This window comes from Pyrus communis, chromosome 5 (genome assembly GCF_041283825.1).
Source record: "Pyrus communis isolate YQ-2024b chromosome 5, ASM4128382v1, whole genome shotgun sequence".
In the NCBI taxonomy this organism is placed as follows: Eukaryota; Viridiplantae; Streptophyta; class Magnoliopsida; order Rosales; family Rosaceae; genus Pyrus; species Pyrus communis.
This window is the reverse complement of record NC_142569.1, coordinates 18,530,843-18,602,460: the sequence shown is the minus strand read 5'-3', so window position 1 is coordinate 18,602,460 and position 71,618 is coordinate 18,530,843. Positions and strand designations below refer to the sequence as shown.

Sequence of the window (71,618 nt, the reverse complement as noted above, 5' to 3'; positions counted from 1 at the left end):
AAATATTTTTAGAAAAAAGTATTGTGATGAAGAAAAGCTAGCCATATATGCCGAATGGAAAGCTTTTGTAGAACAATACCAATTTGAAATATCTTTCTTTGATTTTATTGAAAAACATTATGAAACAAAAAATAAAGTTACGGTTGTTACCAAAGAAAATTGGGTTAAGGAAGACAAAATTTTGATTTCTTCTAGTCATCCTCCCAAAGAAATTATTTTGATTTCCACCGGTAATACCAACATTCCCGCAACTCCTTTCAAAATTCCAAAAGAAGATTCTGGTTTTAAACCTGTCATTGAACAGAATAATTTTACAAACCAAAGTCTTCATACTATTGGAAAACAGTTAGACAAAATTGAAACCAAAATCGACAAATTGTCTCAACCAAAATCTTCTCAAAAAGAAAAACCTTTAGTAAATTTTACTGATACTTCTTCAAGTTCCACTGCTTTAAAATCCATGACTACTTTACAAAAAATTGATCATATGCTCACTGAGCTCAAAAAAGAGAAAGTTGTTAGTGTTTTGCAAAACAATGATGTTTCTGTCGAAGAAGAAAACACATCTGATCCAGATTCTTCTCAGGACACGGAAACTAGTTCTGCTATTCAAAATATTGAAAATGCTTTTCACAACATTGATCTTTAACCAACTCTTGATTTAAAACGTATTCGTACTCATCCGGTCAACCCTACTCCTCTCACAAAAAGCTGGTATCCCAAGCCAACTCCTCCTGACCTTCAATTTGAAGAACGAAATATTCAAAATCAATTTTCAGTTTCAGCCGACAAACTTTATGAGTGGAACATAGATGGCTTATTCGAACAAGAACTTTTGAACAAACTTCAACACATGTCCATGGTTGCTAATAGCTACATTTCAAATCACAATTTTACACAAACACAAATCGTTGATCTTCTCGTCACTGGCTTCACGGGAATGCTTCATTCTTGGTGGGAGAAGCACTTAACTTCTCAGTCCAGAGATGAAATACGCTTTGCGGTAAAAAAAGATGAGGAAGGATTTCCCATTTTTGACGAAACGATAGGACAGGGAATAACCGACGGAGTAAATACTTTACTTTATACGATTATAGAACACTTTATAGGAACACCCAGCAACGTTACTACGCGTATTCACGACCAACTGAGTAATTTAAGGTGTCCAACCTTAAGTGATTTCAGATGGTATAAAGATGTTTTCATATCCAGAGTTATGCTTCGGGAAGATAGTAATCAATCTTTTTGGAAAGAAAAATTTATCAATGGTTTACCAAATCTTTTTGCTCACAAAATTCGAAATGTTTTAGTAAAAGAAGGTGTCATACCTTATCATACCCTTACTTATGGTAACATAGTTAATGTTATTCAAAAGGAAGGATTGAAAATGTGTATCGACATGAAGATTTCAAAACAAGTTCATAAAGATAAATCTATTGCTAAATACGAACTTGGAACATTTTGTGAACAATATGGTTTACCTCCAATTGCTCCTTCGAGTAAAAAGAAAAAAGCCCAACAAACCAGCAAGTTTTCTAAACATCAATCCAGATTTTATAAAAACAAAAGATCTTCCAACAAACATTTTCAAACAAATAAATTTTATGAAAAACCATCATCAAACAAAAAACCTTTTCGAAAGTCTAAAAAGGATTTTCAAAATAAAAAGGGAAAGTGTTACAAGTGTGGTAAATTTGGTCATTATGCAAATGAATGCAAGGTTAAAAAGGTTATTAACCAACTAAAAATCTCTGAAGAAGAGAAAGTTCAACTTATTCAGGCTTTAGAAATTAGAAATACCGACTCTAGTCAATCTGATAAAAATCCCGATTTTTCCGTCTCCGACTCTAGCAGTTCTAGCGACGTCTCCTACCCAAACATTAAGTTTGGGTGCACGGACACTTGTTGTAATAAAATTTCAGTGCTTAATAAGCAAGAAGAACAAGAAGAGTTTTTAATGGAATTAATTAGTAAAGTCGATGACCCTGATTTAAAATCTTTTCATTTGAAAAGACTCAAATGAATGCAGAAAAAGAAAGGTTCCGACTCGGACTCTGACGCTTCTGATGCAGGGTCTCAGCCTCCAGCCAATTGGGCTGATCAAGTGGACCTTCAAGATGCTCAAGATCCGTTTGATTATTGAACTGCATTATTTGCCTATGTGATTGTGTCAGCCAAACAACATCATCAGCAGTAGCTGCTATCATTTCTTCCGCAAAAGACAAGGCACTATTCACAATAGTGAAAAACAAAAAAGTCACTATTCACAATAGTGAAAAACAAAAAGATTACTATTCATTTAACTTTTGTAAAAGAATAAAAGCATCTTCACTATTCATTCAGCTTTTGTAAAAGTAACAACGTGACTCCACAGTAGAGATTCATCAGTCAGCCAGCTTTGCCAGCTTTCTTCTCTTGCCAGCGGGATTCCCGGATCAAAATGGCATTCTCCTCCCTCTATAAAAGAGGAACTCATCTTCAGAAGAAGGACATAAGTTTTTAACTCAAGTTTTCCAGTTCAAGAATACATCTCTCTGAAATTATATTCCAAACACTTGTAATACATATATTATTTAGGATGCCTACGAGCTCCATCGTGTTTATTTGTTTCATTTGCCATTAGGCAATAACTGTTTGTAATCTGCATTGCAGTAAGTTTTCAATAAAACTTATTTTCAAAATATATTTGTATCATTACATTTAATTCAATATATTGATATGCTACTCTGTTTTTATATGTTTTATTTCCGCACTTTAAATTCTGTGGAAGGCTATGCCGCCTGCTGCTATTTTATGTTTTACTTCCGCACTTTATATTCTATGGCCGGCTTTGCCGCCTGTTGTTAGTTCCGCCTCATTTGGTATCAGAGCCAAGTGGTTGGTAATTGCATTAGCATCTATCTAATCTGTTCATTGTTATCCACATACTTGTATCTTATTTGCATTTCTTAATCGTCGGTCTTCAGTTCTTCTTTCTTCCAGCCAAACAGTAAGACGTGGTCCAAACAATAAGTCCCATGAGAGGCATGAACGGAGCGCATGAGCGGGGGAAGAGTCTAGACATACGAGGAAGGTGAATCTTTTAAGTCTTGCATATAGTATAATTGTTTTGTGCATATCATGAGTAGATTATTTAGATCTAGTTCAATGGCCAGCACTAGCTCTAGATCCAACTTAGGAACTATACCTGACATTGTCAATGAAGAACAAAAACTGGATTTTCAAACAGACGAAAGTATTGATTTTTCCGACTGGAACATTCCAAAAGTTTCAACCCAAAATATTTACAAGAAAAAATGGTCTTTGACCTCTTTTAAATCCGAACATCACGTCAAAACAGTTGAAAAAACTTATACTCTTAGCAAAGAACATGAGACTTGTCAATTATTTTCTCCAGAACAAATCAAAGCGCATCGCAAAAATGGTCATAACTATCTTTGATTTGTTCTGGAGAAAATAATTGACAAGTCTCATGTTCTTTTCTAAGAGCATAAACCTTCTCAACTGTTTTGACGTGATGTTCGGATTTAAAAGAGGTCAAAGACCATTTTTTCTTGTAAATATTTTGGGTTGAAACTTTTGGAATGTTCCAATCGGAAAAATCAATACTTTCGTCTGTTTGAAAATCCAGTTTTTGTTCTTCATTGACAATGTCATGTATAGTTCCTAAGTTGGATCTAGAGCTAGTGCTGGCCATTGAACTAGATCTAAATAATCTACTCATGATATGCACAAAACAAGTATATTATATGCAAGACTTAAAAGATTCACCTTCCTCGTATGTCTAGACTCTTCCCCCGCTCATGCGCTCCGCTCATGCCTCTCATGGGACTTATTGTTTGGATCACATCTTACTGTTTGGCTGGAAGAAAGAAGAACTGAGGACCGACGATTAAGAAATGCAGATAAGATACAAGTATGTGAATAACAATGAACAGATTAGATAGATGCTAATGCAATTACCAACCACTTGGCTCTGATACCAAATGGGGCGGAACTAACAACAGGCGGCAAAGCCGGCCATAGAATTTAAAGTGTGGAAGTAAAACATAAAATAGCAGCAGGCGGCATAGCCGTCTATAGAATTTAAAGTGCGGAAATAAAACATATAAAAACAGAGTAGCATATCAATATATTGAATTAAATGTAATGATGCAAATATATTTTGAAAATAACTTTTATTGAAAACTTACTGCAATGCAGATTACAAACAGGTATTGTCTAATGGCAGATGAAACAAATAAACACGATGGAGCTCGTAGGCATCCTGAATAATATATGTATTACAAGTGTTTGGAATATAATCTCAGAGAGATGTATTCTTGAACTGGAAAACTTGAGTTAAAAACTTATATCCTTCTTTTGAAGATGAGTTCCTCTTTTACAGAGGGAGGAGAATGATTGAAGAATGCCATTTTGATCCGGGAATCCCGCTGGGAAGAGATGAAAGCTGGCAAAGCTGGCTGACTGATGATTCTCTACTGTGGAGTCACGTTGTTACTTTTACAAAAGCTGAATGAATAGTGAAGATGCTTTGATTCTTTTACAAAAGTTAAATGAATAGTGATCTTTTTGTTTTTCACTATTGTGAATAGTGATTTTTTTGTTTTTCACTATTGTGAATAGTGATCTTTTTGTTTTTCACTATTGAAGAATAATGCCTTGTCTTTTGCGGAAGAAATGATAGCAGCTACTGCTGATGATGTTGTTGGGCTGACACAATCACATGGGCAAATAATGTAGTTCAATAATCAAACGGATCTTGAGCATCTTGAAGGTCCACTTGATCAGCCCAATTGGCGGGAGGCTAAAACCCTGCATCAGAAGCGTCAGAGTCCGAGTCGGAACCTTTCTTTTTCTGCAGCCTTGCTGCTTCAGCCATGAGCTGTTGAACCAAGTCCAGAAGCTGGGAGGACTTATCAGAATTCTCCTTTTTCTTTGAGCTGAAGGACTTAGAAGGTTTTGCTTTGAGGGAAGATGACGGACTAATGTCTGATAGGGATTGAATTGGCTCCTGGGTTTTTAGCAACTCAGGAAATTGCTGATGAACTGGCAAAGCTTGTGAGGACGAAGTTGAAACTTTGATTGGCAGTGCCTGAGAAGATGCCTGGGGAAATTTCACTTTTACAAGATCAATGATTTTTTGGTGGTTGAATTTATCCCACCATTTTACCCATCGGGTTCTATAAATACCACTAGTGTCCACTTCAAAGTTCCATTTGAGAATTCATGGGATCTTGTACTTAGCCATGAGCAGTGAAAAAATAGTAACTCTGTTGTCAAAACGACTTCTGTCAAAACTGGGCTGGAAGTTGTTTGTGAGTACATGACGAAGGTCATTTGGAATGATAGAAGAGTTTGGGCCATGAGAAGCCCACCAATCTGGAAGCCATGCAGGAAACCGCAATATGAAATTCTTATCAAAGGTTATGAACCATGAATGACTAAAGTCTTCTGTCTGGTGGAGAAAAATGTTGGTCCATGCTTGGATATAATCATAGTAATTGTAATGATTGTTTGGGATGAGAACATGCTGAGTATGAAGGGGTTTTGTGTGATAAAGGGGAATTCCCCATTCGAGTTCGGTAAGGAATTTTTCAATATGGAGTGAATGATACAATATTTTGTTTTGGTGAGTGGTACTGTAAATTGGCTTAATAGCAATGCTTTCTGTTTCTGAAATGATAGCCTGGTAATATTTTAGGCTTTTATAGGATTCAGTTGGTAAGAAATGAAAATTTGGTGGAATGAGTAATTTGGCAATGCGCTCTGGGGGTTGGTTTTTGTCAATGTGAAGAGGGATGCTAAAAAGCTTTTCTGAATTGGGATTTTGGACATATGGAGATGTTTTAGCATAGCTAGGTGTTTTAGGTTGTGAAGGTGCTGGAGAACGAACTGAAGAGTAGGGATCATAAGGGGTGGCTAAGGTCGTTTGGTAATTTGGTCGGATATTTCCTACTGTTGATCCTAAGGGAGTAAATCTGTTTGTAATGGCGAGGGCCGATGAAGAGTCGGGAATAGACTCTTGTTTTACTGGTGCTGGGGTTTGGGTAAGGGTGGCTGGGAGCCTTCGTTGCTGAGTAGAATTAGTACCCATTCTTCCCCTGCAAAAATTCTCTGGTTAGAAAATCTGGTATGCAATTCTGGCTGCCTTTAATGTATTCAATTTCAAAATCAAAAATACTTAATATGGCTTGCTAGCGTGTAAAAATTTGTTTTGATGCAATGTTTTGAACATCTTTTTGTAAAACATGTTTTGCAGATTTGCAATCAACACGAACTAAAAATTTTTGATTTAATAAATCATCTTGGAATTTGCTAATGCATAATACAATTGATAAAATCTCTTTTTTAATAGTACTATAGTTGCTTTGAGCCGGATTCCAAATTCCTGAATGGAAACGAACAATTTGTTCAGGAGATTCGGAAGAAGTTTTCTGTTTGAGGATATATATATATATATATATATATATATATATATATATATATATAAATAAAGGTTTTTACAATTTGGGGGCCCCAAAAAATCAGGGGCCTGTGCGGTCGCACACTTTGTACCCCCTTAGGTCCGGTCCTGTAGTCCACTACTGAACAACTTCCACTTTTTTTCTTCAACATTATATGTTATGCATGCAAGGAGCATTTGTAATTAATAATTAAGGGGGTGTGTGGATAGCACACCCCTTATTTAATAGTGGAAGAATCATATTTAAACGTTTATGGCTTGGGGTTTTCAAATTATATATTCCTTGTGGAAATTAAGAGTCTACTTCACATTTAGTTTAAGTTGAAGTGCTTTGTCTAACCCTTCAATTATACTAGTAAAATTTCAATGAGTTCGTGTAAGCATCTTTAACCTAACTAAATGATAATCTCAAAAGCATAAGTATGGTAGATATAGCCTTCCTCCTCTTCTATTTTGTTTTGTGTTCAAATTCCCTCCTCTATATAATTTAGAACAATTTCATGTAGATTATGTATCGTTTGAAAATAAAAATAAATAAATAAATAAAAAACCTGATTATCGCAAAGGCCGGTTTGATCGAGGACTATATGAGAAGGCCAGGAGCCTTGGCACTACAAAAGAATACAGATATATGACAAGAATTATTCTATGGTACTTTTTAATTGAATGATGATTTTGTAATTTAATCATGTTCACGCATAATATGTTCATAAAATATATATAGATATGTGGTTAAGGTTATTAATAGCATTACTCTATAAGATATAAATGAATTATGTTTGGTACTGTATAAAGTCAGCTCAAACTAGTTATAATGAGATCCTAATCAATCATTAACATGGACAGATCTAGATTTTAATGGATGAAATTGCCATTTCCGTTATAGACTTATGGACAGCTTGTTCAGCTGAACAACTATTAGAATAACAAAGCTTACTGTAATCACAGTTTATAAATGATTATCTTCCAAGATGCCATTAATGATGATTATAAACACGATAATGATAAAACCCTAACATTGCCTCAAGCTATAAACAACTAGCGAGACCCAAAATATGTGAGAGGACTTTTTTTTTCGTTGGTTGTTTCGAAAGGAAACGACATATTTCATTTATTAAGGGACCAAAAGATTGTAATCAAATGAAAACTACGATCCCACGAGAATTGCACGCATAAATTTAAAAATATAAAATAATTATCACAAATATTACAAGAATTTTTTTTTTTCGGTAACAAAAAGTTTTGGGTGAAGGGAGGCTAACCCATACAAGAGAAATGACATACTACAAGTCTCTTTGAAGACTTATAGATGGGGTCTTAACCTTAGGGCCGGCCCTGAGGGTAATCCATGTAGGCGCCCGTCTAGGGCCCCCAAATTTTTTATATCTCGTAAATAGCATATAAATACAAAAAGAATGATAGATATATCATAATTCATTTGTTGGTGCAGTAGAAATGTTTGGCTTCCTTTTTCTTTGGGGTGTTGTGTTCAGAACATTGAGCTGCATTTTTAGTCACTAATTTTTTCTTGTTTTTCAAATTTACTGACAATCCAACTGTTCAAATGCATATAAAGTTATAAAACTCAAGTTCCTTTGCAATCTATTTTTCTTTCAACTTCCCAATCTCTATCGAATGTTTAAATCAACTATCACATTGTCTTGAAGATTGTACTGTAAGGTAATCAGAACTTTGAATTTTTATTTTGTTTTTCAATAATTTATTATTCAATGGATTATTTTAATATTCGATTCGTTAGTGTGATGTTGATTTTAGAAAAAACACAAGAGAAACAATTGTTGTTGTTGAATTTATTATACTCGTCAATCAAGTTTTATTGTTCTTTACTCTCTTGATCATCAAGTTTTATTATTCTTTACTCTCAATCTCAGACTTTTGACTACAAACATTTAGTACATATGCTTCTAAAAACATGAGACATATAATATGTAAGTAATGTTTGTATATCTATCGTCTTTTGATACTAGTTTTTAATGATGAATAAATTTTTTAAGTATTTTGCGATTTTTTTTGTACATATCAATGTACAAAGGACAAGGTCATAGAACTTTAGGACCCCACTTCGAAGGCTCGCTTAGGACCTCCAAATTCTTAGGGCCGGCTCTGCTTAGCCTCTTTTTTGGTTTTTTACAAGTCGCCCACTAAGAGGTATTGCACGGCAGCGAGACTCGAACGTAAACCTTGGTCTAGTGAAGAAAACGATCCTTACCAACTCAACCAACCCTTGTTGGAAATATTACAAGAATTTGAAAGAGAAGGAAGATCCATAGAAACCAATGCATCAAATGCAAGATCATGTGAGATTTAAAAATTCTCAAAACAATACTAGTGGAATAAGAAAAATATCATACGTACTTCTATATGTGTACGATAAAGAAGGACATCGTGACTCCAAAATACTTCATGATCCCAAAGAACCATTTAATAATTGGATCCAACAAACTCAAACAATACACCTTCGTACTCTGGTGTGGACCATTGACCTCACAAAAAATATTCTCTCCCAACAAACGCGCCTATAGCATAGATCCAGAATACAAAATCTCGCCTAGAGAGTTGTCGACAACTCTTATTGAGTTTTTGCCACACAAATGAAAGCCAACAAGCTTCACCAGCTCCAACTCTACATTGTAAAATTGGCCAACACCGCGGACAACTTCACCTCTCCTAGAGAGATTCACAACAACTTCACACTAATCAAGGCGAACCCCCCACAAATCCAACTGGGCAAGAAAGCCCAACCGTAGATCCAGGCATCATGGAGCCAAAATAGAAGCGACAGACTCAACAAAGAACAATTAGACCAACCTTCCAAAAGGCAGGAAAACACTATAATAGCACAAGAACGACTAGAACAAGAACGTCTGCAGAGAGGTTCCAGAAGAAATCCTCAGTACCTTTCTGATTTCTCACGGCTCTCTTAGGTTTTTCCTCTTTGCTATGTGGCTAGGGTTTGTTTGTTTCAAATCTCTGAGAGAATTGAACTGGTTTAAAACTAAAAAAGTTATATTGATAAATCCACATGAATCCATAATTATACCCTAACATATCGTCTTAGGAAAGTCAATGGAGCTAGGAATAATATTCTGTCTAGGGTTACTATATTTGACATCAAATAGATCTGGAGAGGACCACAAATCCATGACTAAATCTTGGCACTTGCAGAATATGTAAATGGTTTTTTGAATCCTAGAGATAGTGGCTTCGTACTTTCGATATGCACACCATCATCACTTATTCACGTTACAACAAGGTATCATGTTTGTTTCTCATTCGCTATTGATGAGAAGAAAAATTTTCCTAACACCAGTTGTATGCCTATTTTTCTCATCACAAATAGACCCAAAATTATATACAATTCATTACACCTAAAAGCTTTTTCTCCAGTAGGTAATAGATTGTGGTAATAGAAAAGCAGGAGTGATTTGTGAAAAAAGAAAAAAAAAAAAAAATTAATTCTCGTTATGAAATATATAGATTAAATCACTTCGCAAGACATGCACGCATAACCTACATAAATGAGTGATCTAGGATCGGTTCTGGCTGTCTTTACCCCCGATGAAATTCATGAACTTCTCCACAAAAATATTAAAGGAAACTTCCTAACAGAGACGAGAGGCATTTACTTAAACGCTTGATGCCTTGCACGTACAATATAGAATTAAAGATTTTGGTGTAGGGTGTGGTGTATGTAAAGTGAAATAGTCAGAGAATACAACACTGCACCTCACTCCACTGCATAATATAAAGTAAAATAAGAACTCAGGACGGTCAGGCCGCACTATTATATGACGAAAACCCTATTATTGAGCAATTCAGTTTTCTTTTGGAAAAAAAACCTACAAATGATTCCTTTTAAGTGATTAGACCCCAGCCATGTAAGTAAGATGCATGTTACTATAAGTTGTTAGATTAACTTAAGTATCATCATTATTTTAATTGTCATAATAGGTCTCAGGTCTGTAATGATCGATTAACTTCTGCGAGAGCATGCGTGGACCATTCTTTATGTAGTTTCATAATCTTCTAATATCTTACCTATAAGAGATAGGATAATGCTAGGAAGATCAAAATTTTAAACCAAATTTGCAAACCAAATGATGTGTCACCAATAAGAAATAAGCATGTTAATCATCAACACTTAATTGATAATCCAATTATCAACAACCACATCATTTGGTTTACAAAATCTGATGCCCCTAGCTAACATTACCCTTAGAGATAATTAGAAGTAACTCACTAGTAATAGAGTCCTACAACAGCAATATTTAATCTAGTCCAACTAATTTTGGAGTAATTAGCCAAAATTAAAAAATTAAAAAAAAAACTTTGTTTTTAATTAATTAAAACAATAATGTCACTTTCACTTCAACATTGCTATCATGGAAAAAGACAACGGTGTGAATATTGAAAAAAGAAAAATAAAGATATAATAAGTTAGAGGGTTCATTGTGGAGCAAAAAATAATCAAGAAAATTATGAAGGCAACACATGGACTTTTGGGTTAAAATGACAAAATTATCCTCGAGACACACCGGGATTCCCACGCACATGCAACGGATAATAATGGCTCAATTAAGGAAGAGTCAAAGGTGATCAAAATGATATATATTCAAATCTCTCTCATCACTCCTCATCAAATCCTCACCCAAAAGGTAACTCCCAATTTTCTTATTCTAATTGGGATTAGTTTTCAAATTAATTGCAAGATATTATGTCATTATATTAAGAAAAACCTCCATAAGTGGCCGGTCCCTATTTTCTCCAAAAAGCTAAGTCCAATCACTAAACACTACACTTTCTCTCTAAAATTCTAACTTTGGCATCAGAAATTCTTCGGTCAAAGCCCCCATCCCCAAATTCATCGTGGGTGGGTGAGGTTCTTATCCATAATCTTAGGTGTTATTATTTTGCAGGTGCATTTTCGTCAAAGGAGAAGAAGGCGGAATTTTGTATCCACAAATTGGTGTTTTCATTGAGAGTCTTGATTCACACACTCGAAGAAGACTCTCGCATTCAAAGTTTCTCATTTCTTGTTCATTTGTAGATTTTTCATACGTTCTTATTTCTAGAATTTTTTTTATAAAATTCTTTGAATAAACGTAAAAGAAAAGTACAATGACTAGAAATTCGGAAACCACGACAAATGGAACTTCCTACGTTCAAGGATTTGGACCAAGTGATGGAGATCGTGACATAGCCTTACCACGAGGCTCAACGCGACGGCTAGTAGAGCGGTACCATCGCCACGAGGCACCACCATGGTAGCAATCACAGCAAAAGCCCTAGGTGAGTCCACTACCCACGGTGAGCAGGCCACCTCGCAGCAGCATACCCTAGCCCGTGCCACAAAGTAACCAGCCCAGCTCAAGGCAGCCCATATTCAACAAGCCCACGGTGTTGTGATGGCAGTTGTAGCAATTGGAGCAGCTCAGCACTCACGGGCCCAAGGCCAGTGCGCTCCAAAGCTGAGCCCAGGACTCATATGCCCAAGCCACACCGAGGAGAGCCTAGCGCCCATGCGCTCAAGCGGCCCAACCCGTACCTGCAGCCCAACTTGTTCTTGCAGTCCAACCCGATATCCGACTCACCCCATAGCCTTCTAAGCAGCCCAAATCTATCTAAGATTGGTTCAACCGTCCCAGCTTCATATTTCTGGACTGACAGTTGAACCGGGGGTATTTTCACCCTATTTTTTTCACAGACTTGACATATCCCAACTCAAATCTCGTGCCCAGAGTCCATTACACTTCCACTACTCAAGGAGATGCATAATGTCCAAGCTCTTCCAACCCAAATAGTGAACCACACTTGTCTCGACAAGTCATAGAGTTGACAAGATCCCTCGCACAACAGACGACATTGATGAATTAGCTCTTACAACGCACCGAGATGCAACGTGCCCCTGACAAAATGTCACGAAGTAGGACAAGGTGTCCCGAAGTAGGACAAGGGTAAACAACGAACCTCTCCAGCAGCGTCCCTGCAGGCAGCCACTTAACCAATCATGAACCAAGTGTTCTGGCAGTGTACACTCCCTACTAGACTCCCGAGATAGCGTATATTCTCATATTAGTGCTAAGCCCGCAAAGAGCATCCTTCACCTCACATCAGAGTAAGCAGCACAAAGGACGAAAAGAACTAGTTATACAATCAAGCTCAAGTTCAACTGGTAGCCTGCGAGAAATTTGCTCGCCTACTAGGAATGTACCACATGCACCGCAGCCACGGCATAGATGAGTCGAACACATGGAAGAACAGCCTGGACTAGTAAGTCACGACCGGGGGCAGCCGAGAACTCTGTTACCCCCCAATAAAGGCAAATTCAAGAAGAAGTAGTGAGGATCCTAACCGAGCTATTGAGCGATTTCCAATGCAACAAGGTCATTGACGAGGCATTACGATTGGACATGACCAACATAAGTAGGTCACCCTTCACTGATAAGATTAAGCAAGCAAACCCTTCACGCAACTTCAGCATGCCACATTTCATATCCTTCAAAGGGGATAGAGACCGGAAGAGACACCTAAAGCACTACTGAAGCGCATTCATGCTCTATTAAAACAACGAAGATCTCATGTGTTAGATATTCGCCACCATTCTACAAGGCGAAGCGCAAGATTAGTTCTACACCTTGCCGCCATAATCCATCTAGAGTTTCGACAAACTTTCTTTGGTTTTCACCAAAGAATATTCATCATATCACTCTATCAAGAAGAAGTCCGACCACTTGTTCAATGTCAAGAAGAACCCAAAGGAGTCGTTTTGCGACTATGTGAAGAGGTTCAAAGCAGAAAAGGCAAAGATAGTCCGATGCAACGACTCAATAACTAGTGCAGCCTTCCAAAAAAGACTCCCAGCAAACCACCTGCTGTTCGAAGAATTACTCATGAAAGAAGATCTAACTCTGGCAGACTCTTTCGCTCTAGCAAAGAAGCATGGACTTTGGGATAAGGCTCGCCAATGCACTATCAAGGCAAATTCGAGCGATCTTGAATATAAGTCCCTTATTACTCTGAAGAAGATTCAAGGTCTGACCACACGAACAACCGCACTCAACCGTTTACCCTTACGGTCCATCAATCAACGTGAGCCATATTTTGTACTCAATCGAAAAAGAGCAACAAGATGAACAGGACAACGAGTGCGAGAAAGCATTCAAAGACTTGAAGAAATACCTGATATCATATCCCTACTATCCAAACTGGAAGCAACGGATGACTTATTCACATGTTTGACGGTATCTGAAGCAGCAATAAGCTCTACCCTCATAAGAGAATAAATGGGGACCCAACTACCTATATTCCATAGTTCAAAAGCTCTTCTCGATGTGAAAACCGACTACCAAAAATTCAAAAGCTAACTTTGGCAACAATTGTTTCAACCCGGAAACTCAAGTTATACCTTCAGACGCAAGCAATTATCTTCATGATGCACTATTTTGCCCAATCCAAATGCGAGATGATAAAGGCATAGGCACTAGCGGATGCAAAATTTTCTGACGAACGCAACAACTTAGCCCAAAAGGCATGCCAAGGATAGATGAACACTAGAAGGACACACTGGGAAGCAAGTTTTGTCCTCGTCGCCCCAAAAAATTCTACATAAGAGCAACATATACCAGTAATTAAGCACCACCTTCTGCTACACCCCCAGCCAACCCTTGCTCCAAAATTTAGCTCTAGAGTGGCCCAGTAATGGCAGTTGAGCATCTCCTACTGCATGTAACATGGCCCCAGCCTCATGTTTCCCTATTGCGCCTTCACGCCTAGCCTAGGCAACGTAACAGAGTGACCCAACGATGCCTCGGAGGCAATCGAGCATGCCCTAGCCATGCCTGTTTCACCCAATTAAGATTTCTGGCAGTTCAGGAGTAGGCGTGGTCCTTGTCACCCCAGACGGTTCGATGCTCAAGCAGGCAATCACTCTAAACTTCAAAGTATCCAACAACAAAGTAGAGCACGAAGCCCTATTAACAGGCCTCCAAATGGCAAAAGACTTGGCGGTGAAAAAACTTGCATTTCATTCTGATTCCCAGCTAATCACCAGCCAGACTATTGGGGAGTACAAGGCAAAACATCTGAAGATGGCATAGTACATAAAAAAAGGTACAAAAGCAACTTGAGGCGTTTCAAACTTACACCCTCACTCAAGTTCCATGGGCAAACAATGCCTACGCAGACGCGTTAGCCAGCCTAGGCTTCGCCCTCGACCACCAAATCCTCACTCAAAAGGTAACTCCCAATTTCCTTATTCTAATTGGGATTAATTACCAAATTAATTGCAAGATATTATTTGACATAATATCTTGCAATTATATTAAAAAAAAACCACCATAAGTATCCGATCCTTATTTCTCCAAATAGGGCTGGCCACACCCCTATATTTAGTCCCATTTTTCTCCAAAATGCTAAGTCCAATCTCTCCCTAAAAATCCCTAAACACTTTCTCTCTAAAATTCTAACTTTGACATTGGAGATTCTTCGGTCAAAGCCCCCTATTCATCGTGGGTGTGTGTGGCTCTTGGCCATAATCTTATGTGTTATTATTTTGCAGGTGCATTTTCATCAAAGGAGAAGAAGGCGGAAATTTGCATCCACATACATGAAGCCTTACCCTAACAAAATGTAGAAACTATAAGAAACAAAAATGAATTAAGACAACTCTGAAGTGAAACGTAAATTTGGAAGCCCTGAAAGATCATAAACAAAAGCCGACTTTGCACATGGCGGACAAGATTCCCACCAATGAACCCCAACATAATCAACACCAAAGTTTGCTAAACAATCCACCACCTAATTTCCTTCATGATAAATGTCAGAAAACTGAATATGCATGGAAGAGAGAATGGTATAATAATTTGCCCAATCTATCGATAAATGCCAAGGCACCTGATATTGTTCACATTATATATAGTTTGTTACGTTTTGTATAATTTTTTTGTATTATCTGTTTGTTTTGAAAATTTATTCTTCATCCAAACTCTATTTGTAAAGTCTTATATATACATTAATACAAACACTGCTAAATTTGTTGAGCAACATTCTTTGTAAAGTCTTATAAATACATTAATACAAACACTGCTAAATTTATTGAGCAACATTCTTTTAGTTTGGAATAGGAGAATTAAACTCGGAACCTCAAACATAATATTCTTAATTTAACTAAGTTACAAATTGTTATTTGTCAAGACTCGGATCTATTTCATTTTCTCTGTTTGGTTTCCCCTCCTCGGGGCAGAGCTGACTTGAAGATAAAGAAGTGGACTTTAAAGTTCTCGAGTGATTTATTTCTAATAGTTTTTGTTGGTATATGGGATTTATTATTACATTGGTTGACCTCTTAAGTTCCAAGTTTCTTTTGGTGCCATATAAAAAAAAAATTCTTTTTCTAACCGTGCCATATACAATTTTAAGTTTCTTTGTATAATACAATTTTAAGTTGACATAGCTGTTTCTCAACTCTATTTTCTAATGATTTTTGTATGGGACATACTGTTATCAAATATTTAATTAGTTGACTTTACGGTTTTTCTCCTTTTACGATTCTTTCAAATCATGGGGACTAACTGTTATTAAATTAAATTTTCTGGTTTAATATTACTAAATTACTTGATATGATGCTAAAGTTTATTTTCTCTATATAAACAATAGTTGACTTCCGTTAGTCTTTACATTTTTTAAGTAATTAAGTTTGACTTTACACACTTCTGCAATGTTTATTCGATCGTTTTTATTCTTTTTTAAGGTTCTCTTACTAATCAACTTCACAGTTGTTCACTGCTTTGGAGGAAGAAACCTTTATTTTAGTGTGCAACTCCAAGTACATGGCATCTGGACAACCGCCCTTAAACGAATAACCATGTTTTATAACTATGACCCAATAACGTACTAGGGGTGGGCATGGTTTGATTCGGTGCGATTTTGAGTGAAACTACAACCAAAACCGAAACTTTTTGCCATGCGGTTCGATACGTTTTGAAGCCAAAGCTGAAGTGAAACCAAACTATTTGGTTTGGTTCGGTGCGATTTCAAATGGTTTTGGTTTGGTTTTTGACAAAAAATGTACATTTTAAAATTTACACTTTTACATGTTAATCACTAACATGGTATTACACCAAAAAAATTGTATGTAAATTTGCACCAAAAAAATTACATGTTAATTACACCATTGGTCAAGAATTTGACTCCATTCCACAAAGAGACTTTATTCCTGAATAATCGAAAAACTTAGAAGTTGAAGGCTATACGACTTTATTCCTAAAGAAATCCAGGATAACTCTTCCTCTTCAAAAGGCTGCATTGATAAGTGATCATTGTTGAAATAGAATAGGGGGTGGAAAAGGATGACATTTTACTGTGGTTGAGTCCATACTAAATTTGAGGATGACATTTTATTATGGACACTAACAAACAAACTATTAAAACATGACATTTAATTTGAGGTGTGGTTTTGGTTTTGATGCGGTTTTCAAAAACCAAAACCGCAACAAAACCGTTTCCTACTTTGCAGTTCAATTTCAAAACTGCAAAACCGAACCGTTCGGTGCAATTCGATTTGATTTGGGTTTCGGTTTCTGTTTTTGGTTTCAAATGCCCACCTCTATAACCTCGAGAAAACTGGAAGTTTTCTACTGGCTCAAAGTATACTTAATTAAGGCATATTTTAGTTTGTGGCGTGGAATCAGTGATGTGATATTTTACCTGTGTACCAAACCAACGATATGAAGAAAATTCCAATATGCAACATTTCTAGGAAGTCAAGATATTACAACAGCTAATAGGAAACCTTCCCCAAAAATGGAGAAAATTTATGTACGTGTTCAGTACAATATAAGGAAATGACATGATTGTTGCGTCTTTTTATTTTTTATAGTATAATTCTCAATGTCACTCAACTTATATTATAACATGTAAGAGCATTCCCACCGTAGCAAATTGCTCGGGGGACAGTCTCCAAAACAAAGGCCCGAGGGCCGGTGGTAGGCCTCCAGCGTGAGGCAGCCCGGTGGAAGGGGGAGGCCCGAGCAAAGGGCCCGTGAGGGATTGCCAGCCCTTGAGCCCGAGGTGGGAGTGACGCAAGGCTGACGCCAGGGTGGCGTCAGCGTATTATTTAAATTTTTTTGTGTCAGGCGCGTGCACCCCACCCGCGCGTGGGGGCGCGTCCCGACACAATAATCAGAAAAAAAAAGGGTTTTGTCAGTTACCGTTGGGAAGCCACGTGGCTTCCCACGGTGCGTTAGATCCTAACGGTCACTTAATGTGGACCGTTAGATCTCAACGGTAAAAAAAAAAAAAAAGTGTCAGATTTAATATCCACCGTTCGATCTGAGATCAACGGTGGATATTAAAATGCTTTATAAATTAAAAAATAAATGAAAAAATAGTTTAAAAAATCTGAAAAGTTACCGTTGTGACACGTGGCACAATCTGGAGCGTTGGAATTCAATTTTTTTTATATCCAACGGCAGAGATTAATTAATTGAATAAAAATTTAAAAAAAATTGTAAAAAATTCAAAAAAATTCAAAAAAATATCTGAAAAATCTGAAAAAAATTGTAAAAAAAATTGTTTTTACTTTTCTATAAATACCTTCTCATTATCATCTACCTTCACAACAATTTCATATTTTCTCAACTACTTTCAATCACATTCCTTTCTTTGTCTCAAAGTTTGAATCCATTTTTTTTCAACAAAATGACCACTGGTGCAGGTACGAATTGGTCGCTTATTGAAGATGTTGCGTTGTGTACTAGCTGGGTTGAAGTTACTCATAGTTCGCTTACGGGTAATGAGATGCAGTTGCGAGAAATGTGGAGTCTTATTCATACCAATTATCTTGAGAAAATTGGTGGGAAAAGAACCAAAGAATCGATGTCCAGTCGTTGGAAATTACTTAGCCAATCGTTTAGTACGTGGAGAGACGCTTTGGCACAAGCTAGTAGTAATATTCGAAGTGGGGAAAATTACTCGGATATGGTAACAAGATATTATTATTTATTGTTTGTATTATTTATTTGTTACGTACAAAATTTATTATTTATTGTTACTTATTTGTTACATTATAATTATGTTGTTTGTTACATTATAATTATGTTGTTTGTATTATTAATTTGTTTGTTACATTATAATTATGTTATTGTTACTTATTTGTTACATTTATTTGTTACATTATAATTATGTTGTTTGTATTATTTATTTGTTACTTATTTTCATTAAAATTAATGTATAATATCACTTACATTAAGAAAAAAAAATGTGTATATTTAAGGTTAAAATTATTTACTAAACTTGGAACTCTAGCCCCATGTTATGATTAACATGACATATATATATATATATATATATATATATATATATTTGCTTGTTATGATTAACATGACATATATATATATATATATTTATTTATTTGTTAATTATTTTCATTATTTACTAAACTTGAAGCCTTCTTACTTATTTTCATTATCTTTGTTACTTATATATATATATATATATATGTATGTATTTGCTAGTTACTTATTTTCATTATAATTATTTATTTGTTACTTATTTTTATTGTGTAGGAACTTCAAGCACAAGCTTGGTACGCTGCCAAAACCAAAAGCAAAAATAAATCATTCAACCGGTGGAAATGTTGGAATATTGTCAAAGATTGTCCTAAATTTAGAGTTGTGCCAGTTGGTCCAGAAGTGCACATGAACAGCACCCCTCTACACTCTACACCCGATCATGAGAGAGCAGATGATGCAGAAGAAGTGCCCGAAACGCCCCTCCCTGAACAAGCGTCGGGTTCGACCCGTTTTCCAATTAGGCCTCAAGGTAAGAAGGCTTCAAAGAGAAAAGGGAGTGCTTCCAAAAACGATTATGCAAAGTTCATGGAAGAACTTACTTGCCAAGGTGAATTGACTTTGGCGAGGGAACTGGCGAAAGATGAGGCTGATAAGGCTGATAAGGCATCAAAAGCAGCAGCTGTTGAGAGAGAATTTTATGCTAATGAGAGAGAAAGAGAGCTACTTAGGCAAGAAAGGGAACATGTTAGAGAAGAAAGACGAGCTCAACAAGATCGTGAGATTATGAACATGTCTTTAGAAGGGAAGTCTCCAAATTCTAAATTTTTTTGGAAGTCAGAGAAAGCGGACGTGGTGCGAAGGAGGCGTGCAAGAGAAACAATAGCAAGCCAAGGTGGTTCTAGCACCGCAAGAGAAGATCATCCTAGCACCACAAATTGGTTAAGTGATGATGAATAGAGTACTTTTTGTAATCGGAGCCCATAATTTTCCAATCACTTTGGGTTGTAATTTATTATTTATTGTTTGCATTATTTATGTTGTTTCCATGTTCATGAATATTTATTCAAATTAATTTGGTAAGTTATTTATATTAAGAATTAATTTGGTAAGTTATTTAATTTTGGTAAGTTATTTATGTTGTTAAAAGTCCATGACCATGACCATCGTTCTAATTAAAAGTCCTTGTATAAAATAATTAAAAGTCCATCGTTCTAATTAAAAGTCCTTTACATAGATTACATATACTAAGAATTACATAAACATAAACATAAAAAAATTACATAAACATAAACATAAACATACTAAGAATTACATAAACATAAACATAAACATAAACATACTAAGAATTACATAAACATAAACATAAAAAAATTACATAAAAATCTATGTTGTCATAAAAATCTATTTTCATTATCTGGCAACCTAATTCTCCTTTTTGTGTCTCCTCGTTCACCAAAAATTAAATCCCAGTCTCCTCGATAGAAGCCGTTTTATAATACGACGAAAATCTCTCTAGAAACCCTCTTGCCCCTCATCAAGTCCTAGCTTCCTCCATGGCCGCGGGCTTCTGGGTAAGGCTGGGGACCGGTGGCAGCTTCTCCTTCTCCTCCTAGCCTCACTCCCTTTTTCCCCATCTTTCCCCTCTATTTCCCCCCTTTCATCCTAGATTTTTTCTCGCCTCGTTATCCACCTCCCCCCCCCCCCCCCCTGTTTCTTAAGCCATTTTCCCTCATCCCAGCCTTCTTAGCCCTCCACCCTCATCTCTCCTCCCCTGTCTTTCCCCCAACATTTAGATATGGACCTTGCCATCTCAAGATTCACCATATTATGCCGTTTGTGCTCTTGGTGTAGGGTTGGGTCTGCGGATGCAAGTGGGTCTTCTCTCCTACCGTTTTGACTCTTAGCTTCACACCTCCTTCCAGAATCTGGGTTATGCCTTGCTTAAGGCCTCTTCCTTATTTCGGGGTATGACGCATGATTTGGGCTTGGATTGGGTTGCTGGTGGGTTGGAGCCATACTTCATCACTTTGCTTTGGTGTTGTGGACTAGCCGAAATCCACACTCGGATTAAAGTGCTACCTCCTTGATGGTGCTATTTTAGTTTGGGCGGACAAATCTGGCGGTGGCTATGTCTGGGCTTCCTGTTGGTGGTTGCATCTGGAACTTCTGCTGCTTACGATGGATTGCTGCTCAGCTGGATTTCAGGTGTGGCGGCCGGACCCGTCTTGCCGTGGCATGGCATTGGTCCTTACCTGGGGGTCCTCATTCCATTGGATGTGTTAGATTATGTTATTTTAGCCTAGTTTAGTCTAGCTTTATTGTCTCGCCTAGTGACTATTGTGGCCTCACCGCAACAATGGTTGTATTTGGTTTTCGCTTTGAGCATTGTAGTACATGGTCTCGTCTACTAACGATGACTTTACGTGGTCTCGCTTCCACGATGACTTTATGTGGCGACGTTATTTAGTGGTGACTGTTTGCAATCACCTATACGAATCTGTTATATATAGTTTATGTGACAGCTTTGTATGGGTGTTGTAGAAAGTTCTCGTACATCTGGTAGCTGCTTAGGGGTTTTACTGTTATTGTCTCATTTGCGCAAATTCACTTCTAGATCATTTTCTTGGTCATTGGAGGATTGTGCCCAATTGGCACCTATGTATTGCTCTCGGTTAATTAATGAAATACCAAATAGTGTTGCTTGTCAAAAAAAAAAAAAAAAAAAAAAAATTGAAGTAGAAGTGAAACAACTTGCTAATTCAATTGAAAATGGTCAATCTATCTTCTTATAAGATTTAGGTTTCAAATTTATCAGTTTGGTCCTTTATGTATGAGATTTATGACATCATATATCGACTCACATACATCTCACATAATAACTCCAACAATTTTATCTAGGAAAATTAGTCAAGTCTCTCAACAACGTAAAATAGTTTTTACCATTTAGTGCCAGGATGTGAAGAAATGTCAAATATCAAAAGTTTTACCAAATCTTGCATGTGCATATAAAGTTGAGTTACTTTTCATATTGTCAATTGATTTTATTGTGAAACCTCAAACTCTTTCATAGTATTAGAACAGATTGACCCACATGTGAACCCCACAACCATACGTCGTCCAGTTTACCCAATTTTTTACTGTCATTGTTTTAGGCTCAAAATTTCACTATACATAAGATGTGAATTTCCTTTCATTCAATACTTCAAAAAGGTGTATTTAATTTGACCTAATAAGATGTAGTAAGTTGTTTGATAACCTTTTTTTTTTTTTTTTTTTTTGAGTTTTTAATTTTTAGTTTTCAGTTTTCATTTTTTTTAAATTAAAAATTGAAATCTTATTTGGTAAACTACTTTTACCAGTTCATAATGCTAAGTGATTTTATTCATTTAATATGTGCATATGTAATATGAAGGAGGCTGAAATTTTTTGGAGGCCCTTTGAAATTTGGGACCCTATGCCGCTGAATCGTTTGTACGCAATGCCACCACTGAAACAAGACCAAAATGGACAGTCATAATAAGGTTTAGGGTATTAAACTTGAAAAGGAAAGGGTTAAACTAGACAGAGAAGGGTATATATTGACCTAAAGATCTTTTCTTGAACTTTAAATTTATAGGATTGAGATCTTTAACAATGATACCCGTCTTCACTTATATGATGCCACAACTTATATTTGTATTTTTAATTGTTGTGGCTTTCGGACGTGGGATTAATCTATCCGATCCTATGACTTGTATGAAGCCATATGTAGAACATTAAGAATGTCAAAGGAATATCCACAACTCACATTTTATATATTGATGTAGCTCAATTCGATCTCGATCGATTTCGGTTTTTCCATTCAATATTTTTTAATGTCGACCAATATTTAATTCAAAATTATTTCCATAGAACTTCAGAAATTGCTAATCTTTAAAAAAATATTGATGTATTTGACAAAAGAAGGAAAAAAAAAAAATTATTGATGTAGGCTTTGTCCAACAACGGCATAAAAAATAGGTTTAATTGGATTAATAGTTCCGTGGTAGTAGGATAGTCCAAAAATAGCACATGTGGTGAAAAAATTAGAATTTAAGCCTATGTCGTAAAGTCTGTTAGGATTTAGGCCAAAATTGAAAATTTCGCCATCTTCATTAATTATTAGCATGTGAGCCATACATAAGAGGCTAAAACGAAGTTCTCTGTTAATTGTTAGCACGTGAAGCTTACATGTGAGGCTAACTCTATCTTTTTAGTCTCACATGTGAGCCTCACATGAGGGAAAGTAGACGGAATTTTCAATTTTTCAACTGCCCTATCACTACGGGTATTAATAATCTAATTAGGCCTAAAAAATATTGGTCGACATTAACAAATATTGAAAGATATAGAACATTAATAATGAAATTGCAAATATTTTTTAGCTGTACAAGGCCCCATGCCGTTGTTTAAAGATTATAGACTATTTCATGTTAATGATTGATAATTAAGAATTAATAAGGGAAATTCTATTTGGAATTCAAACTGAGTTGGCTACTCCTGTCTATAAATATGCCCCAATCTCCTTCGTCCAGAGCACCAAACAAGTCTAGCTTCCATCACAATTATTAGCACTAAAGCAAAAGAAAAAAAAAAAGACTTCTCTATACATTTAGCATACATATGGAATCTGCAGCAGCTATTGCAAATGGTAGATCGAGTTCACTTGGTGCAATGTACTCCTCCGATGAGGAGGCGGAGTTCATGTCCCAGTTGCTCGCTAACTGTTCCGTCACAAATGAGATGAATGAGGCTTCAAGCTCAGCAATCCCATTTGCAATTTGTCCTAGCTATGATTTTTCAACATCTAACATGGAAGGCATTTATCAAGGTTCACAATATTCTTCAGAAATGGTTAATCTTTATTTTTCAAATGGGAGTAGTACTTATATTATGAGCAATGATGAAACAAACCACTACATTGGTAATCCTAACCGTATTGTGGAAACAAGTTACCACAACTCCGAAGCATTTCGTCCATGGGACGACAATGATACCAACTTGTTTCCCACTCAAGGCGAAGAATATGGCATGGATCATCACCAAGAACTGAGCAATATCAATATTGAAAACCAGCCGGGAGCTGCTATTTATGAAAAGCTTCTGCAGCTTAATAGGGAGTCTGATCATGAGATGGCGATACGGGAACCTGCAATGGAAAATGAAGTTATGGTTTCCGAAAATTCTAAGAAAAGGCCTTGCAGTTCAGTAGATGTAAGTATACACAAGATCAAGCTTTAATTAATCTCTCTTTCATGCACTTAATTGGTGATGCTTATTTTTTATCGTATTTTTTTAACTTGAAAAAATGAGAATGTGTGAGCATCTCCAATCATAAGTAAATGACTAAGTTTTGTAGGTGCTAAAGAATCAGAGGAATATGAAGGCGAAGAAGGGCCAAAAGGCGGTCTCAAGCGGAGACATTGAAGATAATGATGTAAGCACCAAAGGGCAGAGCTCAAGCAGTTGCTGCTCAGGGGACGATGACTCCATTAATGGTTCTCATCACGATCTGAGTAGAGGCGTGAGTACTTCAATCTTGAGTCCAAAAGGGACAAAAGCCAGTAGGGGATCGGCAACTGATTCCCAAAGCATATATGCGAAGGTAAGTACATAAAGTACTCTGAAGTATATATTTACCAATTTCTTGAAAAAAGAGATTTCTATTGATCAATACTAGAGGGATGAGAATGTTGAAAGTCTTGAAAGTAGAAAATGTATAATTCTTGAATGGAAAATCACTGTATAACCCTTAGTTCATTGTATTAAAGTTGCTTTTTTTCCAATAGGGGTATAGTTGACATTTCATATGTTATGGTTGACGACAATGTTGGTATAGATGAAGCGCCTAGTAGTACAGATAAAACTGATCAAGTTTCTATGCATATCCTGCAGAAAAGAAGAGAAAAAATAAACGCGCGGCTAAGAATTTTGCAGAACCTTGTACCAAATGGAACAAAGGTAATTGTCAGCATATAAACTCTAATAATATAAGAGTTGGTGTAATTATTTAAGAGCCCCATGTAACTAAGTTCTCCTAATATGATTTTTTTTTTTTTTTTTTTTTTTTTTTTTTTTTTTTTTTTTTTTTTTGTGGGCAATGCAGGTTGATCTCAGCACAATGCTTGAGGAGGCTATCCAGTATGTGAAGTTCTTACAGCTTCAGATAAAGGTAATACCAAAAGAAAGAGAACTGAAATAATGAAATATATATTCACGTTCAAGTTTAAATCTAAACAGAAGTTTTGATTTGATGATATAATAATATTGTTTTTTCGGTTTCTATTTTGCAGCTCCTAAGCTCGGATGATATGTGGATGTTTGCTCCTATCTCTTACAATGGAATAAATATTGGGATCGACTTAAATTCTTGATGAAACTCATAGGATGTAGTAGGAGGTCGATCTGTTATTTTGGTAGAACAGACTACAAAGTCTTTTGGCCATGGAAATAAGCGCACACAAAAATTAATAAAGAAACTAGCATCTGCCAATAATATTTAATTTCAGCATTACAAAGGGCCCCTGTTGAATACCTAGATTGCAGATGAATATGCGAATTATACAACTCATATTGGTGACGATGGATGTAGTCTGTAAGAGGCCCTGTGTTGGTTTGATATTATCATAAACTCAAATATGTGTTTCACATGTAATTTGATCCACGCTTAAGCATTGTTCTTGCGACAACCCAAATGGTTAAGAGCATTTACCCTGCGTTTGAGGTCCTGTGTGACACACCCCGATCGAGATCAGGGCATGCTGGCCGTCACGTGGAAGTGACGTAACCATGTGTACAGTGCGGAAGCTAATAAAATAGTAATGTAAATAGTACGAATAAATAAAAACTGGTTTTACACCAAGTAATAATAAGTGCAACGTAAGTGCGACACCTAGTTCAGAGCATAAAGCCTAAAGCAGTCCAAATGAAAATGACGCAACCAAAGTACACCCGAAGGTGGCCCTACGCTGGTGATCGTCTGTCAGAAATGCCGGGAAGGTCCTCTGGGAAACCACCGAACCTGCTAGTCAACTAGAACCTGGAGGGGCGCAAAACAAAAGCGTGAGTGGGCAAAAACAAAGCTTTTGAAATCCATTTAATAAATACGTTCTAACCCCTCGCCGTAAAACCTGTATACTTCCCAGAAAATAGACATATATGTACATATACCAATCATGCTCGAAAATATGCCATGCCAGAACCTCAGAATGGAATGCAAGTGCTCAGGTATAAATCATATCAATAACATATAATCTGGCAGCCGGAGTCACCTAACGTGACATGTACGGCTGCATCTAGAGCTCAAATCTCAATCTCATTGACTAGACCTGCACACGAGTCGGAACCACCTAAAGTGGTCTGTACGACAGGTCTGGGTGTAATACATATAAACACTCTAGTGCTACGATCACGTGAAGGCTGGGCGAGTAATCGCGGGTCACCTACGAGTCGGAACCACCTAAAGTGGTCTGTACGACAGGACTGTGCACCTAACTTGGATCCAAGCTGAGCGTGTGGTGCGGGAGGTGAACATCACGTGAAGGACTGTGCCCTACTCTGGGCGGGAGCACTAACACCGGGGGTGCAGGTTATGAGCTCTCTAAGCATCTCCAATCACTACTAACTATAAACATGAATAACACTTACCTGGCACTTACCTGTGCGTCCGCAGCACCCAATATGCATATATATATATATAACCAACTAATAATGCATAAACAACGATAATATAATGCATGGCATATGACAAAATAACAATTCCAATCGATTTCTGGGAAAATATAAGTATATAGGTATATACGGAAAACCAAAAGCCCACTCACTGATATATGGAAGGGTCGTAGCCCCCCTGCCTCGAGTGACCACGCTCGTCCTCGGGATAGGTATCACCTATATGCGAAACAACTACAAAAACGTTAATTTTAAAGCACATAACCAACCTTTTGAAATAACTTCTCATACAATGCTCAAATGGGGTGAATGAATATACCAACGTGATCTACTCAACCTCAGGAACATCCCCATATTTTTAAAATAATTTTTCACCGTCGCACGCGCCCCCACGCGCCGGCCACGCACAGGCACGTGCTTGGCACGCTGACGGCGTCAACTGACGCCGTAAGGGAATATTCCGTTATCCCTAACTGTTTCTGTCAACGGCGTCAGGAATATTCCGTCGTCTTCTCCGGCGAGCCTCCGGCGCTGGAAAACTGGGAAAATTTTAAATCGTCCTATCTTCTTCGTTTTTCGTCCAAATTTCACACAATTGGTACCAAAATGAAGCTTAGAACTAGAGGAACACAATCATACTACTTTCAAGGGCTAAAATCCACAAAATCTCACCTGAAAAATCGACCCAACTCCGGCCAACTTCGAAACTAGTGATCCCAACATCCAAAACCTTCAAACGAACCACCCCGAGCCTCCTAGGGACCTCACCAAGCTACCTACAAGCTTGAAATTCCCTAAAACGTGAGAAATCACGTGTGCATGAACAGTACCAAAATCGGGCATCGTGGGTTCGACGTGAAAACGAAGGTGTTCTTACCTGAAATGGGTATGGTTGGACTCCTACAAGCCTCACGAGTCTGAATATGTGCTTGGATTCTTCGATCTGTGGAGGTTTGATGGGTTTGTGGGTGTGTCCGTACGTTTCCAGCTCTTACATGAAAAACAAATAAAGGTGCTTAGCCGCCCAACTATGTTAGAAATGAAAGAAAAACATGAAAGTATATTTTCCGCGTAGAGAAGGAAATCAGATTATTTTAAAAGGGTTTCACATAGTCTTAATTATGATTGCTATTAGTTATAATTAAAAGGGTTTGGATTATAGTTTGAAGAATTGAAAGAGATTTTGTTCCATAATTTTTAAAAGCTGAGTTAGCTTAATTAGCATGTCGTGCGAGATTGGACCGCACTCAGAGCAGAGAGCATGCAAGTTATGTATTACAATAATAAGTGGATGGATGATTTGGTCTTGTATGTACGCGTGGAATGAGCGGGATAATCGCCGGCATCTTAGTTTTGGATTTTGATTATCGGCCATAGATGATGGTCTGGTTCTGATGGTCTTCACTTACTCGTGTGACACGTTCCAACCCCGATATTCTCCGAATACCCGGATAGGCACGTGTTGGCCGACATCCGAGGGTGACGAAAGCCAGCACATGCCTATCCGGGTATTCGGAGAATATCGGGGTTGGGACGTGTCATCGTGTGTGCAAAGTATTTGAAATCCTTGATTGCTCCATGATGACTTTCCATAATAATTAACTCATTTGTTAATTAGTGACTTGTGCATAATTGTTTAATTAAGAGCATTAAGCTAAATACACTAGCCTCCTCCCCATATGTTAGTGTGTGTGCATAATCTTAATTTCACTTTGTCTTTTTTAAATTAAAATGTGTCACTTAACTCCCTAAAAGTTTTACTTTGTGCTCCACTTTGCCTCATTCCGTCACATTTGTAAAAAAATCTCAACAAGAGTTGCACTTTGATAAGAAGATGAGGAAGCAAACGCTCTTAAGAAAAGACCATTTGGAGTCATTCTACTTTTATTCTTTGTATTTTTCTTCTGTTTTTTACTTTTAGAATTGTGATCCAATCTCCTTAAGGGATATGAAGTCAATGAATATCCAACTTTCAATTTGTGAACCAATAGAGTTGTGCTTGAACTCCAAACTTCCAATGATTAGTCGAGGTGGTAGATGGCAGTTATAGAATCTTATCTAACACTTATATTATATGGATCAATGTCATTGGATTATATGTTATAACAACATCGAGAGGGGACAACAAATCCAGTCTGAAGATAACACTGTCTGGACTCTGGTTCAAGAAATCTTTGGAGTATGTTAAGACTTTAGACCCTTGTAGCAGGATCTCAACAGCCTATTTGTTCATCTATACTCCCACGTTGTTTTGGTTGGTTGCCAGGTGTGATTCTTTCCACCAACTTCACCACATCTCATTCGCTCAAGCCTCAATAATCTCTCTTCGCAGAAGTAAATTTTAGTGCGACGGCCGAGAGGGATGCGGAGCTAAGAATTTACACAGGAATGGGTTAGTATTTTTCTTTTGTTGGAGCATAGAGTGCAAATTAGGTTTAGGATAGGCTAAAATTTTGTTTCTCACAAATTTATGCTAAATATTAGTAGTAAATTAGTAACATCAGACTTTTCATATGCACTAGGCTACAGCCCATTACGGGAGCCTACAGCTGGGTTCGCCTTTAAGTTCAGTTAAATCGTCATATAGTATTATTAATCTATGTGTTATAATATGGGTGGAGATAAGTTAGAAATATATATTTTTTGAATTTGGGTTACTATCAATAAATAATCAGTGTTATAATATCTGTGATGGGTAATACTGGGTGAGCGTGTGATTGTCATACGCCTCATACCAAACCGCTTTCTTTAGGTACGAACTAATCATATAGTGATAATTACTTGTCCATGACAGTACGTAGTACTAGTCCCTTCACTCGGGAACCATTATTTCTGCATATGACTAGCATGAATAAGCCAGCTTCAGATTAACTAAACCCTGGATATGGTTAATGACATTATTCTTTATTATTATAATTGAGTTCATAGGTGGGTATAAATATAGCTTCATTTCATCCCCACCACTCATTCATACATCAACTCTTAGAGCAAAGGCAAACCTTTTTGTTCCTTTTTTCAGGTGGAAAACCCTTTTTGTTCCTTAGGCAAAAATGGAGGATATTGGAGCTGTTTCAGAGGGAGAATGGACCTCTCTCAGTGGGATGTACACTGCTGAGGAGGTAGATTTCATGTCCCAGTTGCTTGGAAATTCTTCAAACCGGACATCAAGCATGGGAATAATTCCAGAGGCTTTTTGGCCTGGAGGCTACTATGAAGGTGCACTTTATTATTCATCAGAAACTTCTGATTCAAATTCACAAGAGGGTAATTTGAGTGGTGGTACTAGGGCTTTTTACCCCACTTCAAGCAATGAGAGTTACTACTTGAATGAATCTTCTCAACCCATGTTGGCAACAAACAATAATAACATCTCTATGTCTATTGATTTTGGTGCTGGGGATGTGATCAAAACCCTAAATTCCTATCCCATTGAAGGAGATCATGATCAATGCTTGAACCAAGAAACAAGTGAAGGCAATCCAGAAGAGTGTGGCAGAAACCCAGCTGAAGCTGTGGCTCTTGGCAATCAGAAATTTGATATGACTGCTGCACAAGAACAATCCATGGAGGAAATTAACCCCACCAAGAATTCATTGAAAAGATCTCAAGGCTTAGAAAATGTAAGTATATTTTTCTTACCCTTTAGTCAAAAAATTCTTGATTATAGAATGTTACCATTCTTCAAAAGAAATAAAAAAGAGGCAGGAGTTGGTTTATGTGCGCATTTTCTGATAATAAATTCAATGCAGGTTCAAATGAAAAAGATGAACATAAAGGCAAAGAAGAGCCGGCAGGTGACAACTAGCAACAATGAAGAAGACTGTACTACTGCCGGGCTCAACAGACAGAGCTCCAGTTGCTGCTCAGTAGAAGATCAGTCCAATGTTGCCTCACATTCCCATGAGAATTCTCAGGAGCTGAGTGGAGGGGTTAGTGTTACTTCAACTTCAAGCTTGAGTCCAACAGTTGCAGCTCTCAACTTGAGTGGCAAATCAAGAGCTAGAAGGGGGTCAGCCACTGATCCCCAAAGCCTCTATGCAAGGGTGAGTTCCTATGTATACCCTACAAATGTCGTTTAATTGGCTTAACCTTGTCTATTTTCCTTTAGGGAAATGATATATGCACACCAATTTCTCAACTTGTATGGTCCTTTTTATTTTTATCTCTTGATTTTTATTTAATTTATTCAATCGAAGATCAGAAATAAACCTGGTGTGCTAAAATCACTTTCCATATGTAAAAATAAGCTCATTTTTTTGTTTCCCTTTTGTCTCGCAGAAAAGAAGAGAGAAAATAAATGAGAGACTGAGAGTCCTGCAGGGCCTTGTGCCCAACGGAACAAAGGTAGGCATAATTCCTGGAGACATAATATTTTGCCCAAAAGAACATTGCTGCGATTAAATTCTCAAATATCTAATTTGGATGCTTCGAAATGCAGGTTGATATTAGCACAATGCTTGAGGAAGCTGTCCATTATGTGAAGTTTTTACAACTCCAAATTAAGGTAATAACAAAATCAAATGGTATAATTAAAAAGATTTAAAATGAAATCTGAAACAATAATATTATTTAGAGACGCACAAAAAAGACACTCTATAGTGTGGTTAGGCCCTACTACTGGACATAGGGCTCACCTGCATTAAAGAGTGTCTCAGCAACAATGTTAGTTTTATGTTTCCATATAGCATAACTCTATCTGAAAATAGATACTGATATAGTTTTGTTTTTTAATTTGTCTCCTTGTGGTTTTGTAGCTGTTAAGCTCTGATGATATGTGGATGTATGCTCCCATCTGTTACAATGGAATGGACCTGGGGCTTGATCCGAAGCTCACCACACTACAGCAATCATAAGAATTTTATGATTGGAAAATGCTTTGGAACTCTATACTCCTCTCAACTCTCAACTTATGTAACCACGTTGAGACAATTGTTCGTAAAGAAGTTCGGTTCTACAACATTTTCTAACAAAAAGAATTAGGGCTGGTTTGGTATTGCTGTGCTTTAAAAAAAAACTGTTTCTGCTGTGCTGTTTGGTATTGCAATGCTTTGAAAAAAAACTGCTTCTGCTATGTTATGAGAATAAGCAGCTGTGAAATAAAGTAGCAGAGTGTTTGGTAAATTTTTTTTGTAAAAGTGCTTTTGAAAAGAAAAAAAACAGTATTATAGTGTTTGATAAACTTTTATGTAAAACAGATGTGAAAAAAAAGTTGGTTTTTCAAAGCTGGGTTTTGCAGCTTTTTGTGTTTTTGGCTTTTTTTCACCTAAACCTATGAAAAAAAGCTGAAACTGAATGTTTACCAAACATAAAAAAGCTTCCATCTTTTTTTGATAGCCACTTTTTTTAGAATCACCTCAGTACCAAACTAGGGCTAAGCAGTTGAGTATTTGATAAACTTTATTGTAAATTTGAAAAAAAAAAAAAACAATATTATAGTGTTTAATAAACTTTTATGTAAAACAGATGTGAAAAAAAAAATGGTTTTTCAAAGTTGAGTTTTGTAGCTTTGTGATTTTGGCTTTTTTTCACCCAAAACTATGAAAAAGAAACTGAAGCTGAATGTTTACCAAACATAAAAAAGCTCCCAGCTTTTTTTGATAGCCAGGGTGTTTGGTAAACTTTTTTGTAAATTTGAAAAAAAAAAAAAAGCAATATTATAGTGTTTAATATACTTTTATGTAAAACAGATGTGAAAAAAACTGGTTTTTCAAAGCTGGGTTTTGCAGCTTTGTGTTTTTTATAGCCATTTTTTTCAGAATCACCTCAGTATCAAACTAAAGCTTAATTATGTAGAGTAGTAAAGTCATAAATAGTACTTAATTATCAAGTCCTAATTATTTTATCGAATTGTAGCAACTGAGCTGTGAGCTCCACTGCCAAAACTAGATCTCCTACAATTTGCTTATTTTTGGTTGAGAGGCTTGATCATGTTTCCGTGATAGGATAATTATTCTGCAGCTACTATTCTTGCCAGGAGGATGGATCCTCGAAGATTCTAGGAATCGTTCAATTACATCTATTCATCGTATATCGTGCTGTTAGAAATTATTGTAAATTTCTTTATTTAATATTAAATATAAACAGTATCTAACAAAAACTAATCACATGATATACGATAAACGGATATGATTAGAAAATTTCCGGAATCCCTACAAAGAAGATTCAGGATCCTCTCTCTCTCTCCTATTCTTGTACTTCAGAATGATGACAATAAACGTGATGTTGGGTTTTCCAAAAAAAATAAATAAATAAAGGTGCTGTTGGAAAACACTCCGAGTACTTAGTTTACGAATCAGATTGAATTCATCGTGGTTATTAAAATTGTCTTGTACAAATAATTTTTCTTTAATGACAAGGATCCAAAAAATGAAAATCCTTATAAGAGTAACTAATTAAGTGATTTCCTAATTAAGCACGCATATATTTTACATTTATTTGAAGTTTGTTTTAAATTGACGTGTCAAATCCAATTATGTGATAACAGTTGTCAATGAAAATTAGTAATATTGCGTGTTAGTCCAAATTTAAATTAACAGTTAGCCACGAACATCTCCAAATGAGATCTTAAATTCTAGGTGGAGATGCAACTGTGCAAATTTAACATAAAAAATTCTTCCAGCTGAAGTGTTATATGTTGACTGGATTTGAAATCTTGATGATTAGAGAGTCAAATTTGACATAAACGTTAAATTTATTTTTAATTAATTTTAATGGTGGGCCCCTTATTCCATTAACATTTCAACCAATAAAAATTTTGTTTCTGTTACCGTCATATTTAGAATATGAATGTGATTGTGTAAATTCTAGTAGATATGAGAATGTATCTTATATTCCTATTAGGAGTTGATTACCTATTAAATGTTGTAATCCTAAAGGGAAAGGTTTTTACCTATCATACTACTATAAATAAAGGCACAATGGGATGAATCAAACACACCTCACAATTAAATCACTCTCTCTTCTCCCTCAATACCACCGGCCCCCTCTCTCTCTAAACCCTAGATCGTTCAATCAAATAGGCCTACAACACGTTATCAGCAACCTCTTACCAGAAGCTGAGGAATTGATGCATCGTAGGAGGAGGCTATCTTCCACAAAATTCAAAGGCTTATTCGTTTTCTGCTAATCAGGTATGCTTAAAATAAAAGAAGATATTTGAAACGTCCCCGAAGCATGAAAACATTTCCCATGATGCATGAACCCGTCTATGTTTATATTTCTCTTACGATATATATATTGTATATGTTCATATATTTTTCAATATATATATATATATATATATATATATATATATATATATATATATTTTCATGCATCGCACAATTAAATTGTTATGTGGAATATGTGAGTCAATGCATAAAATTAAATTAGAAGCAAATTTAGGGTTTCCTAAACCCTAAGAGATTTCGAAAACAATGGTGGTGCGGCACACCACCGCGCCATCACTGTGCAAGTAGCAACCAAGCTTCATCTTGGAATCAACCTCGACAGGGCCTGAAACCCGGAGCCCAATCATGCTGCCTTGGCCTGCCCACCAGCAAGCTCATGTGCTTGCTGGGCCTTGTGTTGCCCCAGCCTGCAGTCATCCAATCCAGCCCAGTTGGCTGGGATTTTTCCCATGGCCCGCACCAATCAGCTCATAAAGCTGGGTTTAGCCCTTGCACGCCGGAACCCACAGTGCCAGCTTTTGATGCGCCTTACCTCGTGCCCTCCCTTAGGCCAAACAATGAAACCCAGCTGCGATTGGGGTTTCTCCTTCACCCCGTGGCCTGCAACCCACTCGCAAGGCTTTTATAGGGCCCTGCCTTTTACTTAAGGCACCCAACCCGAGCCCAATTATTTTTAGGGCCATGTTTTCGACCTGATAATATTATTTTAATATTATTTAGCTTCTACAATCAACCTTATGACCCGATTTATTGAATTAATTAAAAATGACCTGCAGTCCATTAATCTGATAATGAATCCATAATTATTGACCTAAAGATCACTTTTGGACATTAACAATTCAATAATTTATTCTTTATACTTTGAACCGCAACATACTTTCGTAGTAACGAAGCTCTCACACTTGAGTTCCCGAAGAACCTCAAATCCACTATATTTAAATTAGTATATTGCATTGTGTGTTTCTTGCAGGAACCTTTCATTATGAACTAATTGTTCATAAAAACTAAATTGAACCTGTAGTTTCAAATTTAGTGCCTTTGAAACCTGTAGTTTTCATTCAAAACATGCCACCTGAAACCTGTAGTTTTCACGTATAAATTAAACCAATACATGTCTATAGAACCTGTATGTTTTACGATATATGCCTATGGCTTACCATATGACTAATCACGTTTTTTTTCCTCCGTTTTAGGGACATGTCGAACTTGAACAAGCACGATTTCTTCGCTCTAGGAGTCTCAGGAAGAAACTATCTGAAGTGGGTTCAGGACGTGAAGCTTCATCTAACTGCAAAGGGCATTAGAGCCACCATCAAGGCACCTATCGCCGACAAACTTGTTGACGAAGCTCAGAAGGCTACTACAATGATCTTCATTCGAAGACACATTCATGATGCACTATAGACTGAGTACCTTGCTAAGGAGGGCCCACGCACCCTCTGGCTTACTCTGGCCGACTGTTTCGATCACCAGAAAGACATATACTTGCCTGAAGCAAGACACGACTGGCAGCATCTTCGCTTCAAGGACTTTAAATCTGTGAATGAATACAACTCTGAAGTTTGTAGAATCTGTTCATTGTTGAAATTCTGTAAAGTGGAACTAACCGAATCATATCTCATGGAGAAGACCTATTCGACCTTCCATGCCACCAATATTGTCCTGCAGCAACAATATAGGGCACATAAATTCACCAAGTTTTTGGATTTGATCTCCGTTTCTACTGAACTGGACATGTGCTATCGCTGTGGATCAAGGGATCATTGGTCACGCATATGCCGAGCTTCCCCTGAGGCTATTGCCAAGTATCATTCCCGTCGTTAGTCTAACTTTGCACATGTAGATCATCCGGAAAATGCAACTACATCAATGGAGATATCAGATTTTCTGGAGGCGTCAGCTCCTATGAATGAATAAATTAGACATCGAAGAGTCTATGGTGGGATCGCAGCTGCCCAACTCTATCAATAAGGGTTATGTCAAAGAAGTACTAGAATTCGTTGACAGTCAGATCCAAGTCAAAAAATTGGCTTAGATTGAGGAATCCCACCATCACACGGATTGCATTTGGAAAACATTGAGTGGGGGTCCACTTCATGGAGCAAAGCACCTCTTGAAAGAAACGGGGCATGGGAAAAGTAAATCCCAACACGAACTAGTAGGGGTGAAACTCGATAGCTCTCTGAGCCCCACTACATGGCTCATGGCTGCTACCCTCCTTGACACACTCACACGCATCCCAAACTGAATGGCATACCTATATGCTTCTAGGAAATCTCTGAACGAGTCGTCAGAATTAATTTGAAAGTGAGCAACCTTGAAGTAGCCCACTTTACTTAAAGACCCACCTTGACGATACAACGGCGGCACACCATCATCATTCTTGTGGCTTGAAGAAGACATGCTCAAAGAAATTCTACAAAGAAGCGAGGAAGAATAGTTAGACAGCCGCACACAAAAAAATAAAAAATAAAAAATAATAATATTAAAGTGCAGCAAGCCCCACGGTCCAAGGGTAGCAACCAAGGGAGCCTAGCCTGCGCTGGCTCCCATTTCTCTTTCTTTCGTCCCAGCGACCTTATGGCCCAACCCAATTGGAAGGGGGTTGGCGCCCCCGCGCCTCCCTCTATTTCTTATCTCTCATATGAGCCAGCCCAATGGCCTATGGCCCAATTGCACAGGTCCGAGCCTAACGACCTAAACTTCTCGTCCTAGCGCCCACCAACCTCTGCCCAAGCCAAGTGGTCTTTAGCCCATGCCAGCCGAATCCAAGTCGAGCCCCAACTCTTCTCCGCGGCCCACACCACTGTACCCAGACCTCGGCCCATGCTGAGCTTCCATCACACCAAGCAGATAGCAACCACCCACAACAACAGGCATGTCGTGGCTTCTCCATCCATTTTTTCACACATCCTCGACCCCCGTCGAGCCAAATTTCAAGTCTCGATGCTCTAAAAAAATTAAGTAGACAAGGAAAATTAAATTTTTCTTACCTTGATGCGGCATGTAGACTAAAAAAACAACGAAAGACGGTCATTTGCACGGGCAAGTATAGAAGATTGCTAGGGGTGGGGGAACAAATATCCTCTAGCTTTCTCTTTCTTGTAGGGTAGATTAAATTGCTCTTTAAAATTGAGTTAATCATCTTAAGGTAGACTTAAATAGACTTTGGAAGTGATTTATTTCCTTTTCCTAGAAGGATCTAATTTCCAATTAATGTGGGAATCTACATCAAAATAGGAAACAATCTTATGTTTCCTAAAGCAAGGAAAAATCTCTACACCTGCTGCTTTTTTCCTGGGAGCAGCCCAACAAGTGTGGGGATATTTGTGGAGCAAAAAATAATCAAGAAAGTTATGGAGGTGACACATGGACTTTTAAGTGAAAATAACAAAATTACCCTTAAGGCACACTAGGATTCCTACGCGCATACAACGGACAATAACGGCTCAATTAAGGAAAAGTCAAGGGTGATCAAAATGGTATTTATTCAAATCCCTCTCATCACTCCTCATCAAATCCTTATTCAAAAGGTAACTCCCAATTTTCCTATTTAATTTAGGATTAATTGTCATGTTAATTGCAAGACATTATTTCACATAATATCTTACAATTATTCACACAATTCCGTCATATATGGCCGGCCACTATTCTCCAAATAGGGCCGGTCACTCACCTATAAATAGCTATATTCTCCCACTAAAAAGCTAAGCCATTTTTGCTAGCCACAAACTCCTAAACACATTCTTTTCATAATTCTAACTTTAGCATCGGAGATTATTCGGTCAAAGCCCCTCCCCACATTCATCGTGGGCACGTGAGGTTTTTGGTCTTAATTTTAGGTGTTATTATTTTAAAAGTGCATTTTCGTCAAATAAGAAGACGCCGGAAATTTGCATCCACAATGTGTCCCGTCTAATCCTGTAACAAAAATTGTCAATATTCTAAAATAGTAATATTGTGTGTTAATTTCAATTCAAACTTGACACTTGTTGAAAAGTAATACACGGATAAATATTTCATGAAATTGTGATGTGTCATTGTCAATCCGCATTCACCACGTGTCTTAAACATAGCCTTGGTAAAACTATATAAATAAGGTGCTGCATAGGTCTCACATTCACATTCACATTCACATTCACAATTCTCCTCAACTCACTATGCGTTTTATTACTTTGTAACCACTCTTGTTCTTATTTTCACATTAGATGTCTCTTTATTTCCTTTGAATTTCTACCTACAAGTGATATCAAGATGAGTGATAAAATCAACAAAATCAATCGCATCCATGATTTACCAGAAAGAAGAAGAAGAAAAAAAAAAAAAAAAAAAAAAAAAAAGGCTACCCGACCACTGGATGGCAACCGGGAGGCCAGTCATGTGGAAGCTGTAGGAGGAGCTCTGAGCTAGTTGGCAAGTACAGATCGCCAATAGGCATAAATCCTTTGCATCGCGGTCCCATGATCAGTGGCAATTGACGATAATAACGCAAAACCACTCTCCGTGGCCTCAACCTCTTACATTGGGAGGCATACAGTGCCTAAGAATTTGTAGCCAAATAAACAGTAGACGTGGTTTCAATTACTGTAATTTTACAAATAGTTATTTCTTGGTATTTATATTAGCTCGAAATTGTATGTATGTAAACTTTAGATGAGTATAAAGGGGCTTGTACTTTAGTCACTTAAGACACCCCTCCCTAGTATCGAGTGTATTGAAATGAAAAATTGGCATAATGAGAATGTAAAAAGAAAATTAATTCATATTAAAGCTATGTTTTGGACCCCCTCAAACTTTTGTCCATTTTATTTCATGTGAGTTAAGGCTCATCGGAAAAACTATTATGCAACATAAATTAAGTCAATTCATCAGAACAATTTCTAGTTTGGCAATTTCCAACGATTCTATGATCAAACTATACAGTATTCATCTTTTTATTCTATATACCACCTTAAATTATAGGGAACTTTAACGAAAAGTTCCCGGTAATGTTTATTTTAACAAAAAATCACATTTTTACACTAAAAAAATCCATTCTGATACTATTCACTTTACCCTTTATTTTGTCCTTATCGTTAAAACTCAAAGTTTTCAAATTTTTTTCATTAATTTTTCTTAAATTATATTCTACAAATAATTCTACTTAAGTAGAAAAGGATCCTAAAAAAATAAATAATTATAAAGTAACTAGGTAATTACCTTAACACCTAGTACATATAAGAGTAAATACGTATATATTTGAACATTTATCTATAATTTGTTCGAGTTTGATGTGTAAGATCCAATCTGATAAGAACATTTGTTAATAAGTTAATAGTATTACAGATTTGACAGTTGTCAAAATATGTCACTTGCTGAATTACATATTTAACAGTTATCAAAACGTGTCACATGATGAGTTATTGACGTAATAGATCTAATCCTATAATAACATTTTTCAATATAAATTAATAGCATTACGTGTTGACTCAAATCTACCACATAGGCAAATAAATTATTACAAATAGTTATACTTTAGTAGAAAAGAATCCATAAAAAATAAATACTTACAAAGTAACTAAGTAATTTTCCTGACACCTAGTTCATATAAGACCAAAGACGTATATATTTGGACATTTATCTATAATTTGTTCGAAGTTGACGTGTTAAATCCAATCCTGTACGCACAATACAATTGTTAATATAAATTAATAGTATTATGCGTTGGCCCCTGTTCAAATCTGATAGTTGTCGAAATGTGTCAAATGGATAAACATTTTGTGGAGTATTGACGTGATACATCATCCTTAACAGTTGTCAATATAAATTAATAACATTGTGGGTTGGCTCTAGTCGAAAATTGACAGTTATCAAAATGTACTACATGGACAAATATTTGTTGAAATATTAACGTGTTATTGCCAATATGCATACACCACGTATCTTATATGTATTCAATCATACTTCTATATAAATTAAACGCTATTTAGGTCTCACATTCTATTCAAAGTTTTTCTCAACTCACTCTGCATTGCATTTTCTGTAGCTAGCTTTGTAACCACCCTTGTTCTTTGCTTTTAAGTTTGATTTCTCCGTTCATACCCTTATTTCCGATGCACTACTACCTACAAAATGATTGCAAGATGACTGGTAAACTCAACAAAATCATTCATGATCACTCGACCGTTGTGCCATCCTCGATCATCGTCCCACATTGGCTGAAGCTTGAGCAAGTCAGAGCACAAAGAAATGTTTATCTTTGGAGTTTCATTAAGAAGCCATAAAGATATTACATGCAGCCTGACTTAGCTTTGAAAATTTCTGGGATGCTGCTGGAGATGGACAACTCGGAACTGCTTGGAGTGGCACCAGATTCTTTCGCTGCCAGGTGGAAGAAGTTGTTCAGGTGCTTAGTGTTTATTTTCTTTGTTGTGTTTTTGTATTTCATCATAAAAATAATTACAATGTACAACCCACATAAATAGGGAGAAGGCCTTCCTTAATTTACGCCACAACAGATGGCTTAGGGAAGGCAAAACAACAACACTGAAATTAGGGCATTGGCTCTATGATTAAGGGGAGTTGACAACCTAGACTCCTATACACAAGGAACCCGGCTATTAACCACCTGGGGAACAACCAATACTCGGACGGAAACAAGCTTGAACAGTTGACAAAACCTCTTAATACCTAATAACATGGAAGCCATCCTAATATCTAGGAAACCCTAATAACCACTGGTACCACTGGTACTTCCAATACTCCCCCTCAAGCTGGATCCAGGAAGTTTATGGAGCCAAGCTTGGACAGGAGACGTTGAAACTAATGCGAGGCCAAGGGCTTGGTGAAGATGTCGGCCAGTTGGTCAATGCTGCAGGTGTAGTGTGTCTGAATCACCTGTGACTGAACTTGTTCCCGAATGTAGTGGCAATCAACTTCAATGTGTTTCGTCCTCTCGTGAAACACTGGGTTGGATGCAATATGCATTGCAGCCTGGTTATCACAAAATAAGGACATAGGAAGTGTGGTTGGTTTACCCAAATCACACAGAAGACCCTTCAGCCATATCAATTCACATGCAGTTGAAGCCATGGCACGATACTCAGCTTCTGCACTTGATCTGGCGATGACAGTTTGCTTTTTACTCTTCTAGGTGACCAAGTTTCCACCTACAAATGTGCAGTAGCCAGTAGTGGACTTACGATCAATGGCGTTGCCTGCCCAATCAGCATCGCAATACCCCATGATTTGGGTATTTTCATTCTTCTTCATGATGATACCACGTACCATGGAACCTTTCAAGTAACGTAGGATCCTTTTAACAAGATTCAGATGTTCGAGTGTTGGGGATTGCATGAATTGGCTCACGACACTCACAAAATAGGTGATGTCGGATCTGGTGATGGTTAGATAAATCAACTTACCCACCAGCCTCTGATAATAGCTGATATCCATGAGTGGCGTGCCATCCAAGTTAGGTTTCATTTTGCTATCGAGAGGGGTAATGGCAGGTTTTGCATCGATCATGTTGGCTTCCTTGAGTAAGTCTAGGACATACTTCCGTTGGTTAAGGAATAGTCCTTTGTGAGAGGTTGCCATTTCTATACCAAGGAAGTACTTCAGGATTCCAAGGTCTTTGATTGCAAACCTTTGTCTGAGAGATTGTTTCAGGTTGCAGATCTCGTCAGGATTATCCCCCGTGATTATCAAGTCATCGACATAGATCAGTACAACCAGTTTACCCACTACTCCAGTTCGAACAAAGAGTGAGGAATCTGCATTGCTACTTTTGAAATCAACGCTGATGAGCACTGAGCTTAACTTGGCATACCAAGCTCGGGGAGACTGCTTCAGCCCATAGATAGATTTGTGCAGTTTGCACACTAAGTCAGGTTCATTGCTTTGGGAATGCCCTGGTGGCAACTTCATGTAGACTTCTTCTTTGAGATCGCCGTGCAAGAATGCATTTTTTACGTCCATTTGGTACATAGACCACCCCTTGTTTACAGCCACAGACAATAGAACCCTGACTGAGTTCATTTTTGCCACCGATGCAAATGTTTCTTTGTAGTCCACCTCAAACGTTTGAGTGAATCCCCGAGCCACCAACCGTGCTTTGTGTCTCTCAATCGATTCATCTGAATTGAATTTGAACTTGTAGATCCATTTACAGCCCACGACTTTCTTGCCTTTTGGAAGTTTGGTGATGGTCCAGGTTTTGTGTTGGTCTAGGGCTTGAAGTTCTTCATTCATTGCTTTCTTCCACACTTCTTGGTTGTTGGCATCATCAAAGCTCTAAGGTTCACTATATCGTGAAATGTTACTTAGGTAGGATGCATGTTCCTGTGTCACTCTTCTGTACGTCACATAGTTGGAGATGAGATGTGTGGGTTTGTAGGTGACAAAGTCTTGAAACCTTGTGGGAAGTTGTCTCGCACGCATTGGATTTCGGCGTGGAGCAGGAGTAGGTGTCTCACATCCATTGACACCTTGAATTTCAGTGTGAGTATCATCTTGGTTGTCCCCACCTTCGTGCAGTGTATCTCCTGAGGTGCAGACGTCAATGTCACCATTAGTGACTTCATGGTTGTGACCTTGTTCTGATGAGGCTTCAAGCTCGACGCTTGGCAGTGGGAACACATCTAATATACTAGTATCCCCTTGGCTTGTCATTTCACATTGTTTGCCAAAAAAAGGGTTAGTTTCATGGAATTGAACATCTTTGGACACAAGTAATCTCCTCAGTTGGGGATTATAACACTTGTATCCCTTTTGTGAAGAAGAGTAACCAAGAAATATACATTTAGCAGCTCTGGGATCTAGTTTGTCTCGGTGATGAGATTGAATGTGGACAAAACATATGCAGCCAAAAACCCTAAGATGTGAGAGGTCGATCTTGCTTCCTTTCATAACTTCAAGAGGAGACTTGAACTCCAAGACTCGGCTGGGGAGTCTATTGATGATATAGGCAGCTGCTATAACCCCTTGAGACCAAAATCTCTTTGGTACATTCATTTGTAACATTAGAGCTCTAGTTTTTTCAAGCAAGTCACGGTTTTTTCGTTCGGCAACACCGTTTTGCTGAGGTGTACCAACGCAACTTGTTTGGTGCATGATGCCATGAGTGCTTAAATAATGTTTCATGATATGAGATGTGTATTCGGTGCCATTATCAGACCTGAGAGTTTGGATTTGAGAGGATAAATGGTTTTTAAAAAGGTTATGGAAGTCTTTGAACACTTCCATTACTTCATGCTTATACTTTAAAAGATATAACCATGTGACTCGAGAGAAGTCATCCACAAAGATCACAAAGTACTTATAACCATCAAAAGATTCATTAATAGGTCCCCATACATCAGAATGGACTAGTTCAAAACATCTACTAGTTCTGGACAATGAAGATTTGAAAGGTAACCGAGTGGCCTTAGACAAATGGCAGGTTTCACATAAGGTTACATCCTTTCCTAGATTTGGAAACAAGGTCGACAAAATGATTGGGGCCGAGTGAGCTAAACGTTGATGCCATAATTGGTTCTCTTGAATGGGATTGAACTTGACTTGGAACCCCCTGGGATTGTTCTTTGACATGTAATAGAGACCATCTAGGAAAAACCCTTCACCAATCGTCTTCTTGGTGGCACAATCCTGAAAAATGACATTGTGAGGGGAGAATATGGCCAAAAAGTTCAAGGTTTTTGTGATTTTACCCACAGAAAGGAGTTGAAATGGAAAGGAAGGAACATATAGGGCCACTGACTCAATTACATCAGACATTAGGTTTATTTTTTCCTTTCCTAAAACCCTTGCATTCTCCCCATTTGCAGTTGAAACTTGAGAGGGATTTGATAATTTTTCAAACTTATTAGGCTTAGATATATGGTTAGTCATATGATCTGTGGCACCCGAATCTACAACCCAAAAATCATGCAACATATTTATATTAAGAGCAGTTTTAAAAGCTTTCATGATACCTTGCATGTCTTCTTGGGTTATGGCTTTTGTGTCCTCCAGGAAACCAGCAAACTTGCCTAGTAAAGCCGTCGAGTTTTCTTCTTCCAAGTTGTCTCCTCAGTTGCTTCCAGCACTTCCTTTCCTGCCTTGAAGGTACAATGCAAACTCATTCATGAGTTCAGCAGGATTTGCTGTGAAGGTTTTTAATGTGTTAGACCCCTTAGAAGTAGAGGCAGAAGCATGATTGGCACGATGTACAGTACGGTTCATCCTTTGTGTACCCTTGTTGTCCTTCATGAAGTCCGGTTTTAATTCTGGATGTAAAATCCAGCACATTTCCTTAACATGACCTGTATAGTTACAGTGTTGACATTTCAAATGTGGGTGTTTTCCTTTGTACTTCCTTTCGTTGGTCAGATAAGCCCTGGCATCAGGTACACTAGCCTTTGTACCCATGTTCATGACCTTCCTCCTCACTTCTTCACGTTGGATTGTTGCACATACACTGGTGAAGGAAGGGAGTTCAGAGTTCATGAGTATGTGGCTTCGTAGATCTTCATATTCTGAATCGAGACTAGACAGAAGTTGAAATATCTTGTCTTCTTCTGCTCGTTTTCGAATCACAACAGCATCGATTGTATGAGGACGATATGTTTCTACTTCATTCCACATGCTTTTCATACTCCCTAAGAGTTGCACAAATGGTTTACCTTCTTGTTGTAGATTGGATATGTCCCTTTTCAGTTGGAAGACTCGCGCAGCATTATTCTGACTGCCATACATTTCCTTGACAGCCTCCCATAGCTGAAATGAGGATTCCGAATAGCTGAATATTTCAGCTAGCTTGCGATCCATGGAATTGATGAGCCACGACATAACCAGCTGATCTTTGCTAAGCCAGGATTCATAGTTTGGTGAGGAAACATCAGGTACTTCGATTCTCCCATTTATGAACCCTAACCTGGACCTTCCACCTAGAGTGAGGGATACAGCTCTCGACCAAGGCAAATAGTTAAACTCATTCAACAGAACTGAGCTTAACCTTTGATTTGGATTAACATCCATCTCAGGCATATTCCCGGATGAAATCACCGGTGAACTTTCAGCATCTAATCTTAATGGATTTTCTTCAACCATGTTGGAGGATGAACACGCTCAACAAGTAGTAAAGCAGAAGCAGGTTATTTTCCCTGCTCTGATACCATGTTTATTTTCTTTGTTGTGTTTTTGTATTTCATCATAAAAGTAATTACAATGTACAACCCACATAAATAGGGAGAAGGCCTTCCTTAATTTACGCCACAACAGATGGCTTAGGGAAGGCAAAACAACAACACTGAAATTAGGGCATTGGCTCTATGATTAAGGGGAGTTGACAACCTAGACTCCTATACACAAGGAACCCGGCTATTAACCACCTGGGGAACAACCAATACTCGGACGGAAACAAGCTTGAACAGTTGACAAAACCTCTTAATACCTGATAACACGGAAGCCATCCTAATATCTAGGAAACCCTAATAACCACTGGTACCACTGGTACTTCCAATACTTAGGATATCCAAGACCAAAGGATCTACAAAGATTCCATTCATCCCAGTTACCTTTCCTGCTAAGACTGTGTTCCATTTTTCCTATTTCAATACCGAAAGAAAATTGCCACAATGAGGATGTACGAATAAAGTGCATAATTTTCCAAACGGTGGGATAATTACACTAAGTTCATCTAAACTACAGTGAGGGAGGTTTGAACGTGAAACCTTAGATATACAGATTAATGATCTTAATCAACTGAGTTATAAGTCACTTGCTTAAAAACAAAGTGTATGGAGCTCTTGAGAATTTGTAATTTATTACTTGTACAAATAGATATTAATTTTATTTTTATGTCAATTTGATATCCACATACACATTTGAAAAAAAACCACAATAACAGCAAGCAAAGACCATCAAAACCAGATTAATTTTGTGTATGTGATAGTTACACTGTGGATTGGATAAGACATTTACAACCATGCTCTCTATTTTTTTTAGTAAAATTTTAACTAAAAAGACTGCATGTTACTTTAGGAGCTCCCTAGAAAATCCTACTCAAATCACTCTCTAGTTTACTGAGTTATAATGACTGTGGCCCAATAAGGACAGTGTTTATTCTTTATAAAGTTAGTGAAATATTGGTAATTAATACTAGGAGCTTCTTTCTCACTTCTAGATTTAGGAACTCCTCAATTTTAGGAGGTAGATAGGGAGTGTAATTGAAAATGGATTTTTCTAAATCCTCTTTACAATTTACCTAGGACCTCATTTAGAGCACTTCTAGTGTTGTTAGGCTCCCCTGAGCTATAGGCAACCAATCCCCTTAAATGAATAATATCTGCCTTAGTAAACAGTAATTGTTCAAGTACATATTCATCCCTAAACTGAATACGTCACATAATTCCTATTAAAATATTAATATTTTTTATTTTATAAAATAATAAAAAAATAATTTTAATTTATTATAAAACACTTATTGTATTTTTAATTAATTTTCAATAATTTTTTGTATTTTTAATATTTTATCATTTTTATTAGTGGCTAACGTTACCATGATGTTAGCCTTGTGTCACATCCCTCAGGCGCTACGCTTATGGAATTATGCCTGGTGGAGAGCCCATGCTACTTGAATGGGTTAGAGTCAATCGCTAGGGGCATTGGGTCATTCAAAAACCAATTCCCAAGGGAATTGCATCACGCTAGAAGTGCTCTTAGGGGAGTCCAAATCTTCTGCATTCATTTTTTGTGTGGTCTTTCTATGGTTTCTATCATTGATTGACACTTGTACATAAACTTAACCCTCCTTATAGAGTTGTCCATAAACTTAACACGTGACAATCAATAACAGAAGCCACACACAAAATGGGTGCAGAAGTGAACTTGCCATTCACGAGATTTGAGCATAAAACCTCTTGTACAAGAGGAATACTAAAATTTTCAATGCATCCATAATCCATATTATATTGGGCACACTAAAACTATCCTCGTATATACAAGAAGAGTAATGCTAGATAACATTTGTAAACTATGTGATATGTCACCAACAAAAAATAAGCCCATTAATCAACACTTAAGTAATAATTCAATGATCAACAATCCGGTCTAGTGGTATTCCTTTTCACTTATAAGTGAGAGGTCTTAGGTATTCCACTAGACTATAGAAGATGATAAAGAGAATAAACATTCTGATTATGATTTTTGAATAGTAAAAGTTCGTTTATCGTTAGTGGGGGACAAGTAAGTCCCCTATATGTGACACTAGCATACTCTAGGATTACATATCTGCAAACCACATTTTTGTTTTGTATTGAGTAACGCATATCCACATTTTTGTGTAGAAAAGAAGAAAAATGATGATGCCCAGGGGGGGCCAAGGATCAGCTAAAGAAACCAAGGATGATAATGTAATTGTATTATTTTTCAATTAATGTTTCAGTTGAGAACACCCATTTTCTAAAATGTATGGATGACACTTGTTTAATACTTTGCTTAAGATCCGCCTATTGTAGTTCCGCTTCTTGCTATAACAAAAAGATTTGTCGGAAATCTGATTGATTCAGAAAGGCATGGGAGTCTTTGGGCGTATTTCATACGCTATTTCAATTTTTTTTTTTTTTATTTGTGCACTTAGGGTCCTGTTTTCGATATTCCCCTTCCTATGCACTTAAGGTCCTGTTTTCTCTACTCACCAACTTTTGCTTAATCCTTTCATTTCTGTGGCTAAAAATTGGAAACGAAATAGTTTTCGAACGAGCCCTTGAAAAACCACAATAACAGCAAGCAAGGATGACCAAAACAAAATTGTTTTGTGCATATAAATTATAACTAAACTAAGGTATAAGTTACAGGCAAAAGTAAGTTACAGAATAACAACAAATTAACTAAAATGAAAAGATACCAAGATTTTACGATGGGAATAGAATTGTTCTGACACTAGACCTACACTCCTTGCAATCTACCTTACTCAAAGGGATTGGCATGCTACAATCCTACGAAACAAGACATTCTAATCTGCATTCATTTACAATCCGACACAACGTAGAGGAGTATGAAAGATTAGGCTCAATCAAACATTCAAGACTGCAAAAGAAAGACGTATAACAATCCATATCCATGCTGCGCCATATAAATCCTAACCATTCGATAATGGGGTCCCATTTTCACGCCCTCTCCTCGTTCACATGATTTGGAACTTCGGCTTGGCTGTCCAAAGGCATATATTGTGCCATTATGGCTCTTATCTCCGAATCCATATATGACTGCAAAAATATAATTGAAAGTATCAGCAACCTGAATCAACAAAAAAAAATAAAAGCGGAAAAGATTTGTATCCGGACTTTAATTAACTCCCCCAATAGAATCATCGTTTAACTACAGCAGTCCTCACAGCTTAAAAAGTTGATTAAAAGACTTGTGAATGCAAGGCAAAGTTGATTTCGTAGTCCGATACACAGCCAAACAGTCTTTAACCATGAAGTCAACACACCAAAATCAATAGTGTGACAGGCACAGTTAGTACCCTCATACTATCTGTAAATCTCATGTCCATTGAATCAACCACAGAAGACAAAATAACGACAGTAGGAAAATTTTTGTCAATTTTGACCCTAAAAGCTACCCATATACAAAAGTTTCTGTGTGCGCAAGAAAATATGTTCCATTATACGACTGGTCATTTATGGGGTTTCTCTAAACACAGACAATTCTAAAGCAAGACAGTCCATTTCCCTGCCAATAGCTTACAAAGAATAGACGGTTCCACTGTACTTCACCATGAGTTCTATACTTCTATCGACATTTCTAGTTTTTCTTTCTGTTAAAACATGTTCTAGTTTTTTAGATATTCAAAAGTTAAAGTAATTGCAGCACAACCAGAGTTCACCTGATGCATCGAGCATCGATAAACACAATTTTATCAACCTCAGGACAACAGCCACCAAAGATGATCCAATAATACCACCATTAATAGGAGACTCCAGCATTAACAATGATATGTATGAAGTTTGCAATGAAGAAATAAAGCAAAGAAAACTCACTCGTAATCTGTATTTGTACACTAGGTATGCCCCACCAGCAGCCATCGCCAAGCCTATCAAAATAACCCACACAGCAACCCATGCAGACGACTTTCCCCCACCAGAAGACTTACCTGCAGATTATAAAAGGGAGTACATCAGAATAAGCACTTACAGTATACATATTCAGAAAACGTAAACACTCTCGAGTTTCTGGACTCACTTATGCAGGTATCCTGGTCCCTGATATACAGAAGATTTCCACTGCACGAGCAATCATAGCTCCCCCAGGTATTTTTACAGCTACAGTCAGGGCACTGACAGGCTTTCCTCTCTTTGCATTCATCAATATCTAAGGAAAAAATAATTTGAGCAACAATTAGATCCAAGATATGTCATTGCAAAGATTCTGGATGATCGTCTACTTTTTATGTCATATAGGCTGCTTTAATTAATAGCAATGTTAGGAAGTTCAGCCTGCCACAAAACCTCTACACCGATCTCTAGTTGACCACATAAATATAGAACCAAATTAAATATGACCATTCAGATCTGGAGCAGGATATTTGCTTGACATGGATCACCCACTGGCTTACCACAATGTTTTGGATAAAGCTAAATTTCACTAAATTATTGATAACATGCAGTTTTATAAGATTTCCACCGGGTCCAAGACTCCCAGTATAACTTAACCAGTAGGATGCAAACCAACCAAATAAGAAGCGACAAAACCTAGCTTGTAGATACTTACATTGTTTCCCATCCTCAATCATTTGAAACTTAAAACACCAAAGCATCCGGAGGAGAATAATAAACATACAGTGCTAGGGGCATAAATTGCTGTGACCAAAAATTCGTTGGCTTTACATATTATTGCAGTTTCGTTGGTGAGTCCCATTACTTCCTATTTGTGCAAGGCCATAGTCTCAGGTTATATACAAAGCCATAGAAGAGTACTCAAGTAGATCTATTCATGAATAGGCATATACAAGCAGACCATTTCAATTCAATATACAGCATAGCAAGGTTAACAACTTCTGTAGCATGTCGTGATACACCATTGTGTATGCACCATTGTGACATTAATCCATTTGTAAGTTTACGCTGGATCACAATGAAACTTTAAAAATTAACACAACAAAGGAAGCACAGACTTAATTTCGAGGGGTCTGAACTATGTCCTTTTAGATGCATACTACACAGATTTATTCTGTATTACAGTAAAGCTGACAACCAATAACAGGACGTGCCAAGGCAATGATTTTTCTTACCTTCACAACTTTTAACACCATCGCCTTTAAACCCAGGAGGACACTGACACTGGACCTCTCCATTATCCTGTCCAGAAAATAACCTTACTTAAATTGCAATTATTTGATACGAGAATAAAAACCATAGGCCAGAGTAGAGTTTTCTTTTACAGAAAATGGGAATGCACAAAACCACTTACTGTGCAAGCAGTGAATGCATGCCCATCTCGAGCTTCGTGCCAACAACCTCCATTGTTTACCTTGCACCTCCCAGGCCCACTTGCTGGAAATGAAAGGTAATATTCCTCAATGAAAAGTCATAATGCAGAACAAGGAAAAATATGTATGGAAAAAGAGGAAGAAGCTGAGCCTTTTATTTTTTATTTTTTTTAGGCGAATTTGAGCTACTCTTTTATTACAATGAAAAAAATAAAAGAAACTATATTTTGGTGCAGAATAATTCCCTCAAATTTAGCTTCCCTAGTTAAAATTTATGGCTGTTTTAAGTTAACTTTTATTGTTACCTTCACAGGTAGTGTAACCATCTCCTTTAAATTGCACACCATCAACCAGAGGGCACTCACATACCCTCCCACGAAATGTATCCTGAGGAAACAAACCATAGTCACGAAAAACAAGAGTTAGAATACCCATTACTTTCAATTTTCAAAAAGATATATGATCAGCTAGTGGGTTACAATTTATACCTTGCAGGCTGTGAGGTTGGCTGCTTTATCCTGCCAGCAACCACCATTATTATCCAAGCATTCATTCGTCTCCACATCTACCATGAATACATAGTAAACCAGCACTTTATTTCAGAATGAAAACAATCAGAAGGAGATAAGAAACACCACAATAACAAGAGGGGCCTACCAGTACTCAAACAAACAGCTGGCTCAGTAGTTTCCTCGAACCCAGAACAGATGGCCTTCAGAACTGCACCTTTCTCCAACTTGCCTGCAAGCAAATATTTTAGAGATGGAAGCTTCTCGATTGCTATCTGAGAAATAAAAGAACGAGGACAAACCTCGGTATTGGCGATTATTGACAACAACGGTAGGCAATATGGTTACATCACCTCTTGTTCCTTTCCCAACCTACAAAAAGTGTTCTTGTCAAGCAAGTATAAATAACTAAACCAATATCACCAATTCAAGGAATTGCATTACAGGACCACTATTGCTCAAACATGCTAGAAACATGTTAATGGAGTAAATAAATCTTAAAAAATAAAATAAATGCGAAAAGAAAAATACCTGAGCATCTTGCTCTTCTTTCAGAACAGTATTTTCAGAGTCCGCATTAGGGTCTCCCATACAATTCTCAATCTTCTTACTATCAAGCCCTGACAACACCACATGAATATTAGAAACTCATTCTACATTAATCATTAATCTTCTTAGAAACATCAAATGCAATATATAATGATTTACCAAGAGATTTAATGACACCATCAGCACATTCCTTGTTGTACTTTTTCTCCTTCATGGGACATCTAATTTGAAAATCAGTTACGTAGTCCCACCATACCCAAGGCTTTTTGGTCTCATTTACCACTCTAAAAACACATAGCTGCCTTAAATTTTCAAGAACCACATCTTTCCCATCGTAACCACTGCTGAAGTCCTGTTCTGGATCAGGAGCACAATATCTTCCATGATTGATGCACTGAGACTTGCACTGTTTGCTTAAAGTAAATGCCCGAGGACAGTACCAAGTTATATAATGAGGTGTGAATTGAGTGTAACCGCCTTTTTCAAGTATTTGGGCTGCTCCCCTAAAATCCTTCATAAATTCCATCAACATGTCACATTTAACCCCACATTCATCGTTGCTGTTGGTCCACAGTTCATATTCCACACGATCATCTGGATGTGGAACAGCTTCTCTCCAGTCAAGATTCACATTGACCATATCACCGGCCCTGATTGCTTTCTTTAAAATTTCTCCAAACCTTTTTTCAATGAGCGCAGATGGTATTGTTATGTTCTCAATGTATTTGGAAGTTGAACCATCCTCTTCGGGTGAATCCATGGTTATCAATGCCTCCTCAATATTATCAGCAACAAGAACTGCAGAAGCCCCAGCTTTCTGGGCATTCCAAACCTTCAAGGCAAAGAAGCAATCTGGAAAGCACGAACAACAGCTTTTAACTTTTAACACACGAAATGCACAGTTAAAACAGGAGGATAAATACATGTATATTAAAAATCACCGAAGTAGGATCATAAATTTAATATAAGTGACTTTTACAGATACAGACAACAACAATTAAACATATCTGCTAACAAGAAGCAAATTAATCAGACTTAAGAATCGATTGTCTGCACCGACTAAACAAAAGAAGAGCTAAACAAGGCAAATTGATCAGAATTGGCAAAAATGGCATCTCCAAATCCAACCAAAACAGACCAATTGAAGCGTATATTTTTCAATAGCACACAAAATACTCGGAACAGAAGTCAGAATTACAAAAAGTTAACCCCAAAATGAACCGAAACACGCCATTCGAACCGAAAAACTCACAATAGCATACTCAAATTAGCCACAAAGCGTAACTCCCAAATTAACCAAAACAAGCAAAATTGAATCCCAAAACTCATAGAAACTATCAGATTGCTCAAAAATGAAAAAAGGGCACCTCCTAAGTTAACCAAAGCAATCAAATTGAACCTCAAAACTCACAAAAAAGAAAAAATAAATAAATCAAACTATCGAAAAAATTACAAAAAGCGTACCTCCACGATCGACCAAAACGAAAGTTGGGAGAGCTCCGGGGCTCGATTTAAATGTAATCCCAAATTCAGAAAACTCCTTGCATCCCTTCTGATTCTCCTTCGGATACACCACGGCGCCGGCCATGCTGCCGCCGTACTGAGGAATCCCGAAGTTGCCAATGGCACTGTCGTACGTGCCTTTGATTTTATCCGGGGATGTGACCCTCAAGCTGTTCTTCTCCACCACGAATCTCCCATTCGCCATAGACAGCAGCAGAAACCCTAGAAAGAATCTCAGCGCTGCTGATCTCTGCAGCTCCATCATTCCACAAGATAGCAGAAAATAAAAAGATGGGATTTTTGGAATCGAATTTACTGAACACACACAGATAAAGCTAGTGTTTTTTTCTCAATTCTTCACTTGTTGGGTTTGTGAATTTGTTTCTGAAAAACCCAACAAAAAAAAAAAAGAAAAAAAATAGAAACTGTGCTTTAGCTGAATCTGTGGATTTATGAAAATTGTATGAGAAGTTGGAAACGCTAATAAGATCTCCGCTGTCGTATATTGCCCTGCATAAATGTCTTTTACTCCCAACTGATACACTTTTAATATACTTTTTCTTAATTTTATAGTTAATGGAAATTAAGCTAAGTTTGATTAGTGATAGGCGGAGCTATTGACGCTGTATGGGATTCCTAAATTGCCCATGAAACGTGCGATTCACGCCAAAGAATTGAATGGTAGTTTGGTCAGTTCCAGTGACGTCCACATAATCTGGAGTCTGTCAAGTGTCACCTAACATTTTCCCTGAGACCAGAAAAGTCTTCCAACATGTTGCTTCTCTCGATTTTTTCTTTTAATCCATTGTTTACGGGCTTTGAATTTAAAATATTTTACTTGCGATAAAAAGAAATAGTACTAAACTTTAACATTAAGTAATATTTTTTAATAAAAAGAAATAACATTAGATCGTCATTTTTCTTAATAGAAAATGAGAATGCCGCTTTAGGAGCAGGGTGTCATCTACTTTAAAGCAGTATTAAGGTCAATTATGCACATGAGAGTGGGTAAATTTAACCGTTGATCTATTGTATGCTTTACATATATCAATGATTATGATCAGCTCACACTGAACGCGCATGCTAATCCTAATATCCTTCTTTATTTTTTTATTACACTGCATATTGATTTCAAAGGCAATATTATATTTCCAATTTCGGGATCAAGTATTTCGAAGCAATGATAGGATTAGTCGCGCAAGTGTGTGTTGCATTATAGGTTCACAATTCATCAACACCGAGATCATTGTTAGGGTCAATTACGTACCTACGTCAAAGTTGAATATTGTTGTTGATGCATTTTAATATCATTAAATTAATTAACATTTAAGGGAGGGAGTCAGTTCGAAATTTTTCCAATAATTTAGAAGATGGAGAGTTTCGAATCAAATGTTAAAATCTACTGAAATATTGAAGGCATACATTTTAACATTTAATTCTACGTGCATTAACAATCAATATCAACTCACGTGGGTCTTAACACGTCACTTTATTTATTAATAGATTGCATATCCAGATTCCAAATACAATTTTATAATTTCCAAATCCATGATCACGTGTTATGGATGCGAATCATTTTATATATTAGGGTATATTATCAATTTCCCCCATGAACTTGTGACCATTAGCCAATTTCCCCCCTCAACTTTAATTTTGGCCAATTTCCCCCCTGAACTCTCATGATTAGTCAATTTCCCCCCTCAACTTTAATTTAGCCAATTTCCCCCCTCAACTCTTATAATTAGTCAATTTGCACCCTACTGTTAAATTTTTAATTTGATCATAATTAAACAAGTGTGTGTAAGAAACTAAATAAGATGTATGTTAATCATGTTCCTATATCTTTATCCTATTACAAATAGATTAAAATTTAGAATTTTACAATTTATCATAGATAGTATTATTAGTCATAATAAATCAGTATGGAGTAATTTTATTTGATTTTTGACTATACAAAATTGATAACAAAAAGGATTGATGTGTAAATTTTTGTATGTGAATACAATTTTCTTTATAAAAGTGAAAGCTAAGTTCAAGTAAATTGCGGAGAATCGAGCTTTAGTAAAAAATTGGCTAGTCTATTCATAATTTTCGACTCCTTATTAAGAATAACCCATTTTATTGAAATAGGTTTGATCCATGAGTTTAGGATTATTATTTCTTTTTGTTATTATTTCTTCTTCTACATGCTTTAAACCCGATTCATAACTTTTTCTTATAATCAACCCATGTCACATACTAACTGTATTATGTTTTTGTACATTTTACCCTATATTATGCAGGTGAGTTTATGTTAATTTTAGTACTTTGTTGGAAGCTATTAGAAAGATTGAAAATTAAGAAAAGAATAGATGGAAAATTAAAAAAAAAAAAAATTAACAGTAGGGTGCAAATTGACTAATTTTGAGAGTTGAGGGGGGAAATTGGCCAAATTAAAGTTCAGGGGGGGAATTGACTAATTATGAGAGTTGAGGGGGGAAATTGGCCAAAATTAAAGTTCAGGGGGGAAATTGGCCAATGGTCACAAGTTCAGGGGGGAAATTGATAATATACCCTATATATTAAGCACTGAAAATAAAAAGTTTATAATCTATTCCATGGTCCCTTTCCACATAAAATATGTCAATCCACAAAGCAAGTGGGATATTACTATTAATTATTAAGAGTGTAATTAAAGACAGTTCAATGGTGGAATTTATGAATGAATTGCAGTTGTTTACTCCTGTTCTGTCTTACGGTGCTCCCATCTCAGGTTTCAACATTATCAAAAAAAGATGACATACAGATACTTACTTATGGCCTCCCATAGTAGCTAGCAGAGCAGAGTGCTGGTTTGGGAAATAAATACTTGCAACTGCATTCAGAATCCAGTATGGTCCTGTCGGCCTTTAGGGGACTTGGGATAGTAATAATGGAAACTTTGACAACAAGCAATAAGTGGTTCACTTCTTAAAACTGGACTACGTACATTGAGTTGCTGAGTGAAAGGTTACAAATAGTGTTCGGTATAATCTAATATCCCTTCTCTCTCTTTTTATCCGGCCCCTTGTAAGGGGTACTCATCCTTCTGATATAGGCCCTTAGTGAGCCTTAAGTCTATAGACTCAAGTTTCCCACCGCCTTCGTATTTAATGAACTCTGTTGACGTGACCTGCTTGTCGCCCCTCGTTATTTAGTCGATAAGTGGTGGTGAAGTGACACTTGCTCAGATCCACTTACATGTTTTCATGGACCAACACGTATCGAGTGCCTGCTCGTCCCTGGGATTTAAGGGAACTCATACTCGAGCGCTTGATCTGTCATCCTTTATGTCCCTTCATAGGCTTATGTTCTCGTTGATGGCCACCACGTGGCCTAGCAGTTGGTGCCCGAGTAGGCAATACCCCTGGGACTTCGTGCTATAGAGTTGTCAGTATGTCAACTTGTCATTAGTGGTCGGAAAGTACTTAATGAGGAGGTGCTCGGCTTCATTGCCGACAGGCAATCTAGACTGTTGACGCTCGAGGTCATCATTCTAATTCTGTTAGGCCTTGGTTTTCCTTCCTTACTTTGGGCTTTTCTTCCTTTGGGCCTTTGTCTCCCTTTTTTCCCTTGGCCTGTACTATTTTATGGGTCAGAAAAGGACCCTATGTTAACACAATCATGATAAACAAAAATTTAGGGTGTTTTGAAGGAATACTCCGGATGTTGTAACGGTAAGATCTTAAATTTTGTATTTTTAAACAAAGATTTAACAGTTAAAACATCCAGAGTATCTCATACTTTGAAGTACAATGAAAAATACCCATAATAAATAATATACAAGTTCCTTAATTCTACAAACAATATTGTGTGGTACTAGAAAATCGTTACCTAATATAATCAATTCATTTTTGTAATGATACATGAATTGGTTATGGATATTATACCTTAAAGCATAAACTCAGCATGTACCTATATTGTAACTCGTGAATCAGTAATATTACTTGACATTATTCTAACACTACCAATTTTTCTCCCATTCTACATACATCATCCATCACATCTAAAATCTCAACACTGAAAAATAAAATTTTCTTTTTAGATTTATACTATAAACATATGTTCAAACCAATATATATCTTAACTTTGTGCAGTGAACCACAATATTGACACATACAAAACAACATGGTATTTCAAGAAAATTATTACACTTTCTGTGTGTCAATTCTAGAATCTAAACTAAAGGGGGAAGGACATTCAAACTTAATGGTACAAGGAGAAGGACAACGCTAATGCTCTAGTCAACTACCCTACATTCAGATCTACTAATTTTATAAAAAAAATTTAGTCAACCGCTTTATATAGTTCATAGTTGGCGATCACCAATAACTAGGTTCATGTGTTCCAAAACCATGGCAGTCCTCCCCACATGCTTCAAAAGCACCTCATAAATCTTATTTCTAATCCTCCCATAAGCTTCCAATTGATCAAAATAATCTTTGTTATCCAACCAATCACTAACATTCTTAATCTAGCACATCATCTCAGCCACATGGCTATCTGATTCCAGGGAAGTGCTTTTTCTCATAAGCACATCATCCAAGTAGTACTCAAAGTTGGCCAAAATCATCTGCTGCATTCACCATGCAATGACTTTTCCAGGTTTGCAGCTGCAGATAAAGCCACTTCCCTTCACCCAACCTTGTGAAAAGTTTTCCTTCTCTATGGCGAACCCAAAACCAGCTTCATTCTTATGCTTGATCTTCACTATACATTTGCCTTTAGGTTTCCTACCACCATGAGTTTTACTTGGTTTATGAGAATGGTTTGTAGCCTCCCAGAACTTTCCATACCAGGAGCAAAAGACGGGGTGAGATCAGCTGCCAAAGCTACTTTTATCCATGAAGTTGCATTTTATTTTCGGTTGAAGGCAAGTTCTAGTGCTTCCCTGATGGAGATGGGGTTGCATGAATTTGTATCGTTAGCCGTTACTAGACTAATGTTGGTCAAGGACTGAACTATCAATCACACTCGAGACAAGTCATCTTCAAGATCTAACAATTTGTTTACTGGTAATAACTGATGTTCCTCCCTCTTCAATGATTGGAGTTCTGAGTATCTGTTGAACAATGTAACAACAAAATGCAAAATAAGTGAAACACATTAGACCAAATCAGTAACAATTTCATATTTTTTGTATCCATCGATCATTAGGAAAAACAGACAGATCCTCTACTTCGAAGCGATTCTTTGTTTTTTATGGTCCATCCCATTCCAAATTGCGAGTATGTAATAAGTGTGAGGCAGAAATCTGCATAAGCATGTGTTAGCACGGTACCTTAGGCATTTGATCAATCTCTCAGCAGCAAAAGCCTCTTCCAAAGCCTCAACTGCAATAAGCACCGCAACATCTCTATGTCTTAAAACTTCCTGCATATCATATATGACAGTTCTAGCTCGATTAGCAAGCTATCAATCAACGGTTAGACAGTCCTCGTAAAATTAAATGAATCAAACAATACCTTGCCAAGTGGGGACAGAGACTTCCACAGTATCTTTCTTTCTGACCGGTTGTTATCATCAGCCAAATTAAACGTCATCGCTGAATCTAAGGAATGCTCACAGTTCTTCGCTGGCACGGAGATCCTACTGGAAGTTTCAGTCAGTTTCTTAGCTAGATGATCCTCACTATTTCTTGTTTTGCGACTTGAATTGTCAACCGAACCGTAACACGTAGCCGTATGAACTAAAGAAGCTTTCCAAAACAGAAAGAGTTGGAAGGATTTTATAAAGACAACTGATGATTAATTCATTATAATTTTGAAAGGAAAGCAAACTAGAGAACCAATTTATCCCTGGAGCCATACGATGACGAAACAAGCAAGCAATGAGCTCACGCAGCTGACAGTTGTACAATGATCATACAAAGAGTTAATCTGTGGTGCATGACAAATTTGATTACACATGCTTATAATATTATACGAAAGTGAGTTAAAATTAGCATTTCTAAGTATTATAACAAGTAGATTCTGCCACTTAAAGGTTAGATTATGGTTTAATAGGGTTTAATTAGCAGTACAACCGTAATTTTTCTGATTAACAAAATACAAAATGGCTACTTGTAGTACGTCTACCAGATTTCTGTAATTAGTCATCAAATTTCCAAAAGGCAAGACAGAGGATCATTTCAACTAGTGGAAGAAGAAACAGTGAGACTCTCACACAAGCACTATGACTACGGTGAGCAATTGGCTTCATCTCATGCTTGACAACTGGGGTGTCAAGAAGAGCAACAAGGTTTAGTTCAGATTTGACTGTTTGCAGCATGGGAGCGGATTACCCAAAAAAAATCCCCGGGAACAATGAAAAAAGAGATATCTCGTGCAACTTCTGCCCAATTTCAGTTCCTTCGCTTCGCTGGCAATATAGACGACGAAGAAGACAATGTGCTTGTGCAATCAGGATCACTGTCATTCTCCACAAAACTGGAGCTTAATTCTGTAAACCCCTTTGTCACAACACACATTTCCCTCTAAAAAACATCATCGCTTCCAGAGCTGCATAAGGCTCATTTCTTCTCTCTCGGGCAGGACTTTGATGGGATAAAAGATCGATATCTACACTGAGGCTTCTTGTCCACATCTCTACTCTTCTCCATTGCTAAATCAGATGCTCCTCTAGAATCCACCAACTTATCTATAGCAGAAAGATCTTCAGGGTTTCCAACACAGGGAAATCGACTCGAAAGAGGCCTTATAACTTTAAGCATTGGCACCGGATGCGCTGCCTCCAACTTTTCGACGAATATCAGCTGCCCAAGTAGCAACTGGTTGCAAAAGACCATTTTATCTTGTTCTTGATGCAAAGAAGCAAACATGGCGTGTGTAGAATCTGAAACCTTCAAGTAAAACCGTTGATTAGACCATAGATCGCCCTCTGTTAAACTAGTTTTCGATCACTCAAGGGCTTTTCATGACTTTCCAGTTCTTCAACCAGCTTGACAAGAACACCTGAACCCAAAGTCGCCATTATCTTGGACAGAAAGAAAACTAAGAGAATATGAAAAAAAGTTACCATCTTTTCTCGGTAAAAAGAATATTACTTTCACAAGTCACTTTCTTTGAATTTTTTGGATGAAACGCAAGATCGACTGCGTCGAAAGCATTAAAATATGAAATGGGTATTTTTGACAATGGATTTTCATTTTACTGAGGTGCTAAAAATCGAAGAATAATCAAAACCAGAAAAAATATTCAAAGGATGAAATTGTTGCACAAGGTTAAAGGAAGGTTAAAGAAGGAGGATCATAGAGGTTGGACTAATTTTTTATTTTTTTTAATACATCAATATTTTTATATTAAGAAAAGTAAAAGTTCGGTTAAGCCATACAATAGGCAATCTAATTTGGTATCAAATTGGTCATCAACCTAGGACTAGGATTCTCTCCTTTTCTCTTTCCATCCCCTTCCATCCTCTCCCCTCACATTCTCTTATTTTGTCTTTCTCTGGCTATAAAAAATTAGTATAAAATGTTGACGTGATTTAACCGTGACTGTTCAAATGGGAAGGGAAGGGAAAAAAAGTCCTACTCCATCAACCTAAGACCTTTACATCTAAATGAAGAAGAATATCACCAGATATAATACTGACCGGCGAGGTTGGACTAATCTGGGATTGGGAAAATCTAAAAGTCGCCATGGAAGTTGGGAGAGGGAGTGGATGGTCAAAACCGTTAACACTTTACAGAGTTGGAACCGGACTGGTCAAGTGTGGGGTTGGGTAGGATAACAGCAACAAAAACCATAAATATATTGGGCCGGAGAACTTGTCCAGACAAAGCTATAAATTGGGCCTAAGGGAATGGCCATAGACTAATGAACTGGTATATTTCATGTTATCCCATGTTTGAAAGATCAAACTGTTTCTTTTTTCTTTGAGGAAATTTTAAATTCTTAAATTTTACATTTTATTGATCAAACATTTGTAGGGGTTCAACTTTTAATTAAAATATTTTAAATTTTGATTAATGTGGTTCCACTTTTATCCATGTCATTTTTCTATTTTTCAATTTAATGTTTTATATATGTTAAAGAAAAATATAATATACAACTATCACAAGCATTTGCTCTTTTTCACTTACACAATGCTTGGCTTCTCAAGATTGAGTTGAAATTTCTTCTCAATTTATTTAGTAGCCGATTAGTAAAACTTCATGTTTATGATTATGACCATTCATATTAGGAATCATTTTGTAAAAATTATCTTTACACAATAAATCAACTAAACTAAGGTTGTTTGGTCAATCAATTGTAGCAAATAAATACAATTCGTACTTTTTTTAACGAATCCGTCCATCTGTTTGTATACAGTTCGATGAACAAAAGGTCTCATATTCAATTGATTTTTTTTATAGATGATCTAGAATGATTTATAATATGAACAATTTCAATCATTAGCATAAAGCTCCATGACTTGGCCATCAAGTAAATTAAGAGGGAACTTATCCTCATCTACCCATTGAGGAGCCAGTTAATTCTTTCACACATGAAGGTGATTACCCTTATCTGATAATAAAAAATAAAATAAAATAAAAAAAATAAAAAAAAATAAAAAATAAAAGAGTGATTTCCCTATACCATAATTCATTTATATTTCGTCAAACTATACCATAAACTCATTAGGTACAACTAAACTTGGATAAATTCATAAACCATTGACCCAATGAATAAGTAGAGTAGGATTCTCTCTCCTTCCCTCACTTTCTATTTAAATGGTTACAATTAAGTTACGTTAACATCTTGTTTTGAATTTTTATATAAAGAAAAAAACAAAAAGAAAAGTGTGAGAGGAAGGGAGGGAAAGGGATGGTAATAGGAGGGGATATATTCATACTCCTGAATAAGCAACTCTAGCGAGTCTAGCCTCTAGCATTGAGGGTTGCTTTTAAAGTCCCAAAAATAGTTTATTAGCTTCGTATTATTTATGATTGATTTTAGAGAAATTTTTATTTGATTGAGTTTAGAGAAATTTTTATTTGAACTCGCGATCTCTTTCTACATCTAACTTAAATTTTGAATGTGAATTGTCTTTTTGAGCCTAATGCATAATTACCATCAAGTACGGGTGGGCAAACAGGTAGAGGAACCGTGGGTCGAGGTGGGTACGGGCCAGTTCCAAATATTTTAGTAAGTAAACGGGGCGGGGCAGGGAGCTGTCAATTACAGGGTGCGCTGAGTCCTAATACTTAGAAAAAGGGGGCCTTGGACCGACCCGTTTCTAATAATAATGAACGGCCGAGATTAAATGATATCCTATCATCCAATCTCAACCGTTAATTTCTACACTAGTCATCCTCTCGTCCCGTGTGTCCAGGTTTCCAGTTTCAGACAATCACTTCTTCTCTCGAACTCAATCGTCTTCTCGATGACATCACCCATCTAGCCTCACCGCCGTCGCGACCGACAACCGCACCACCCATCCAGCCATCCTTCTCGACGACATCCCAGAAAACCCAGGTTCCAGAACCACGGCTCAATTCTCTCCTCTTCGACAACACCACCACCGTCGCGATCACCATCACCTCTTCATCGCCGTTGAGGACGCTGCTACCAGCCATCATCCCTCTAAAATTTAGGTAATTTTGAATTAGGGTTTTGTTATTAATTTGAATTTCAGGTGTAGGGATTTTAAGGTTTTTAAATTAGAATTTGTAGTTAATTTTGTTGTAGATTGATGATTGATGATTGATCTAATAGGACTCCAGTTCACAAAGGAAGAAATAAAAGGGAAGACAACTAAGTTAGGTAGAAAAGTTAAAGCATATTCATTTCATAATATAGAAGAGATACAAAAAGGGCTTATAAACCCATTAGCCAAAACAGAAAAAAGACTCACGTGCTGAGTCACCATCTAATAACTACTTCCAATTACAAATAAGGATAATAATTATCTAGCAACAAGTGAAGAAGGTGTGACCCGATACGGTTCTAACATGGCACCCCCCTTAAACTAGCCTGTCCTCAGGCGGCAAACTCAGGAAAATGAGTTAAGATAAAGTCGGCATCCTCCCATTTTGCATCATGCTCTGGAAAGTCATTCCCATTTAATTAGCCAACGGCGCAATTATCCTGCTTAACATTCCACGCTGAAGGATCTTTTTCGGGTTCCATATGAAAGCACCATATGAGGAAACTGGTGGTAGAGATGGTGATGCAACTGTATGAGCACCCACCTTGGTTTTGAGAAAAGACACATGGAAGGTCGGATGAATTCGAGACTGATAAGACTAGATCCAAAGTATAGGCCACTTGGCCAACTCGAGCCAGCACCTTGAACGGTTCATAGTAGCGAAGAGCCAATTTAGGGCAATGTATTTTAGACACAAAAGTCTGGCGATAGGGTTAAAGCTTGAGAAAGACTCAATCCCCTACTGAAAATGTTCTCTCCAAACGATGTTTATTAGCGTGCTGGCACATCCAGTGTTGGGCTAGTTGCAAGTTCTCCCGCAACTTCTTGAGCAGTGTATCCTGATCCCGAAGAGTGACATCTACCAGATGAACTGGTGAAGAACCCAGAAGATAAGAGGCCACTGTTGGCGGAGGGTAGCCATAAACTGCCTGAAACGGAGTCATTTGTATTGCAGCCTGCTGGGTAGTATTGTACAACCACTTGGCCCAAGGAAGCCACTATATCCAATCCTTGGGTTTGTCACCAACAAAACTACGCAGATAGTGTTCGAGGGTACGATTAAGTACTTCGGTTTGACCGTTAGATTGTGGATGGTATGCCGAGCTCTTGCAAAGAGCGGTATGCTGCTGCTTAAAGAAGGAAGTCCAAAAAGCGCTGATAAAAATGGGATCACGATCACTACCAATGGAAGCCGGCATGTCATGAAGACGAAAGACCTTCTGAATAAAGATCTCGGCTATCTGGGCTGTAGAATAAGGGTGTTTGACCGGAATGAAATGACCATACTTGGATAACCGATCCATTACCACCAAAATCGCATTACGTCCATGGACAGAGGGAAGTACTTTAATGAAATTCATTGCAATGTCCTTCCATACTTGGGTGGGAATAGATAGAGGTTGCAACGACCCTGGTGGTTTGATCGTCTCATAAGTTGTACGTTGGCAAGTGTCACAAGCAGCCACATACTGTTTAACGTCTTTTTGGCCAATTGAAATTGAGTGTTAACCTCTTGCATGTGTGTAAAAAAACCCGAATGTCTCGCAGATGGCGACGAATGGAATTCGGCAAGGAGGCGAGCTCGCCAAGGGGAAAAGGCAGTGACAAAAACCCTCTTCTTGTAATATAAGAGATCGTCATGGAGTTGAAATAAAGCATGATTCTCTGGGTTCTGCTGCAACTCTGCCATAAGAGAAGAAGCGTGAGGATTAGCGGTATAATCTGCTTGTATTGCAGCGATACAATCAAACAGAGGTTGAGACAGACCCATTAACTCAAAAACCTCAAGATGACGAGAAAAAGCATTTGTGGCTACGTTTGAAGCCCCAGGCATATATTCCAAGGAATAATTATAACCAAATAACTTCAACAACCACCTTTGTTGAGTTGAAATAGTGATGCGTTGATCAAGGAAATATTTCAGAGTCTGGTGGTCCGTCAGGATTCGGAATTGATGGCCAATCAAACAAGAACGCCATTTCTGCACAACAAAAACCATGACCAACATTTCTTTAACACACACCAAAAAAGCCTGGTGTTTAGGAGCCAATGGTTTGCTCAGGAACTCAATTGGGTGGCATTCCTGTGATAATACAGTGCCAATACTGCTATCAGATACATCGTACTCAACCATAAAAGGTTTGGTGAAATTCGGAAGAGCAAGTACCGATGTGGAGGACAATGCCCATTTAAGGGACGAGAAGGCCTGATCGACGTCGGGAGACCACTGGAAACTGTTCGTGCGTAATAAGTCTGTAAGTTGGCGAGCTATGATGCCAAAATGGCAAACAAATTTACAATAGTAGCTCGCGAGACCCAAAAACCCACGAAGGGCAAGAACAGTGGTTGATGTCAGCTAATTCGAGATAGCAGAAATCTTAGAGGAATCCATTGCCATTCCCGTTGCAGATATTAGATGTCCTAAATATGCAATCAAAGCTTGCCCAAAAAGACACTTTGAAGGCTTCAATTTCAATTGGTGAGTGCATAAGAGCTCAAACATCATAGCTAAATGGGAGACATGTTGTTCAACAGATGCACTGAAAACCAATATGTCATAAAAAAAGACTATCACCGACTTACGTAGCAAGGGTTTCAGAATGGAATTCATTAAGGACTGGAATTTTGTCGGCATATTGGTAAGGCCGAATGGCATGACCGTGAACTCGTAATGCCCTTCGAGTGTTCGGAAGCGATTTTAAGAATGTTAGGCTCATGCATCTGTATCTGGTGATACCCTCAAACGCAAGTCAAGCTTTGAAAAGATAACAGCACCCTGTAACTCGACTAGTAATTCATCAATAATAGGAATAAAAAAACGATTGTTGATGGTTACGGAATTCAGAACCCGATAGTCCACATAAAACTGCAACGTATTGTCCTCTTTGGCAACTAAGAGGGCTGGCGAAGAAAAAGGGCTGAGACTTGGTTAGATAATCTCTGCAGCTAACATCTCATCCACCTACCTTTCTAGTTCGGCTTTCTGAGCATGGCCATAACGATAGGGTCGCACATTCACTGAACTCGTGCCCAGAAGCAGAGAAATCTGGTGATCAATGATCCTGTGGGGGAAGGTTAGGGTGGTAGGTGCGTCAAAAAGATTGGAATATTGGAGAAACAAGTCCTGGAGGACCTCAGGTAATGGAGATAGAGTACAAAACCCAGTAGGTAAATGAGGAGTTGTACCACAATACGCACAGTATCCCCAAGGGCACCCCAGAGGACAAAAAGGTTATAAAACCTGCCAAAGGGATGGAAGAACCCACCAGACGATACTTAGTGCCTTGCACCGTGAACTCCATGATTTTGAGAAGGAAGTTCTAGCCAATGGGACCCAATGTTTCCAACCTATCAACGCCAATAACCATGTCACACCCGACGACCGCAAGGAGGTGAAAGTTCGCATGGAAGTTATACCCCTGAAGCTGAACCAATACCTTGCAAGCCATACTCTGCGTATGAAAGTGATGGCATGTTGCCACCATCACCATTTCACCGCAGGAATAATTGATGTAAAGGCCCAAACGGGCAGCCACCTGAGGATTAAGAAAACTCTGGTCAGCCCCAGAGTCTATGAAAACTTGAACCGAAGTATGGTGGATGACTCATTCCAAGCTCATAGCACGCCCCTGAGAACGCTTCGTAGCCGAGATGGCATTGAAAGCAAGTGGTTGCGCAGGTTGTTCTACTATGGTAGGGTCAAGTTGGATGGAGGACTCCGGTTTCAGTTGTAGATTGGAGAATTCCTCATCCGCTAACAACATGAGAATATGGGATTGCCGACAATGATGACCTAGCTTATATTGCTCATCATAGTTAAAACAGAGCCTCTGTTCCTGACGAGCTCTCATTTCGGCTTGAGTGAGGCGTAAGACCGGCTTAGAGGGAAGGGTAACAGTGGCTGATGGTAGGGTACGAGAAAAGAGTAGGGGACATGAAAGGTGTGGCTGTTGAAGGAGAAAGAGGTTTAGAGGTGGTAGGGGAGGAACAAGAAAAGCCAAGGCATAAATGGGATCGATGCCCTTGTTTAGTCTCGTAAATCCGAGCCAAAAAAGCCCTTAACAATTGCTCATTCGACCAATTGGGAGTCCGACAAGAAAGCTGGATAAAACGGCCGACGTAACCCTCGATTGGCCCAGTTTGGGTTATGTAAGACAAAGCCATGTGAAAATTCAAGGATTTTGTAGGTCCAAAGCGTTGAAGCAATTATGTGGTGAATGTCGCCTAAGAAGAGAGAGGGAAACACATCTTGAACCATCATAGCCAATAAGCGACATCACCTCTGAAATAAAAATCGATGACGGTGGCTCGGCGATGGTCCTCTATTTCATGGTAATCGAGAAATTCCTCAGCCATAGCAATCCAACCATATGGATCTTCCTCGAAAAAACATGGAAGCTCAATCTTCAAATGCCTAGTCCCTGAATACGGTGAGTGAAGGGGTGGGAAGGGGTGGGATGAATGTGGGTCGTGGCCCAAGGTGTGGCCAACGGAATCGCCAGAGAAATGGGGTTGCATTTAGGATGTGATGGGACAACCAGACAGATGGGAAAATAGGGGAAATGGTGTAGTGTCGTAAAGAAGGGATGAGGGCCTAGCGACAAACAGGGACACCGCAGAATAGGGGGTCATGAGGGATGGAGAAGGTAAAGGGCCCCAAGTGGGTGGGGGAAGGGTGGTGTGGGCAGTGGAAAATGGGCCAAAGCCGAGTGACACTCGAATGGAACTGATCGGAATCTAGGAGATGAGTTGGGTTGTGGGTGGGTTTTTGAAAGAACAAAGCTCGTCGATGAGGGTTTGCTGAAATTGGTTCTGTTGAGCTTGGTGGACATTCAAACTGGCGAGAGACTGTTGCAGATCTGCCATATGATGCTGCAAATCATCTTGCCAGAGGTTCATCATGTTCATCGCCTCTTGAAAACCATGGAGTTGAGTGAGTATTTGCTGCTGCTGAAACTCCAGGTCAAACCTCGACCATCGTCACAGAAGCTTTGCTCTTGCCTATAGATGCAAACCTGGCCTCTGGATACCAATTGATAAGACTCCAGTTCACAGAGGAAGAAATAAAAGGGAAGACAACTAAGTTAGGTAGAAAAGTTAAAGCATATTCATTTCATAACATAGAGGAGATACAAAAGGGGCTTATAAACCCATTAGCCAAAACAAAAGAAAGACTCACATGCTGAGTCACCATCTAATAATTACTTCCAATTACAAATAAGGATAATAATTATCTAGCAACAAGTGAAGAAGTTGTGGCCCGATACGGTTCTAACATTATGTTTGCTTCTGAGAACCCAGAGGGCCGAGAATGTATGTGGTTTTCAAACTAGGTTACTAGAGTTAATTAACTTAATTTTGCAGTAGATTGATGATTGATGATTGATCTGCTTGCTTTTGAGAACCTAGAGGGCCAAGAATGTCTCGATCTGTTTGATCCGTGCATAGTTTGCATGCCGTTTAATTCTTTATTGCACTACTAGTCGCTTCTCATGCATGTTAGGGGAGCCGTGGAAATAACTATACATGCCGTTTATGCTTCCCAGTGATCATTGCATAAGAGTATCTGTGCCATCTCGTGCAGTTCTTTTTGTCCAGAGTTTAATTTAAGATCAACTTTTGTAACAACTAACAACTCAGAATAGAATGATGAACACTTGATATTCAATGACACTAGGCTATGTGAAGGTAAATAACTTGGTTGATTAACTTGGAGTGTTTAACCCAAACCTGGTAACGGCTTGAAAACCTTAGATCATCTGTTATCAAATTAATTGCCTTTGGTACGGTAGGGTGGCATTTCACAAATGTTAGAATTTTAGTTTTGTACACGGCTTATATGTACTGATATAGTTTGTTGTATCCCTCTTATGGTGAAATGTAAAAAATGACGAAAAGAAATAACCTACTATAAAAAAATTTGTCTACTATTTACTGATACTGAAGTTATTTTTATTTGTGAATTTCTGTGTTGGGTGTGAATGTATATTTATATGTTTATTTTTGTTTCAGGTTCGAGCTACTCCTGGGCATACATTATGTTGTTGAGTTTGGTTTCTCTCTGTGCAAATTTTAGTTTTTTTTTTTTTTAACAAAAAAACAAAAAACAAAGGACTCCTGGACCCGGCCCAAACCGGTCCATTTCAACTGGACCGGGTTAGATTCGGTTCCTATATTAGAATATGTTGTCCCCGGGCCCGTCTCCTTTAAACCCGGGTCTGGTCCGATCCCTTCAAAATTGGGCCCGACCCCGCCCATGCCCACCCCTACCATCAAGTGCAAAATAAAATTAACAATACAACTAAAATTTATCAATAAACCTACACAAACACCAAAACACAAACAAATCAACAACAACAGCAATGAGAGATGTCATAGCGCTGAGATCATCCATCAGGATATCTTTCAGCAGCACCTGGTAGAAAGATTAAAAAAAATGCATTAAAGCAATTGATTGAAAGATTAAATAAATAAAAAAAATTGAAAACAGAAAGCTCTGTTTCTAATGAGCTAAAATTTCAAAGAAATATGAAACCATTTTCATCTCTCAAAACGGTTCAAATTGGTTCCAAGAGGGGTTGTCATCACTCATGAAATATTTTTCTTGTTTCATTCGCTGTACACCTGAAAAATGGAACCCGTAAAAGCCTCTTAAATAAAAAAGTACTTAAATGAAGGCCAAAAAAGTTGCATTTCCTCTGAGATGCAATGAAAGTACGAGCATTGAACTCATGTGTGAGACTTGAAATCAAACAAATCAAACGACTTGCAGAAGAGGAAACGTCACGCACAAGAGGATTCTTTGGCTCCTCCCTTGTCATGGACTTGCACTAGTATATTTCCTGCGATCTATCCGGCGGAACAACCATGAATTATTTAAGTTGGAACTGCCAAAGGCTTGGGAACCTTGGGGCAGTTGGAACTTTGAAGAGAATAATTTTATCTCTTTGATCCAACTGATCTTCACAAACATATGTCCTCCTTCCTTAATTTTCATCCATGCATACATGTGGTAAATCAAACTCAAAGATACGAAATTTCATCCAACAAAATCCATCCTAAAGATAAATATCCATCACTAAGAATAGTCGGTTAATTCATGTACTTAACTGATAGATAGTCACAACTAGATAGATGACTTCATCTTAAACCAAAGCAGGAAGAAAAAGAAGAAGAAAGAGATACCCGCATTCATAATTGAGATTCAGACCATTTAAAACAAACAAAAAAACCTGTGGTAAGCTCTTTTGCAACATGATTACAAATTTACAAGGACGATCATATTGCTTGGATTAAGAATTTGTCCACTTTTTTGTAGTCCTAACTTGAAATGGATTTCTTTTTGCAAATTTTGGGTTTTTATTTTTTAAATGGGTGTATAGATAAATTTACAAATTGAGTTGAGTTTGTGAGTGTAGTTTAGGTAGTAAATATGAGTTTAAAAAGATATTAATAGTTTAATTAAAGTTAATATGGGTGTAAAAAGTAAGTAAGAGTCGAAAAATGTTATATGGATTCAATATCTCCCCAGTACATTGCTTTATATATAATCAATTGTCCTAAACTTAGGCCTAATTTCCTTTTTAACAGTGTGTGAGTTGGTCCTTTCTTTCCATGGATCCACGTTGCACTGAGGCTAGAAAAGATTTGAGGTTCTCCATGCAACTGCATAGCTTGGGAACAACCCACTTATATAACGATATTAATTAATCTTAGTACGAGGTGAGGGATTTGGGCTACATCAACCGTTAGTGTCTGAGTTAATGTGTAATGCTACTATTTTGTTAATTAAAATTAATGCAAGAGAAGAATTTTTACTTTTTATTTTTGTCAAACGATAGATTTTGTTTAATTAGATGTTAGGTTAGCCACCAACGGGGTTCGAACCTATGCCGTTATGCAAGGGCTCGACTCCTTTCCATCACTATGATAAGGGGTCACTTGCTGAAAGAGAAGAAATTTGAAATTGAAACATTTTCAACAATGGGAAGCTAGCTAGTTTAATAACTATAGAGTAATGCTAGGAAGATTAATTTGTAGACAAAATTTGCAAACTAAATGATGTGTTACCAATAAAAATGAGCACGTTCATCTACTCTTAAATGATAACTCAATCATCAACTTCCATATTATTTAATTTACATAATTTTGTCTACTGAATTTGTAAATAAAATTTGCAAACTAAATATTATGTACGTTTTTTCTTCATCGTGAGTCACCCTAAATAAATGGCTAGGATATGAACAAACAATATTAAGCATTTGGCATAGCCGTACGTTTGGTTCACCGACCGAGTTCTTTTGGAAAACTCTTTAAATTTCATGTCTAAATCAATGATATTAATCTGTCAAATGGAATTAGAGCAAAAAACAAAGTTGAATTCTGTAAATTTCAAGGAAATGTAATTTTCAAGCATAAATCTAGTAGCTCTATCAGCTCGATGGCTGGCGTGCCTTAATTGGCTTCCCCTTTCCCAATCGTCCTTTATGTTTGCAGTTTCTTCCAAGGCACCCATTCCATGAATCTTTTCTACCTTGCTTGAGATGAATACTAGCCGCAATTGGCAATTTGTTAACTTTTCATCACAATGGGAAATGTCATATGTACAACCCCATTAAATTGGAGCTTGAAGATACTTAATATCATGCAAAACGATTCCATCTTGAAAAATGCAATATTTTTCGAGTTTGAAACCCTTTAGAAAGAGGGGGATTCAAAATTGGATGTAGAGGAGAAGCATAAATTGCATAATGCTTTAGCCAACTTGGGTTAGTAAATATGCATCTTTTATTTTGACAAAGCGATATTCTAATATACAACATATGGAGAGTGAGACTTAAACCGGGGTGCAGGAGAGGACACTGAGCTCTTGTTCGTTCGCTTGTTAGCTAGTCTTTCCTCGCAAGTCACCAAGCACTAGCTAACTTGACTACGTTCATATCTCCTTAAGTCTGCATTAGTTGAAGTAATTTTGGATCGAACACAAGAGGGCATCAAGCAAATGCTCTTAATATTAACTCTATAATAAACTGCAAAAAGTTTATGATTTAACTTTGTGATGTTAACGGATCGGAGATCCATATTTAAAATGCTTGAATCTAGGTGGGAAAATGTTTTGAGTTTAATATATGGAGTTGTTATTAGTACTTCAACAAGTAATAATAAAGAACGCAGAATAAACTTTAAAAAAAAAAAAAAAAACTAGTAATTTCCTGATAATGAAAACTCAAAATCATAATAATTCTCTTGCTTTTGTGATGGTCAGATACATAATAATTCTTGATTCCAGAATAAATCTGATTTTATAAAACAAAACAAAAC

The 71,618-nt window shown here is 37.5% G+C and overlaps 6 protein-coding genes and 1 pseudogene across 6 annotated transcripts; 3 read left to right on the top strand and 4 right to left on the bottom strand.

The window, feature by feature from the left end:
* Positions 1-17,746: 17,746 nt before the first annotated feature.
* On the top strand, positions 17,747-19,753 carry LOC148696927 (uncharacterized). Its single transcript, XM_088693284.1, has 2 exons — positions 17,747-18,466; positions 19,051-19,753. The coding sequence occupies exons 1-2, from the start codon at positions 18,185-18,187 to the stop codon at positions 19,732-19,734; spliced, it is 966 nt and encodes a 321-aa protein (XP_088549410.1). The 5' UTR covers positions 17,747-18,184; the 3' UTR covers positions 19,735-19,753.
* A 3,665-nt stretch (positions 19,754-23,418) lies between these two features.
* LOC137724918 (uncharacterized) lies at positions 23,419-25,259 on the top strand. The gene is made up of 5 exons (XM_068463561.2): positions 23,419-24,009; positions 24,155-24,400; positions 24,691-24,756; positions 24,902-24,967; positions 25,089-25,259. Exons 1-5 carry the CDS (start codon positions 23,419-23,421, stop codon positions 25,167-25,169), a joined length of 1,050 nt encoding a protein of 349 aa, XP_068319662.2. The 3' UTR covers positions 25,170-25,259.
* A 4,235-nt stretch (positions 25,260-29,494) lies between these two features.
* LOC137724475 (transcription factor RSL2-like) lies at positions 29,495-31,391 on the top strand. Its single transcript, XM_068463216.2, has 5 exons — positions 29,495-30,086; positions 30,216-30,509; positions 30,745-30,810; positions 30,905-30,970; positions 31,221-31,391. The coding sequence occupies exons 1-5, from the start codon at positions 29,517-29,519 to the stop codon at positions 31,317-31,319; spliced, it is 1,095 nt and encodes a 364-aa protein (XP_068319317.2). The 5' UTR covers positions 29,495-29,516; the 3' UTR covers positions 31,320-31,391.
* Positions 31,392-43,685: 12,294 nt separating this feature from the next.
* Positions 43,686-44,705, bottom strand: LOC148696926 (uncharacterized). The gene has a single exon (XM_088693401.1). It carries the CDS (start codon positions 44,703-44,705, stop codon positions 43,686-43,688), a length of 1,020 nt encoding a protein of 339 aa, XP_088549527.1.
* A 2,686-nt stretch (positions 44,706-47,391) lies between these two features.
* Positions 47,392-53,261, bottom strand: LOC137725448 (vacuolar-sorting receptor 3). The gene is made up of 12 exons (XM_068464136.2): positions 52,611-53,261; positions 51,306-51,998; positions 51,129-51,217; positions 50,900-50,969; positions 50,746-50,829; positions 50,577-50,653; positions 50,394-50,475; positions 50,070-50,152; positions 49,891-49,957; positions 48,843-48,971; positions 48,641-48,753; positions 47,392-47,863 (listed from the first exon to the last, which is right to left on the bottom strand). The coding sequence occupies exons 1-12, from the start codon at positions 52,912-52,914 to the stop codon at positions 47,765-47,767; spliced, it is 1,890 nt and encodes a 629-aa protein (XP_068320237.2). The 5' UTR covers positions 52,915-53,261; the 3' UTR covers positions 47,392-47,764.
* Positions 53,262-56,776: 3,515 nt separating this feature from the next.
* On the bottom strand, positions 56,777-59,019 carry LOC148696925 (protein CORTICAL MICROTUBULE DISORDERING 6-like). Its single transcript, XM_088693283.1, has 3 exons — positions 58,133-59,019; positions 57,949-58,040; positions 56,777-57,729 (listed from the first exon to the last, which is right to left on the bottom strand). Exons 1-3 carry the CDS (start codon positions 58,208-58,210, stop codon positions 57,636-57,638), a joined length of 264 nt encoding a protein of 87 aa, XP_088549409.1. The 5' UTR covers positions 58,211-59,019; the 3' UTR covers positions 56,777-57,635.
* On the bottom strand, positions 58,915-59,639 carry LOC148696924 (protein CORTICAL MICROTUBULE DISORDERING 6-like; annotated as a pseudogene).
* Between the last annotated feature and the right edge of the window lie 11,979 nt (positions 59,640-71,618).

What these genes read in the sequence shown, in the direction of transcription:
- LOC148696925 (XM_088693283.1), bottom strand. Translation starts at nt 58,210, where the DNA reads ATGACGTTTAATTTGGCTGATGATAACAACCGGTCAGAAAGAAAGATA. An exon ending in CTCTGTCCCCACTTGGCAAG is followed by an intron (nt 58,041 to 58,132) that starts GTATTGTTTGAT and finishes TATGATATGCAG; the next exon opens with GAAGTTTTAAGACATAGAGA. An exon ending in AGATTGATCAAATGCCTAAG is followed by an intron (nt 57,730 to 57,948) that starts GTACCGTGCTAA and finishes ATTGTTCAACAG; the next exon opens with ATACTCAGAACTCCAATCAT.
- LOC137724475 (XM_068463216.2), top strand. Translation starts at nt 29,517, where the DNA reads ATGGAGGATATTGGAGCTGTTTCAGAGGGAGAATGGACCTCTCTCAGT. An exon ending in GATCTCAAGGCTTAGAAAAT is followed by an intron (nt 30,087 to 30,215) that starts GTAAGTATATTT and finishes AATTCAATGCAG; the next exon opens with GTTCAAATGAAAAAGATGAA. An exon ending in TTGTGCCCAACGGAACAAAG is followed by an intron (nt 30,811 to 30,904) that starts GTAGGCATAATT and finishes TTCGAAATGCAG; the next exon opens with GTTGATATTAGCACAATGCT.
- LOC137725448 (XM_068464136.2), bottom strand. Translation starts at nt 52,914, where the DNA reads ATGATGGAGCTGCAGAGATCAGCAGCGCTGAGATTCTTTCTAGGGTTT. An exon ending in CAATAATCGCCAATACCGAG is followed by an intron (nt 50,830 to 50,899) that starts GTTTGTCCTCGT and finishes ATTTGCTTGCAG; the next exon opens with GCAAGTTGGAGAAAGGTGCA. An exon ending in CCAACCTCACAGCCTGCAAG is followed by an intron (nt 50,476 to 50,576) that starts GTATAAATTGTA and finishes TTGTTTCCTCAG; the next exon opens with GATACATTTCGTGGGAGGGT.
- LOC148696926 (XM_088693401.1), bottom strand. Translation starts at nt 44,705, where the DNA reads ATGGTTGAAGAAAATCCATTAAGATTAGATGCTGAAAGTTCACCGGTG.
- LOC148696927 (XM_088693284.1), top strand. Translation starts at nt 18,185, where the DNA reads ATGACCACTGGTGCAGGTACGAATTGGTCGCTTATTGAAGATGTTGCG. An exon ending in GGGAAAATTACTCGGATATG is followed by an intron (nt 18,467 to 19,050) that starts GTAACAAGATAT and finishes TTTATTGTGTAG; the next exon opens with GAACTTCAAGCACAAGCTTG.
- LOC137724918 (XM_068463561.2), top strand. Translation starts at nt 23,419, where the DNA reads ATGGAATCTGCAGCAGCTATTGCAAATGGTAGATCGAGTTCACTTGGT. An exon ending in CCCAAAGCATATATGCGAAG is followed by an intron (nt 24,401 to 24,690) that starts GTAAGTACATAA and finishes CATATCCTGCAG; the next exon opens with AAAAGAAGAGAAAAAATAAA. An exon ending in TTGTACCAAATGGAACAAAG is followed by an intron (nt 24,757 to 24,901) that starts GTAATTGTCAGC and finishes TGGGCAATGCAG; the next exon opens with GTTGATCTCAGCACAATGCT.